At 36.2% G+C, this 72089-nt stretch overlaps 4 protein-coding genes across 12 annotated transcripts; 1 reads left to right on the top strand and 3 right to left on the bottom strand.

The window, feature by feature from the left end:
• Window positions 1–13864: 13864 nt before the first annotated feature.
• LOC107796843 (ribosomal RNA small subunit methyltransferase, chloroplastic) lies at window positions 13865–40847 on the top strand. Its single transcript, XM_016619669.2, has 10 exons — window positions 13865–14202; window positions 14424–14573; window positions 15002–15058; window positions 15431–15532; window positions 16690–16785; window positions 38679–38763; window positions 39178–39230; window positions 39704–39787; window positions 39999–40109; window positions 40218–40847. The coding sequence occupies exons 1-10, from the start codon at window positions 13954–13956 to the stop codon at window positions 40281–40283; spliced, it is 1053 nt and encodes a 350-aa protein (XP_016475155.1). The 5' UTR covers window positions 13865–13953; the 3' UTR covers window positions 40284–40847.
• A 52-nt stretch (window positions 40848–40899) lies between these two features.
• On the bottom strand, window positions 40900–41757 carry LOC107796844 (uncharacterized). The gene has a single exon (XM_016619670.2). It carries the CDS (start codon window positions 41622–41624, stop codon window positions 41055–41057), a length of 570 nt encoding a protein of 189 aa, XP_016475156.1. The 5' UTR covers window positions 41625–41757; the 3' UTR covers window positions 40900–41054.
• Window positions 41758–42484: 727 nt separating this feature from the next.
• Window positions 42485–50179, bottom strand: LOC107796842 (protein-ribulosamine 3-kinase, chloroplastic-like). Of its 9 annotated transcripts, none has more exons than XR_012702874.1 (16): window positions 49928–50171; window positions 49345–49470; window positions 48976–49129; window positions 48735–48825; window positions 48520–48594; window positions 48320–48441; window positions 47953–48023; window positions 46071–46224; window positions 45830–45920; window positions 45615–45689; window positions 45415–45536; window positions 45000–45118; window positions 44232–44372; window positions 43022–43098; window positions 42839–42918; window positions 42561–42743 (listed from the first exon to the last, which is right to left on the bottom strand). XR_012702874.1 is itself a non-coding variant. In XM_075238257.1 (15 exons), exons 1-15 carry the CDS (start codon window positions 50034–50036, stop codon window positions 42597–42599), a joined length of 1674 nt encoding a protein of 557 aa, XP_075094358.1. In that variant the 5' UTR covers window positions 50037–50171; the 3' UTR covers window positions 42485–42596. The 9 variants fall into 9 exon arrangements, 7 of the variants coding, with proteins under 7 accessions (XP_075094358.1, XP_075094359.1, XP_075094360.1 ...); XR_012702875.1 differs by having other exon boundaries at window positions 42652–42743; window positions 42839–42921; XM_075238257.1 differs by lacking the exon at window positions 42839–42918 and having other exon boundaries at window positions 42485–42743.
• Window positions 50180–53148: 2969 nt separating this feature from the next.
• Window positions 53149–55738, bottom strand: LOC107800531 (RING-H2 finger protein ATL67). The gene is made up of 3 exons (XM_016623721.2): window positions 55046–55738; window positions 54241–54338; window positions 53149–53822 (listed from the first exon to the last, which is right to left on the bottom strand). Exons 1-3 carry the CDS (start codon window positions 55202–55204, stop codon window positions 53471–53473), a joined length of 609 nt encoding a protein of 202 aa, XP_016479207.1. The 5' UTR covers window positions 55205–55738; the 3' UTR covers window positions 53149–53470.
• Between the last annotated feature and the right edge of the window lie 16351 nt (window positions 55739–72089).

Genomic DNA, 72089 nt, shown 5'->3' with positions numbered 1-72089 from the left:
TATCACTTGCTAGGCATTGCAACGTTAGAATATAATTAGCCATTTTAACAAAATTTTAAATTAATTAATAACAAAAAAACAAATGCGGAAATAAAGTCTGAAATAAAGTGAATAATCCATAATAATTGTGATATCTAAATACCATCCCAAAACTGGAGTCCCAAGTGCACGAGCTTCTAGAATAATACAAATAAAGGTATGAATAAAATTCAAGTTGTTTGAAAAAGAATACAGAGTTGAGATAATATAGAAGGGGACTTCAGAACTGCGAACGCTGTGCAGTTATACCTCAAATCTCCACTGGTAGTTGTATCCGGGAAAATCTACAGTACGCCACTGGGACCAACTCTGAAATCTGCACAAGAAGTGCAGAGTGTAGTATCAGTACAACCGACCCCATGTACTGGTAAGTGCCGAGCTTAACCTCGACGAAGTAGTGGCGAGGCTAAGGCGGGTTGCTTACATTAACCTGTATACAATATTAATAATAATAACGGGAATAGTAGTAAAACCAGTAAATAATATCAATACTTGAAGTCAATTCAGCAGTCACAATCCCTCAACTTGTTTCCATTGCGGCGTGCAACCTGTTCTCCCAATATAAACTTTAAATAAATCTGTTACGGCGTACACCCCCATCCCCCATATAAACTTTAAAGAAATTTGTTGTGGCGTGCAACCCGATACCCCATATATATTTTTACAACTCTTAAATGTAATAGAAATACTCCAATAAATACCACGTTCAATGAGAAACTATTAAACATCAAGGCATACAATAATTATAATTTAATTATGAAACAAACAATGACAAGTAGCAATTAATTGTGGAAATCATGGAGAAAATAGGCAGTTTAATATTTAATATGCTAAATTTCAAGTAGCAATTAAGACACATAAATCAAATAAGCATGTAACAATTATTGCAGGAATTCAACAATTAATATTTGACAAAGAATATGAGTGAAACAATTATTATAACGATTAATTCGTGTCTTAAAATAATTTAAGATGTTTAAATAATTAAGCAAACAATTAATTTGACAAAGTATAGGCACCCGTCACCTTGCCTATACATCGTTACACATGAAATTCACATAGCAAATAATTCAAGGGCTTTATTCCCTCAAGTCAAGGTTAACCACGACACTTACCTCGCTTCGCAACCAAATTCAAGTTTCCAATACACCCTTGCCTCGCGAATTAGTGTCCGAAATCCTCAAATCTAGTCATAAATAATGTAATATATTCAATACAAATCGTAGAAATTAATTCTATATGAATTTACTAATTTTTCGGATTAAAATCCGAAAATTATCTCAAAATTCATTAGTAGGACCCACGTCTCGAATCTCGAAAAAACTTACGAAATCTGAATACCCAGTCCGATACGAGTTCAACCATACAAAAATTATCAAATTCCGACATCGGATTGGCTTTCGAATCTTCATTTTACATTTTTGGAAGATTTGATAGAAATCTGATTTTCTTTCATAAATTCACGGATTCAAAATGTAAATCAATATGGAATCATGAAATATAATCAATATAGGATAAGGAATACTTACCCCAATGTTTTTCCGTGAAAATCGTCCGAAAATCGTCTTACCCGAGCTCAAAATCGAAAATGGTAGAAAATTGGACGAAATCCCATTTCTAGAACTTAAGTTCTATTGCCTAGATTTTTACTCATCGCGATCGCGGGAATTCGTTCGCGATCGCGTAGAACAATTTCTGCCTAGGTCCATTTTACTCTTCGCGATCGCGAATAACTCTTTGCGATCGCGAAGCATATTTTGGCTGCCCGGATTATTAACTTTAGGCGATCGCATAAATGGTCATGCGATCGCGGATAACATTTTCTCAACCTTACGCTATCGCGTACTGACTTGTGCGATCGCGTAGCAAAAATGACATGCCCAGCTTCTGCCTTCATTCCTTCTACGCGAACGCGGCTTGGCCCTCGCGTTCATAGTGCACTGGGAGCTAACCTCCTGCGATCGCGTGCCTATCTTCGCGAACGCGAAGGGTAAAACTCACGGCTCATAATTTCCTCTTCACGATCGCGGGAATGGCTTCGCGATCGCAAAAGACAATGCACCAAATGACAGTTGAAGCTAAAAACTAGATTTTTTTCAAAGTTCAAATGGTCCGTAGGCTATCCGAAACTCACCCGAGCCCTCGGGGCTCCAAACCAAACATGTACACAAGTCCAAAAATCTCATACGAATGCGTGCGCGCGATCAAAACACCAATTTAACACCTAGAATTACAAATCGGACACCAAATCAAATAATTTTTTTAAGAAAACTTTAAAACTTCTATTTTCACAACTGATCGTCCGAATCATGTCAAATCAACTCCGTTTCTCACCAAATTTGACAGACAAGTCATAAATGACATAACGGACTTATAAAAATTTTCTGAACTCGAATCCAACCCCGATATCAATAAAAGTCAATTTTGTGGTCAAACTTTGAAATTTTTAAGCTTTTAGGCTTCTAGTTTTCGCCAACTGGCGATAATTCAAGCTAGGGACTTCTAAATTAAATTCCGAGAATACGTCCAAGTCCCAAATCACAATACGGACATACCGAAACTGTCAAAATACTGATCCGAGTCTGTTTGCTCAAAATGTTGACCAAAGTCAACTCAATTGAGTTTTAAGGCTCTATTTCACATTTTAATCAAATTTTCATATAAAAACTTTCCGGAAAATTTTACGGACTGTGCACACAAGTCGAGAAATGATGAATAATATTTTTTGAGGTCTTAGAACACAAAATCAATTATTAAATTTAAAGATAATCTTTTGGGTCATCACAGAAGGATTCTACACAATTCCAATTTCACCTTTTTAAAATTTTAGGGTGATTTGCACAAATAGGACACTTTGGTGCCACTCTTGATTTTTGAGCCCTTGGGCAGAACTTTAAGTTTAACAAGTATTGCACCTTACTTGGCCAATGAGCAACACTTCTGACTTAAAGATTTGCCCATGGGGCAAGCGAGGTTACAAAATAACCTTCTATTTTCAAGGTCATTGGTTGTAATTTCGTGAAATTTTTATTCATCCTTGTTTCCTTATAAACTTTCATAAAGGTTATTTTTTAATCTTCCTTCTCTCTTTCTTACTTTACTTTTTTCCCTTCTTTTTGTTTGGGTGGGGAGTGGGGTGGGGTGGGGAGAATAGTATAAAAGCATTATAGGGAAATAGTTTGTGTTTCCCGTGCTCTTACAAGTTACAACATCATATCCCTATTGCCACTTTAGCTCCAAATTAAACAGCTTCCTCAGAAACCTCCTTAATTTTACATCTCTGTAAAAAAACATGGACATCCACGGATTTACTGCCAATTCACTTGGAGAATCTACACCTTATTCATCTGATATTGGAACTAAAAGAACTTGCATACTTCTAGTCCTTGATGATATTACTTGTCATAATATTGTTTCTGATATGCTTCACAACCAAACTTATGAAGGTATCTAAAGTTTTGGAACCTTCTTTTCTTAGTTCAAAGAAGAGTTATTAACTTGAACTTTTGTTCTTTTGTTTATCAGTTTTGCATGTAGGAAAAACAATGGATACTTTAAATGCCATTTGGGAGAGAAAGAACATCTTCAATCTTGTCCTCACAAACATACACAGGCTAAACACAAATGGGGTTGACATTCTCCAAATTATCAAGAACAAACTCAATCTTCCAACCATCTGTAAGTATTTTATAGTTTATCTTTTATACCAAAGAATTTGTTGTCGTCTAGTTTTCCTCATCAGATTTTACTTATACATCCCGCAGTAATGTCACCAGATGATACAAGATATGAAAATCAAGTCCAAGATTGTAGTGTTGCAGCATATGTTGTGAATGTTTCAGACACAAATGAGATGAACAAGCTTTGGCAAATGGCATTAGAGAAAGAGAAAGCTAGAAAAGCAGCAGTCAATCAAGAAGAAAATTATGACAATGCTACAAGATTGCCTCAGAATGTAACTGAGACGAGTACAGAAAACACATCATATGCTGATAATGATGCAGCAATAAGGGCTCATGATGTGAAGGGTAAGCGAAAAGCTTACAGCGACAGAAGTGAAGAAAATGGAGAGAATAGAGACATCGAAAAGAAACGAAGGGTGGTTTGGACTCCAAAGATGCATCAAAATTTCTTGCAAGCTATCCAGCAATTAGGGCATGAAAGTAATACATTTGCTCTCCCTCTTTTCCCTGAAAGTTAATTTCTTTTTGTTCTAAATATGTAGTTGACACTTGACACTATGGATAATACTTGATGATGATTCTTTTTCTTAATTTATATGCAGAGGCAGTTCCTAAGAAAATAGTTGAAATTATGAATGAGACTGGATTGACTAGAGAACATGTTGCCAGTCATTTGCAGGTGTGTTTTCATTTATATTATATCTTCTGCAGGATTTTCAATCCCTTTACCATCACTTTATCAAATTTTCATCAGATATGCTTTTCTGTTAACTTCTTTTCCTTTTTCTCCAGTTTTTCCTCCTAGGCTTGCCATCCCCTACTTAGGCTGATATGAGGGGGCGGAAAGCAAATTTACTTCTTCTTTGTGGAGATTACATTTTTTTTTCCTTTTTAGGAATTGTCCAAAATAAGGAAATGTGAACCATTAAAGTGCTATTACTACAAGAATCTCAGGGATTAATACACGAATCTCCATTTTTAGAAAGCACATGATCATAGCATTTAATATCTAGCAAAATCTTTGCATTAAGAGCTAGAACCTGGCGCTTGTCTGTCACACAAATGTTGAATGTTTTCATTCTCAAAATCATGATATATTAAATTATTGTGATATTTCATGGTTAAATTTTAATTGCTATTAAACAAAAAAGTGTACATATTTGCAGAAATACCGCATGTGCCTTAAAAGAGCTCAAGAAAGTTCAGCTACTTCTATCTATGACCAAATCCTAACAAATGATGCTAAAGAGAAATGCTTTCAAGTTCAACCATACCTATCTTCTCTAAATTTTAACGCAACACAAGGATATTCTTGTTCTGCACAACAGCCATTTCAGACACACTTTCAGCAGGGAACTGGTGGCATGAACTCGAGACAACCACAGATGGTATCATTCCCCAATATGGTCAGTTTCCAGCAGCAGAACGATTTCTTGGATTTTGCCAACTCGCGACAACCAGAATATCATAGTGGCCAAATTGGACAGCAGTCAACATTTTTGCCAAGAGTAGCTCATAATAGTAACTTCAGAGTATTTAGTGACAAGAGAAAGAACATGCTGTTCAGCATACAAAGTGGCAAGGCAAACCAGCCCACAAACTCAAATTCTAGATTGGATTTTATTGGTTTTAGATTGAGCAACGATGGGAAATCTGTCAACTTTGGTCAAAAAGGTTCATCTTCTGCTGTAATATCCAATAATACCGCGTATTCTGGTCTATGTTCCTCAATGTCAGAGGACTACATTCACAAGCAGCAACCTTCACCACCGTTCTTGGAAATTCCTGACGAAAATACCTTAATTCAATGCTCTTCAGCTCCACCTGAAAATTTTACAATATTCAATCATCCTTCTAACAGCATTTCAGAACAACAGCGTCTTTTACTATTTGATAATGCAGCGAACACAATATCATGTCAAAGCCAAGAAATGCACGTCAGCTTCATACCCCAAGAACAGCTTTCAGCACAGCAATCATCAGGGGATCTCGAGGACTATTCTGCAATACTTTTTGGTGATGAAGTATCTGTGCCACCACTAGAGAATTCTGTGAATTATGATTCTAGACAGCAAGAATATTCTGTACCAGAATTACCACAAGAATTCAATAGTTTAGGTAATGAAATAGACATTAAGTCTCTGCTGGAAACAACAGAGAACAGAAGTTCACAACTATTTTGGGAGGAGGGATTCTGAGAATGAACTTCATTAACCTTGCTCACTCAAGTTTTATTAATTATAAGTTCTATAGGTAGTTTAGAGATATACCTTTTATCTCATCATGTTTATAAAACTGTATTTTCATTTAAGAAGGCCATGATCCTCAAGTTGCTAACTAGATGCTGTACCACTGTGTGTGTTCATGTGCTGTGATTTTTCTTTTTAATTTCTTGTTAAGCTTACACATGTTTTCATATTTTTAGAGATTTCATATGTTAGTTTTTCCTAAGTACAGTAAAACTAATCTATATTTATCTATCTATCTATATTATTATAAAAGCACGAATATTTCATGCTAAATATTGAACGATTAAAATATTTCCGTAACATTGATCGACTTTATTGCCCTTAAATATTTATATAATTTAAGAATATTATTGTAAATTATTCAGTGATAGAATTTTTTTCCGATTAAAATTACACATATGGCTGACCCTACAAAATTGATATCAGGTATAATTCGTAGACTGCTAATCACCGCCACATCAAACTAACCCTTGTCTTACACGGCTGAACAAGACCAAGGAATCTTTCTTATTAATTCACTTGGTGATAGAAATTGTGTAGTTTGAAAACGGTAAGGAAATACTAAGTTATAATTTAATTAGAATATGTCCTACATCTATGCAACTTCTGATTAAAGAGAACATGGACCCTAAGAAATCTGACGAAATCAACATATATTATTCCATCAAATTATACAGCACGAAAGTTAATAATTTTTTCAACCTTCTTATATTTACAGATTTATATAGATATAGAGGCGGTTGCATCATCGCTGATAATCAAGCATTGTTTCGACTACCTTTGATCTATTAATTATTAGTTTTTTGGTGTTGGCCTTTTCTATAATGCAGATAGATCCATGGGCGTTCTTGCAACCACGTCAAGCGGCACACATTCTTGGAATGTTGGAGTACAAAATTAAAAATATTTTTATTTCTTTTGGAGAAATTGAGGTATATTAAGGAATTGATGTTTTATGTTATTTTACAGTTTTTATCTTTAATAGGAAAAAATAAGATATGGAAGGGAGTGCTTGTCTCTTTCGAGATCAACTTAGAAAAATAGAATTGATTTGCAATTTTTGATTTCCTTCTTGCTTTAATTTTTATGTTGATTGTGTTTAGTTTCTTATGTATTAGATACCACCTGAAGGTGGTTTTCTTTGTTTTATTCTGTTGGTTTTGTCTATTTAATCTTTTGTTTAGTTCTTTTCTAAATGGTTATTAATGTTATGTTGTCTTTGTGTAGGTCAGCACTTTGGTTATAAGATTTTGCAAGATTGGGATTGACTCCGGGTATGAATATTACAAAAAAATAGCTATATTATTTTAATCACACATTTTATTTTTCATATAAAATATTTTTTCATGGAATAAAATAGATGTACTTAAACTTTCCATTGCTCAAAAACCAGTGCCGCACTTAACAAGGCTAAAAGGATATTCTATGATTATCTACCTATTCAAATATTAGGTTTTTGCCCGAACCATGAATTCCTTCAGCAATTCGGATTTCTCTTTTGTAGTGTAAATTTGCTTGAGTTCATGTTTCTATATCTTTTTAGATAACACGACTGAAATTATTAGATTTTATCACATAAAGCTTACTTTTCTTTTAACATAGAAAGCTTTACTTCATACTTATTAGAAGAGAAGTGATTAGAGATTTGAGTTAATCATTCAATCCAACTAAAATAAAGATTGCAGGATACAACAACGAGTACAAAATTTGAATCATGCACATGTATGGGTCGATCCTTATACATGGTATCTCATACTGTCTTAATGATAAAATTTCATTAACCGCCGTACATATGTAGTTGAATGTTTAACATTTTTGGTAAGATATTTCGTGCATCGCACGAATATAGAGACTAATATTATTATAAAAGTATGAATATAATGTCGGTTTATAAAAATAACCTTATAATATTAGAATAATAACTCATAATAAAAGGACATAAACGGAGTTCTAGACATTAGCCTTGTAATCCTATTAGTTTTAGTACATACTACACGTTAGGAATCCTACATGATTACCTTTAGGAATCTTATTAGTATAATTACTTTCGGGCATAGACATATAATACTACATGTTAGCATGTAAACCTAATTCCTTTAGGAACATGTTAGATTTCCTTTTAGTATAATTACTTTCGGAATAGACACATATTTTTAGTCATGTAATCCTATAACTTTTAATATATACTTCTTAAAAACTCCTATTACTAATTTAATTTAAAAACGTATTATAATGTCCTATTACTAATTTAATTTGAGAATGTATTATATTGTCCAAATCCATTTAGCTACCTCTCACTCCTATATTATTATTATTATTATTATTATTATTATTATTATTATTATTATTATTATTATTATAAAAGTACGAATATAATATTGATAGACCAAAATAGCCCTAAAATAGTAAACAGAAGAACTCATATGGAAATGACATAACTGTAATAACCTATTTTTGGACTACAATACCTTCTATGTTTATTTTTTTAATATTTAATATTTTAACATTAATAAAATTTTGTCTATTAAATTCTCATTAAAAATATGTAGGAAGGTATAATAAAATCAATTTCATAAGAATCCTCCGTATTGACAATACATTACCACTCAAATAATAAAAATAATTGTCAATTTTTCGTGTAATATTGAAAAATATACTCACTTATTAAATAATAACTAAAAAAATATTTAAGAATATAAATATGTGAGAAAGAGAAAGAAAATACCACTAATGATTCTACAAACATAAAGACCTAAAAGTGAAATGTCAGATCGATCTTTTTACTTTTTGAAAATAAAAATTATGGTGGATAAAATTATAATTAAGATTAAATATTCAAAACAAAAGATGAACTAATATTAAGATCTGAATTAACATAAAATAATTTTTTTTTATGTTAATACCAAATAATTAAATATTTCAATTAATTATTTAGCAAGAAAATCCAATTCAATTATTTTTTTATCATCATATGAGTAAAATTATTTTTCAAGATAAAAAAAATCTTAAGGTACATAAATTTATTCCATAAATAGAGCGTTGGAGATTTAAAAAATTAGAACACAAAGTAAAAAATGTTAGTATACTATTAAGAATCAAAATGCCATACAAGTGTATGAGGAAGCACAATCAAAATTAAATCCTGAACAAGAACAAGTTTTCAAGACTATATTATAAAGAGTCAATTTTGGTAGTGGGATCATTCTTTGTAGATGTCTCCGGCGGAATCGGAAAAATATTTTTATGTCATGCATTACTTGCAAATGTCAAATCAAGAGGCATGATGTTGTTAGCAATAGTAACAAGTGGTGTACCAACAATAATTTTATTACGAGGCCACACACTTTAGATTTGATATAAAGTAAAAAAAAGTTAGCATACTATTAAGAATCAAAATACCATACAAGTGTATGGGGAAGCACAATCAAAGCTAAATCCTGAACAAGAACAAACTTTCAAGACTATATTATAAAGAGTCGATACTGGTATAATGGGATTATCCTTTGTAGATGCCTCCGGCGGAATCGAAAAAATATTTTTATGTCATACATTACTTGCAGATGTCAAATCAAGAGACATGATGTTGTTAGCAATAATAACAAGTGGTATACCAACAACAATTTTATTATGAGGCCACACACTTTAGATTTGATATACCTCTTCAAACAACTAAAATAACCATCACAAATATATCAAATCAGAGCAATGGTGCTAAATTTATAAGGAAAGCAAAATCGATAATATGTGATGAAACGTTTATGGCTAAATGTCAAATGATCAAAATAATTGCTCAGAGTTCTAGAGATATATTGGATATCAATGAACCGTTTGGTGAAAAATTAATGGTTTAGGAGGTGATTTCTGTCAAGTACTACCAGCAGTTCCAAAATCGGCGAAAGCAGAGACCGTAAAAGCTAGCTTGCCAAAATTATACTTATGACCTCAGATGAAAAAGATTCAACTGATAAAAAATATAAAACAAGAGCAGATCCGGTACTCAGTGACTTCTTTCTTCGTGACAGAAACGAAGAAGAGCATCCAATCAAAGATGATTTGGTTATTCTAGAACACTTGGTTATCAACCCCAATGTAATAGTAATGCATTTAACAAGGGAAATATTTTCATCATTAGATTAAAACGCAATTTGCATGATAGAAATTAAAAGCTATCTTAACTAGCAGATAAATATGTTAATCAACTAAATAAAAGGTTGATAGCAAATTTTATGGTAAAAAATAAAATATTTTTTAGTTTTTGACTCAGTAGAAAATGATACCAATAATTACTACAAACAGAATACTTAAATACTTTTGCCACGACCCGAAATCTCACATGTCGTGATGACACCTATCTCAATACTAGGCAAGTCGACAATCTCAATATACTACCAAATCTTTTAAGTTTGAAAACATTATATCTAAATTCAGCGGAAGAAAACTCACAAATACATATATAAACACTCCCAAAACCTTATGTCACTGAGTACATGAGCATCTAATATGAATACAAGTTTGGAAAAATACGGTCCATAACAGTGAGACCAAATACAGTAAATAAGGAGATAGGGAAGGAGAGGCAAGGTCTGCGAAACACGGCAGCTACCTCAGAATCTCCGAAAAATCAACTGTGTGAAAGAATCAACACTCGCTATGTCGGGAACAACTGGATCTGCACACGAAGTACAGGGTATAGTATGAGTACAACCAACTCAGCAAGTAACAATAATAATCAGGGAACTGAAGATAGTGACGAGCTACACAGTTACAGTTCATTTTCAGTAATTCCACTAGAGAGTAGACATGCTTTCAATTCCAGCAGTTTAAGTCAAATCAGTTTTATACAGTTCAAGTTTATGTAATCCGGATATAAAATCTTTCAGAGAATTTCACAACAATGATAGATAGAAACTAAGTGCAACAACAAATGAAAAGCAAGTACAGCCTCTCAGGGCAGCAGTTACTCAACTCGTCACAACAGCTCAACCACTCGGCTCTCCCCCCTCAGCACTCACACTCAATAGGTACCCGCGCTCACTAGGGGTGTACAGACTCCGGAAGGGCTCCTACAGCCCAAGCGCTATAATCTGCACGGACAACTCACGTGTTAGTATAAATATCCGGATCTGCACGGACAACTCACATGCTGCACGGATAACTCACGTGCTATAGTATAATATAAGGATCCGCACGGACAATTCACGTGTTGCATGGACAACTCACGTTCTATAGTATAATATCTCACAATCAGGCCCTCGGCCTCACTCAGTCATAAATCTCTCCAGTCTCTCGGGCTCTCAATAGTCATGATACTCGGCCCAAATAGCAATTATACGATACATCAATAATGAACAATAGAGACTGAGATAAAATAAACAAGTAAACTATGACTGAGTAGAAAACAATAATTTAGCACATAGTTCAACATGTACAAGACCTCTATGGTCTTTACAACACCGTCACATAGCCTAAGCATGCTTCATTGTCAAATTTTTATAGCACAGAAAGGGCACATAGCTAACGACAAGCTTATTCAACTTTCCAGTTTCACGGAATGGACCAAGTCCCAATTCCCACGGTGCACGCTCACATGCCTGTCACCTAGCATGTGCGTCACCTCCAAAATACTCACATAATACAATAAGCTGGGATTTCATACCCTTAGGACCAGATTTAAAACGGTTACTTACCTCAAACCGTGTAATTCTTTATTCCGCTATGACCTTGCCATGAGAATTGGTCTCCGAAAGCCTCGTATCTAGCTATAATTAATTCGATTCAGTCAATACCAATCATTGTAATTAATTCCATAAGGAAATACTAATTTTTCAATAAAAATCCGAAATTAACTCAAAAATCGTCTGTGAGGCTCACATCTCGGAAACCGATAAAATTTATAAAATATGAATGCCCATCCAACCACGAGTCCAACCATACAAATTTCACTAAATTCCGACATCAACTCGACCCTCAAATCTTCAATTAAAGTTTTAGAAGATTTCTACCATTTTCAACCCAATTCTTACCCATTTGAACTCAACAATCTTTCCATAAACCTTATTGATACGTATAAATAATACTCTTATACCTAAGAATCATACTCTTAATCACCCATCTTTACCCAAACTCGAAATTGAATACTAGGGGTTAGAACCTTACCTCTTGGGTGAAGATCTTATGATATTTCCTTGTTGTATTTCAAAGCTTGAACAAGATCTTGATGAACAAAGCACTTGAGCTTCTTCCTCTCTCTAGAACACTCTCCCTTGTCTCTAAAAATATCAGATTTTTGCTCCAAAATGAGTTTCAAGGGCTATAAATCGAAGTTAGATCGGGTCAAAAATTAGAAAGAATTGAAGCCCCGACGCAGATTTGCGATCGCATAACACGTATGCGGTCCGCATAATTTGGCCTCCAAAACTGGGCGTGACTGACCCGGTTTGCGGTCATTATGCGGCCCGCATACCTGTTATGCGATCGCATAATGCACTGCAGAATGGGTATGCGGTCGCATAATACACCGCAGATTTTTCTCAAATCTTACCTCACAACTGTTTCACTCTACGACCATTATGCGGTCCGCAGAGTGATTCTGTGGTCGCATAATGGACCGCAGAAACGTATTTTTCTACCACAAATTTTTCTTTACTCCAGTGCATTGTTCAACCCAAAAGGTCTGAGTCGCGGCTCGCTAATTGATCTACCTCGGCACCACAATACCTCAATTTTCTTAGCAAAAAAAATCTCCGAGGTCGTTACACATAAGTTAACATCTAGTCAACTTTTCAACTTAAATTCTAAACCTTAGAACTAAGTGTTCCAAATCATTCCAAAATCTCACCAGACCCGAACCAATTACCCCAGCAAGTCAAGTAACAACCGTAAATGAATTTGAGCAGTAAATGGGGAAACGGGATTTCAATTCTCAAAACGACCGACCGGGTCGTTACAACTTTAACACCAAATGGCCTTCTACCATACATGTTTGTTGTCAAGTTTATTATTTCTTACGTATGTTAGTCTCACTGTATATATAACAGAATAAGTTAAATTGATCTTCCATTGTATATAGGTTGATTTTGAAGAAAAATACGCATGTCGTGCTACTGAAAAACTTAGATACGCCAACTAGCTTATGTAATAGCACACATATGGTATATAGAAATTTTGACAATAACGCCATACATGCAAACATTATGATGCTGGTCTTATGTCTCTAAGTATATTTTTATCCATGAATTCAACTTTCGTCTTCCGAAAATAAAGAATATCCTTTTAAATTTGTGCGAAAATAATTTTCAGTATGTTTATATTTTGCAATTATAATAAATAAATAAAACACAAGTACAAACATCTTAAGTATTAGATTATATTTACCGCAATAAGTTTTCTTGAAGAAACAACTATATGTTGCACTTTCAAGAGGGATATCAATATCGACAACAAGAGTTGTGATTATGGTAGAGCAACTAAAACATTAGAAGGAAACATACACAAAAAAAACCATTGTCTACAAAGAAGTATTCGATAAGTTACCATCATATTAAATACTTTTAAACTATAATACGTAATTATCTAACTAACATGACTGAATTGATCATTTATGTAAGTTCTGATGATATCCTTTTTTTTTTGAATTCACGTATTATGCTAATGTAATAATATTTGTCGGTATTTAGATGATTATTGTATTATTATACATAAAATTTTTTTCATTAATTATATTTTATTATTCTTTCATATAAATAAATATTTAAACCATCACGTGCCATTACTAGTAATATTTGTAATGGATTACAAAACTAAATCTCCAGATTGATAAAACCAATTTTTTACAACGTTAAATTAGAAAGTCTATTTTGCCCTTAAAAAGTTAAACAAGACGATCCATAGTTCATCTTTAAAAGGGTAACATTGTCTTCTTAGGAACATTCCAATGGATAAACCCATGAAATTAACAGATCAATAACCGCAAAAAACTACCAATGCCTTGTTTGCTACATTCCCTGCTGCCTCTCTCTTCAACGCCAAAACCTCTACTCTTGGCAAATTCGCCGGCGTACGATGGACCCGTTGGTTCCAATAGCCCAAGACCCAAATCCCATCATACAATAACTGCAATATCTAAAACCAAAAGCGAAACAAGAATCAATAACAAGGCTGAGGATGACTATCATGCCACCCTTAAAGCTCTCAACTCTAAAGGTCGTTTCCCAAGAAAGTCACTTGGGCAGGTATTTACAACTTTCTAAAGCTAATTCCCTTCTATTTCAGTGTTTTAATATCTGGGTTTTGTTTATTCGGGCATTTCATCGAACAGAGAGATGGGTATGATTGAGTTAGCTAGTGTTTGATGTTTTCTATTCCGTTTTTCATAGTAAAGTGAACAGAGAAACGGGTATGATTGAGTGAATTTGTTGTTTAATTGTTTTTTTAATTCTATTATGGACTGTAGCATTACATGCTGAATTCGTCAGTGAATGAGGAACTAGTTGCTGCTGCTGATGTACAAGAAGGAGATTTGGTGGTTGAAATTGGGCCTGGTACTGGTTCACTGACCAATGTTCTTGTAGACGCTGGTGCCACTGTCCTTGCTATTGAAAAGGTTGGTTTTGTTTCACTGTCAATACACTTCTACTTGTTTGATCTTTTTCCTTCTGTTGTTTTTTCTGCCCAGGCTTAGAGTAAATATTAGGAGTCTCTTATGTAACTGTAAAGGTAAGTTTGATATTTAAAGACAAATTAACTATTTTTGGAATGACATTGTTTTAAATAGAGTGGGATGGCTACAGCCAACTAGCTTGGGATTAAAACGTAATGAGTATGCCAGCGTGTGTCTGTATGTTGAATAACCATATCATATTGAAAATTGTTGTAAGACTTAACAAACTTTGAGGATAAATATCTTTACATGAACAGTTATGAGAAAAAAAAGTTTTTATTTTTATTTTTTATCTTTTGTTCCTTTTTCTGTTTTTCCTTCTTGTTCCTTTTTATTGTTGACACAATCGTTTTATTTTTCTATGACTCCAGGATCCCTACATGGCAGCCCTTGTAATGGAGAGATTTTCCAGTCTAGACCACGTAAAGGTAACAATTTTAGTTAAAATCTCTCCACTTTGAAATACAGGATTAAAAAGGGCAGCCCGATGCACTAAGCTCCCGCTATGCGCGGGATCCGGAGAAGGGCCGGACCGCAAGGGTCTATTGTACTCAACCTTACCTTACATTTCTGCAAGAGGCTTCTACGGTTCGAACCCGTGACCTCCTGGTGACATGGCAACAGACCAGTTACGCCAAGGCTCCCCTTTAGGATTAAAAGTTAATATTTGAGAATTACTCAATAAAGAGTGTTCTTTGACTCTAAAAGGAGATAAATGTACTTGGTTTTATGCTATGCTTCAGGTGGCTTCTATTGCAAAGAAATATTGAAATCTGATAATGTAACCACTGCACCTATAGGTTTTACAAGAGGATTTCACAAAATGTCATATACGCTCCCATTTGTCCACAATTTCGCATAGTGGAAGAGATTCTTCAGGTGTGAAACCACAATATGCAAAGGTAAGCACCTGCCTTCTTTTCTCAAATTCTTCGTTTTAATATAGTTATAAGAAATCTCAGTATCTGTTGGTACTATTCTTGACAATGATGCATATTTATTGTGTATGTTTGTCAATCAAATGTTCTCATATCATTTTTGGATGTAATGTCCCGCGTTGCTTGTTTGCAGTTTGGAGTTTAGATCATCATCAGTCCGTTCATAGTAACTTCAATATGTTCCTCTTGTGTGAAACTAAAAATGCCCCTACAACGAATTGAAGTTAGTGATGACCACAGCAACATATATTGAGCATAGTTTATCTCCTTTTTGAACTTAAAGCCTTCTTGCATGTCTTTTGCTATTCCGGTGTCTAGTGACTGTATACTGCCACTGTTGCTTTTGCTCAGTTTTGTATTTAGGCCCTCCATTTAAATAGTCCTTTTGAAATGGTAGTTAAAAAATCCTGCTAGCACCGTATGAGCAATCAGTATCCCCTCAAAGCTTCTGCGCTGTGGAGTCTGGAATGAAAGATAGGCCCTAAACCATCTGAGTTTTAAGGCAAAAAATAATAATACCCCTCCTTTGGGTGCATAGAGGCAGTTTTAGATGTCTATGGGCTTAGAAGGGCCATTTTTATAACTTGCTGCCCAATTGATGGGGGACTGAAAATGAGAAAAATAAAATTTAGGGATAAAGAGAGAAGACATCCTTCAAGGGACCATTTTGGCAATAGATCATCTTCTAGAATTACTAGTGAAGATTATCTTGTCATCTCAGAAGGGATGTATTGTTCTGGATGTAAAACATTTACATCGTAAAAGGAATATTACTTGACGTGGAAGCCTCTTTGTATTTTGCTTTCCTTGAGCCGAGGTTCTATCGGAAACAATCTCTCTACGTTCAGGTATGGTAGGTCTGCATACACACTATCCTCCCCAGACCCACTTGTGGGATTACACCGGGTATGTTGTTGCGGCTACCCCCCTTCTTTTGCCTGCTAAAATCAATTCTTAAAAGTGCACCTTGGGTTTCCTTCATTTTCTTTGAAAGACCCGCAAAAAAATCTTCATTTCTTGTTTGACACTTTTTGTGCCTTCAAAATATGTGTTCCAAGTGCGAATTACCATATCTTCAATATCATGCTAACAGGATATTGACATCCCTTTCCTTTTTACAGGTAGTCTCCAATTTACCTTTTAACATAAGTACAGAAGTAATTAAGCAACTTCTTCCCATGGGTGATATTTTCTCAGAAATAGTTCTGTTACTCCAGGTTTGTATTTTCAGCTTAAATGCACCTCCATATCATTTAATCACTAATGCCAACAATAGATAGCAGGAAAGATATGTTGATATTAATGGTATCCCTTAGTTCTTCTTCTTTTATGATTTGTTTTCTTTCAACTGAGCAACTTAATATGCATCAGAGACTGTTGGTTGTTCTGAGTGTTGTCATACTTTTTTAGGATCTGTACATCTTTGGTCTTGTTTAGAATTTACTGGTTAGATATAGAAAACTATGGGCTGAAGCAAGAAGACTAAGGTCTCATTTGTTATTATTAAAATTAAGACGTCTGAATCTGAATAAAATCTGAATATCTAGATGTATATTAAGATTAAGACATCTGAATCTAAATACACATCTAAATATTAAGATGTGTTTTAAGATTTGAATATTAAATAATTAAGACTGTTTGTTTTTTAACATCTGAATATATAAAATTTATTTTTATTTAAAAATTAATTAACATAAAATTCAAATAAAATACTAATTAATGTAATATTCTATCAATATTAGGGGTGGGCGTTCGGTATTTCGGTACGGTATTTAAGAGTTTCGGTACGGTATTTCGGTACGGTATTGAAGAGTTTCGGTACGGTATTTCGGTATTCGGTTTATCAATTGTGCATACCAAATACTGTACCAAAGTAATTCGGTACGGTTCGTTATTTTCTTGTTTGGTTCGGTATGGTTCCGATACGGTTTCGGTAATGTACCAAGTCTTGAACGAGAAAGTGATGAATTTTAATTCATTAGAAATCACATAAGAATATGCAGTTAATTATTCTAATTCATTCTAATTCATTCTAATTCTACACTGTCAGTTGTATAGTTGCCTAGTTCTGGCAACAAACAGAAACAAATTGAAGAAGTGATACCAAAAAGCAACAATTCATTTTGTTCTATAACTATATTGTCTGCCTAGTTATGGGCTTATGGCAACAAATAGAGAAACATTGAAGAATTAAGGAAAAAGGAGTACGGGGAAGGGACTAACGGAAATTTCGAAGCCTAGTGACTATCGCTAGGTTGGGCTTAGCCCTATTGGGCTACTGACTAGGGGACTACTAACAAGTTAGTATTTTGGGTCGGGAATTGAGAGGTATGGTCCTGGGCAGTGAAGGAATTTTTACTTAAATAATTTGGTATTTCGGTATACCGAAGTATTGAAAGTTCAATACCGATAACCGTACCGAAGTACCGAAGTACCAAACAAATTATACCGAATTAGTACTGAAAATCCGAAGAACCGATACCGAAATACCGAATTAATTCGGTCCGGTCCGGTTTTCGGTTTTTCGGATTTTATGCCCACCCCTAATCAATATGGTATTTAATGTAAAAGTTATATGTGTTAGTTTACAGATATGTATAGTGTAGTCTTGTTCCACATTGGAAGAGGAGCAATATCTCCTTGTAGTGTATAGCTATAAATATGGACCTCTTATATTGTATTTATCATCCAATATCAATAATATATTTTCTCCCGTGCTTTCTCACATAGTATCAGAGCATTAGTGAGAAACCCGTCGTTGTGCATCATTCCAGTGACTTCCGGGAAGAAAGACCTCTTCGCCGTGCAATTTTCCGGCAACTGAGAAGGCTGTCCATAAGCAAATCACTTTCTGTTGGTGTTGTGCAAAAAAACTAACACCACCACAAGACTCCTCAGGCTCCGGCGACCAAACCCCAGTCAACCCCACCGGAAAACACACGTCCACGCGCCCTCACACGCCTGGAAAAGAAAAAAAAAATTCGGCGAGATCTGACCCACACGCCGGCGCGTGAGCACTGTTCCGGCCAGATTTTGAAAAAGTTCCAATTGAACAGTAGGATCGCCTAGTAATTCCGATCCTACCCTCACTGGTTTTGTTTCATTCCGACCACTCTGAGTTTTTCCGTCAGCTACAGTAGATTCCGGCGAGCTATAGTGTTTCCAGCGTGAACGATGTTTCCGGCACAGAACAATATTTTGTTTTCCTGCTATAAACAGTGTTTTCAAGCTATTTCTTCAGTTTTCTCACATGAGTTACTTATTTCCACTATTTCAAGTTAACTCTATTACTACAAATTGTAGCGACATGGGAACTGATGCTTTGAATAGTCGAATGGTTTCTTTAGCAAATTATATTGAGTTACTTCAGTACAAAGCATGTAAGCAGACATCTCGTAGCGACATGGGAACCGATGCTTTGAATAGTCAGGTGGTTTCTTTAGTAGATTATATTGAGTTCCTTCAGTACAAAACATGTAAGCAGACATCTTCCGAGATAACTTCTGTTGTTCAAACAGGTAATAGCGTGACTTGTTTCTCCCAATCTTCATCCTCTGAGTCTTGGGTCATTGATTCAGGTGCATCAGATCATATTTCTGGCAACAAATCTCTTTTCACTACTATTTCGTATTCTCAATCTCTTCCAAAAGTCACAATGGCCGATGAGTCTCAAACCATGGCAACTGCAATAGGTCAAGCAAGTCCACTTCCTTCCTTACCTTTAGATTCAGTCCTTTATGTTCCCAATAGTCCTTTTAATCTCATAGTTGTTAGTCGTTTAGCCAAATCACTTAAATGCGTTGTTTTATTTCTTGATGACCATGTTTTTATACAGGAACGCAGTACGGGGCAGATCATTGGTACCAGGCGTAAATCAAACGGACTTTATTACCTTATCCTTGCTAAATCACATGGACTCATATCTTGTCTTCCTTGTACAACTTGTCCTTTTACTGATTCACTAGATTTATTACATAAACAGTTGAGACATCCCAGTTTGTCAAAATTTCAGAAAATGATATCTGGTTTATCTCACTTGTCAGCTTTAGAGTGTGAGTCATGTCAGCTCGGTAAGCATACTCGCTCCTATTTCCCTCGACGTCTTGATAATCGAGCAGAGTTACCTTTTACTTTAGTCCATTCAGATGTTTGGGGTCCTAGTCGGGTCAGCTCCACCTTGGGATTCCGCTACTTTGTCAGTTTCATTGATGATTATTCCAGGTGCACTTGGATATTTTTGATAAAAAATCGATCTGAGATGTTTTCTATTTTCCAGACCTTCCACGCTGAAATTCAAAATCAATTTAGGGTTTCTATTCGCACATTTCGTAGTGATAATGCCCGAGAGTATTTGTCTTCCCCATTTCAGCAGTTTATGAAATCTCATGGGATTATTCATCAAACATCTTGTCCGTAGACACCTCAACAAAATGGAGTAGCTGAAAGAAAGAATAGACATTTTATTGAAACTGCTTGTATCCTATTCATATAATCTCATGCTCCGTTGCGTTTTTTGGGGGATGCAGTTCTTACATTTTGCTATCTTATTAATCATATGCCATCTTCAGCTATCCAGAACCAAGTTCCATTCTCTGTCATGTTTTCCCCACTTACCTTTGTTCTCTCTTCCACCCCGTATCTTTAGAAGCACTTGTTTTGTCCATAACCTTACTCCAGGAATAGATAAGTTAGCTCCTCGTGCTCTTAAGTGCGTATTTCTAGGTTTCTCGAGAACACAAAAGGGGTATCGATGCTACTTTCCTGACCTCCTTGTAGTGTATAACTATAAATAAGGACCTCTTATATTGTATTTATCATCCAATATCAATAATATATTTTCTCCCGTGCTTTCTCACAATATGTATTCTATCATATTCTATAATATTCTATCATAATATTCTATCAATATGGTGGTGATGACTAACGGTGGTGCTTGTGAATGCCCATTAGAGACGGTGGTTGATGGTGGTTTTGGTTGATGGTGGTGGTTCTGGGTAATAACTAGTGGTGATTGGTATTGCTGGCGATTATGGTTAAGGATGGTGGTGGTGGATGGTGATAGTTAATAATGGTGGATGGTGGAGGTGGAGGTGGTTGTGATTGAGGAAGGTGATGGTGGGTGATGGTAGTTTATAATGGTGAACAATGTTGGCTATGGTTGTTTATGGTGATGGCGTGGTTAATTAGTTATGGTAGTTGAGGTGGATAAATGTGTGGTTGTGGTTGAGAATTATGATGGTGGGGGTGGGGGTAAGGTAGAGGTGGTGGTGGTGGGTGGCATAGTAGTAGTTAATAATGGTAGGCGTTGGCGGCAATTAATAATGAATGTGGATGACAACATCTTAATGAAATTAAGTCTTTGTTATAAATCTTAATCATACAGACATATTCAGACCCATTAAATGGTTGTAAAGTAAAAAAATAAACATACTTAATGATAAAGATCTGAATGATTAAGATTCAGACTTTAAAAACAAACGCACTTAATATATGAAATCTGAATGATCAAGATCCAGACCTTCATTAAGTGTAAACAAATGAGGCCTAAACTTCTTTGACTCGGTCCACGTTTTTGCATCTCAATTTTGCAACATGTTAAGTTGCAAGTGTTTTTCTAGACCTTTAGTTTCTTTTGAAAATCCCAGAACTAAGCAAGCTTCTTTGTAATGCATTTGCACGTTTAGAGTGAATCATGTTGGTTGCCTTGGTTCTTGTCATTTTTCTTGTGACCATTTTGGTATTGTTCAAGTTTCACTGCTTGTTCTTTCTCTTTTTTCATAAGCTAAAATTTTCATTACGAAACACCAAGTCAGTGTCAAAAATATGTCTTAGTTGTTTGTACGACAAAATCCAAGGCATCTAGTGTCACGACCCAAAATGCCGCCTTAGTCGTCGTGATGACACCTATTCTCTAATACTAGGTAAGCCGAGTACTTACAACAATTAAGCCAGTTTAACAATGATAATTTAAAACATAGTTTAATATGAATACCGAAACAAAAGCGCAATAAGCCTACGCGGCAATAATCATAACACCCTCCCAAGACTAGGTAATACAGAGTCACGAACTCTAGCTGAATACATGGAAAGATCTCAAAGATCGAAATACAATACTGTTCAAATAACAAGCTGACAGTACAATAAAAGGAAAGAACTCCAAGGGACTGCTGATCACGCCCAACTCTAGTCCTAAACAGGATAAGCGGTCGCTGCAAATATAATCCGATCTAAAAGTCTGGAGTCGAATCCCACAGAGAACTAAGGCTTAGCTATAGATGTTTAATATCACTAAGAAGACAAGTTTGAACAATTTTCTAAATTATAAAGATTGAGATTTATATTTCTAACGAATTAACTAGCATATACTAGAAAGTGGTAAAATTATCAACTAACGAGACAAAGGGTTGGAGACTAAATTAAGGAGGTCTAGAGTTATGATTTCCCTAATTGTCGGAATCCTTCTAGCTATGTTCCCAACAATTTCGCCGATGTATTCTCTACTGATCGTGAGCACTTTAGGTGCCGTAATTCTCTCTCGAGCAACTACAACAATTTACTAGACATATTCTCTCGAACTACGTTAGTTGGCTTCATCGAACCGCTCACTATGACCACGTTAAGGCTTTGTTTTTTCTAAACCTACCTTTAAACCCACTGTATTGATTTCTCACATACGTTAGGAGTGACGTTGTTCAACAACCACCTAAATATGCATCCTTTCTCAAGCAACACATAACAGTCAATCGATGGCCATTCAATCAACTGAAATAAACACGTAGTTGAACAAATAGATAAATTCAAAGGCTAAATTATATTAAAACATAACAAGAATTCATCCTACAAAAGGTTCCGTCAAAACCCTAGATAACAAATTAGCTATTGATAATAGTATGCATAACTACAATACTAGAATTCATAACCAATAATAGAAATAGGAAGAAGGAAGTGAGAAACTTGTAGAAGAATTCTCCGCCTTGCTCCTAGTGTGTTCTTGCCTCCTTAAGTCGAATCCCCAGTCTCCTTAGCCTCCTTAGGCCTAAATTGTGTCAAAAATATGTCAAAAGTACTCAAAATACCGTTTTTCCATGTATATATACCAAGTAGGGTCGGGCCCAAATAATTATACCTTCTTCTACGCGAAAAAGGGCATTTTTCCAGGTCAGGACGTTCGCGGCAGCGGATTCAACTGCGGATTTGGCCGCGGATTTTGGCCAGTTTCTGCCTCACATCCGCGGCCAGTGCGCGGCCGCGCACTTGTTGCGCATTTTTCACCCTGTTCTGTTTGGAATTTGAAAAAACGTAAAACATGAAGTTGTAGCCCTTTGAATTAGATTTCCAACCATATATTGTGGAGCTCAAGTGGAGTTCTGAGCGAAACGTTATGTGCATTTTACTAGACAGTGCGCAATATGCCTACTCGATTCTTCGTTCGTTCTTAACTATCAAATTTGATCCCTGAATACGATCTCGGCTTAATTCCTTGGGTTTTTACTCAGACTTCAAAGCTCCAAATCACTTGAATTCATTTCCTAACATCTACATAGCTCGGAATCACTCTTACAAGGCATAAAACACACAATTAGTGCAAAACACTAGCGATTAAAGCTCAAACTCAATTAAAGTGTAATAAGCTACTAAAATACGTAATTATAGCCTATCATCAACTGCGACGACCAAGGAGATCTACCTTGAATCCTCGCGATCAATAAGCTAACTCTGCCTGGGTCCGATATCTCCAATACCTGGATCTGCACAAAAAATATGCAGAAGTGTAGTATGAGTACCGTGAACAACTAATTTTTGACCACTCCCGAATTGGATACTATTTTTAGTGTATATATTTCTTTTAGGTCTAATCTTGATATTTTGAACTTTTATCTTACTCTTAATAGGTCTTATTTGAAGTAAAAAAAATTAATTAAAAAAATGACAAAAATATTCACATTCTTTGAGTATAAGTTTTATTTCTATTTACAAGAGAAAAGAAAATTTACAAAAAAATATTTAGTTTCTTTTAATTAAATTTTTGATAAGTAAGCTATGGTATTTTTCTTAGTGTCATTTAAATTATATGTAAATAGTTAGATTTCTTATATTTTTCTTAGTCTAAAGCTAGTTGGTTAACATTCTTATCTTAATATTTTAATTTAACTTCACTTCTAAAAGAATACAAAAAAGAAAGAAAGAAAGAAGTGGCATAATTCACGCCACTTTTTCACAAAGTGGTTAGCAAATTTTATCTCACAAAAAGATTTCAAACACCCATAATCCCATTTTCTCCCAACTCCCTCACATATCCCCCACAAATCCTAACTCTCTCATATCTCACTTCCCACTTCCCCACTCATTTCGTCACTTCATTATATCACATACAACACACACACACATCTATTTAATAGATATTTCACAAATCAAGAAGGAGGAGAACGAAATTGGGAAAACAAAAAAAAAATCGAGAAGAAAGAAAGAACGAGATTTTAGAAAGAAGAAAACAAATTTTCAGCAATAAAAGAATACATCCTAAAACCTCAATTAAAGCTCCACCAGTAGCCTTTGTGAAAACACTATGAAAGCTACTAGTTAGTGTTTAAACCATAGGAAAACACTACAAAACAAGACAAAAACCAGCTATAAAAATATCAAAGTCACCACCATCCTCAAAACCAAGCTCTTCCATGCGACTAAGTTTGAGAATTCCGGCGGGTTTCCGACGTTCCAGTCGAGCTTCGGTTTTGGGTCTTTTGTTCGAGTTCAAAATTGCAATCGTGTCTGCAGCTTACAAAATTTGTAACTCAATATTCTTTTGGGTAATCAACTTTGAGGTTGGTTGCTTTTACTGTACCTTTAATCTAATACTAAAACTCATGGATATGTGACTCTATGCTATGTGATTCATGATGTCAGATTTTAATTATTGATAGTCTTTGTTAGTTTGTTGTTTAAGTAGTGAGAATTGCTAAGAATGTAATATTATCTCACTGTGGATGTTAAAAAAAAAAAAGGAAATTCATTTTTTTAAAGATCCAATGTTCTTTGAAAGTTGCTAACAAGTTATGGATGGTAATAAATGAATTATTTTTGTTGTGATAAAAAGGGAGTTCTTGCACTATTCATGTCTCTGTTTCGATTATCTATTCCTTCGTGGGTTTATTAATGTATTTTATTTTTTAAGTTGGCATTTATTTAAAGTTTAATTTTAAGTTGTTAAACATAAATAATTGAAAATGTGTTACTAGTCAAGACCTGTTGAATTTTGGACCTATTGTGACCTAGAAGCATGGGCCATTTAAGAGAAGTAGGTTGTCTGTAGGTTTAAGCCATAAAAGGATTTGGACTAAAGAAAATTCTGTCCGGTCCAAGAGTGATAAAAATAATTGTGAAGGTGCGAAATGAGCCATGAACTAATTCAAGACTCGTTGCAATAAGTAATAAAATAATAATAATAAAATTTATAAATAAATGTCTCGGATCTAAAAAAACAAATAAATGGAATACTCTGAATACGCTAATATGCTTTAGGCGCATGTTAACCAATAAATTATCGTGATTATGTACACGTTCGCGTGGCATAATAATGATTTCCCAAATTAAAGGCAAAGTATGGGTTCGCGCGACTTTGACAAAACAATCTTAAAAATAATAAAGTGTTATTAATTATGTACACGTACGCGTGACATGATTCTTGACACACCAAACAAAATGAATACACGTACGCGTTATTCGTTTCAAGATAATTCCATAATTACAAATAGTCAAGCAATTAAAAGCGGTTTAAGGCAAAAGTGCATAAATTTCCCTAGAACATAAAACATTCAGAATTAGTTAAGCTAGGTATAATTATTAAAGCGACTGTGCTAGAACCATGGAACTCGGGAGTGCCTCACACCTTCTCCCGAGTTAACAAAATTCCTTACCCGATCTTCTGTGTTTCGTAGACTTGAACATAGTCAACTTTTCTTGAATTGGGATTTTAAAATAAACAGGTGACTTGGGACACCATAAATAATTATTGCAAATGGCACTCTATAAATAAAATAAAATAATCTCATTTCAATAATGTCACTTAAAGTGGAAAAACTCATTTCCCCGGCAAAAGGAGGTGTGACAGCTCTGGTGACTCTGCTGAGGACAAGAACCCAGAACTTCTGGTTCAAGGTTCAAAATCCGAGCTTGTAATGTGATCTATACTTGGCTTTATTGATTGGATGTTATTACTGTATTTGTGGGCCTAATGTGCTAATTGCCGCTTATTTACCACTTTGATATTATTTGAACTGTATTAAACTGTCTTCTTACGCCTCCCTTCCGAGTTCTGAATTTATGGTGCACACGTGCGCGTGGCCCATTTATTTGTTAGAGGTCGTACCAATTAGAATGGGGTTGGTTCAGTAAGTAGGCCGGGTAGACTTTCGTGCTCCCGTTACATTGTTCCCACCTCGGGTTAAGCTGTCCGCTTGAGTAAGCCAAGTCTAAAACACTCCCCCTAGGATTTAAACCTAGAATAACATAGCCTCATATCGGATCCCTAGTAGGAACGTTTGTTTGCATCATGTGCATTTGACTTTGGGGACTCAACACAAGGGTTGGGTCCGTCTAGGACAGGTGTACCCGAAAATTACAAAACCAACCTGATGCATCTTATGTGATATCTGTGCATTATGTTTGATTCAGGTTATGCATGTTGATCGGTTTCTAAAAATTGGAGTAAAATTGAGGGAAAAACAGAAGGAAGAAAATAGGAGAGAGAAAATTTACTCGGTTTTCAAAAAATCCCGATATTTGAAAAATCCAAAACCCCTGTCAAATTTTACCCCAAAAAGATTATTACTCCCTCCGTTTCAAATTAGATGAGGTACTTTCCTTTTTAGTGTGTTCCAAAATAAATGATACATTTCTAAATATGGAAATAACTCAACTTTAAATTCTTCATTTTACCCATTTACCGTTAATGATAAGTTTTTATAACCACACAAATGCCATGGCCCCACAAAGCTTTTATCCCTTAAGCTTTTAAGACCACAAGTTTCAAAAGTCTTTTTCTTTTTTCTTTAACTCCGTGCCGAGTCAAACTACCTCATCTAAATTGAAACGGAGGGAGTACAAAATAAGGCTGATTTTAAAAAAAAGTGTTGTCCCATTCCTGAAACATCTACGAACTGCATGGGTCTGATTCTCACTGGATGTGAGATACGTAGGCAACCTTCATAGGGTTCGGCCCCATTTTTGTACAAAATAACCAAAAGAAAGAAATGTGTCCAGTTTTCTTTTTTGAAAAATACAAATAAATTGACTCAGCTTCGGTTAATCTCGAGCCGTTTTTGTTGGAATAGCCTTAGAACATTTTCAAAATTGTCGAAGGGTTGTTCTCGCAAGAACGAACGTGTCTGTAAATTGGGCGTCACTTTTACCATATTTCCCTTCCCCCGACCCTAAAGCTTTCCTTGGAAGTACGAAGAGGCCATAGTTGCAAAAATAGCCACCCTTTCCTTGGCCACAATTGCAATAAAAAATAGCCACCGTCTCTTTAACTTTTCTTAAAATTGAGTTATTTACAAAATATTGTTTTGCAAAAAGAGTGCATTGGTTTTTTGAAACTAGTGTCAACCCTAATCTTAACTACCCAAAAAAACAGGTACAAAATGAACACTATCCAGAACACTCCGTTGAAGGTTATAGACGAGGTTCCGCTTTGGCTTCAGATGTGGTGGTATGACTTGGGGCAAGACGGACAGAAATGGGTCACCAAGCACTTGGGTGCCCTCACAGATATTATGAAAGTTAAACCACGAGATGACATGATCGAGGCACTAGTGACTTTCTGGGATCCTGTTTACAATGTCTTTCGTTTATTAGATTTTGAGCTCACTCCTACTCTAGAAGAGATAGCAGGATATTCTGGTTTTGGCAGGGATTTGAGAAACCAGAAGCTCATATTCCCGAGGGCTCTCTCTGTTCATCGGTTCTTCGATCTTCTGTACATCGGTAAGCAAATCAGAAAGACCAACGTAGTCAAAGGGTGTTGTTCTTTCTACTTCATGTACTCCAGGTTCGAACAACCAAATGGATTTGAAATGCATGAAAATGGCCTTAACAACAAGCAAAACAAGGACACATGGCAGATTCATCGTCGCTTCGCCTTCATAATGGCATTTCTGGGAATTATGGTCTTCCCAAATGCGGAGCTGACGATTGATACTCGCATAGCCATGGTTGTACATGTCACTACCAAATAACATCACACTCTTGCCTCGATCATTCTATCAGACATTTATCGGGCGTTGACTCTGTGTAAGCCTGGGGCAAAAACTCTTCGAAGGGGGCAAGGTTTTGTTGCAAATGTGGTTGATTGAGCATCTTCGACATCACCCCAAGTTCATGAGCTATGGTCCGAGCAAGTACAATTTCATTAAGAGTTACGAAGAAAGAGTAAGAGATTGCAACTCGCCAGAAGGGGTGGGAGCATGGATATCCCACTTAAGACCTTTAAACGCAAGTCAAATTGAGTGGACCTTGGGATGGCTCCCGGTAAAAGAGGTGATACACATGTCGACCCTGAAAAGTTATTTGTTGTTGTTGGGTTTGAGAAGTGTCCAGCCGTATGCGCCACAAAGAATTCTGAGACAGCTAGGAAGGTGCCAAGTAGTGCCTGAGGATGAAGATTTGAGTGCACAAGTAATTGAGCTACACCCGGAAGCCCGACTCCCCGAGGCTTTAATTCAACAAATTTGGGATAGTTGCCGCTACTTGAAAGATGATACCCATGTACCGGATCCTACAAGGGGTGAGGTAGATCCGGGTTATGTTATGTGGTTTGGGAAGAGGTCCTGCGTAAATGATGAGCCAGATCCCGAAAGGCCCGCAAAAAGGCCGCATGTTTAAGCCTTTGATAATAATATCCAAGAACGGTTGGCCTAGGGTGAAAAGGAAAAGGGATACCGAGCAATTATCCATGCTTTGGAAGAAAAGTTGAGAAACCTCCATATTGAGAAAGACTTGCAAGCACAAGAATCTGAAGGGGAAAAGAAGAATTTGATCCGCGGAAATGAAGCCCTTCGTGCCCAACTTCAACAGATGAAGAAAGCCTCCGAGGTATCGGTTAGAAAGACCAGAAAATCATTGCCAATCTGATGGAAAAGGTGCAAGATTATGATGCCATCTTGGCAAAGACTGAAAAAACGTTTGACAAAGCCAAGGAAAAAATCGTACAGTTTAATGAGGAGGCCAAATCTAATAAGGATCGCCAAGTAACAAAATTTGAAGAAGAGAGGGCTCAGTTCAAGAGAGAGCTCTTTCGGTACGTTCGCAAGCTCAACTCATGTATAGTTAGAAGAAATGAGAAGGTACAATAAAGAATACCAGTATACAGATTTTGATAGGGAGAGGACTTAGGTGAGACTCGAGCAGGCCAGACTTCGGGCTCAGTTGGAGTCAGCTTTAGATCGCGAGGGACACATAAGAGAGATAGCCATCACTCGCCAACAGCAGTTACAAGATTGAGACCAGTACTTTCAGTACTTCAAAGAGCAAGTCCATGATTTGGCTGTTTATACCGCTCAAAGTTATGTGAACTGCCGATTATGAGAAGTTTTTGGAGCATGCACCTACTTTTGCCCGTTATCTTGCAGCAGAGTTAGAGAGGATGTACCGTACATTGGGGGGTCAGCCAGGGCAAGCCCCGCCATGAGCAAATGTTTAAGCGGTTGAAAGCAAAATGATTGTGGAATTAAAACATAGTCGTAGTTGTTAGAACTTTTCATGTAGCAGTTATGTTTTAGTTTGAGTCATCGTTGAGTCTGTTAAATCATTGTCTTTTATTCCTGTCAGAGTTTGTTAAGTCATTTTCGATGTAATGTCCTTTATGTCATTGTATTTTTAATTGTTTTGTTTTGTTAAAGAAAAAATGATCGTTCAAAAGAACTCCAGTGACAAACACAAAAGCTATTCCTTGGGGAATACAAAAGATCGTTGCGAATAATGGTTTGAGAAATATAACAGAGCCAGTCGTTATCCGGCCTGTTGCACAACTCCAGTGACAAGTAGAAAAGCTATTACCTGGAATTATAACAAGACTGTCATGGCGTATAAAGGAAAAGAAATAGTTGAAGAAACAGATGAAATGAGTGGCTTGACCCGTTCTGGAAGGTGCTACTCGCCGGAGGACTTGAGAAAAGCTAGCAAGCCACGGAAAGTCACTTGCCAGTAATAGTCTTGTTTTTTTTTAACAAAACAAAACAATTCAAAATACAATGACAGAAAGGACATTACATCGAAAATAACTTAACAGACTCTGAAAGGAATAAAAGACAATGATTTAAAAGACTCAACGATGACTCAAACTAAAACATAACTGCTACATGAAAAGTTCTAACAACTACGACTATGTTTCAACTCCACAATCTTTGCTTTCAATCACTGGAACATTTGCTCATGGTGGGGCTTGCCCTAGCTGATCCCCCAATGTACGGTACATCCTCTCTAACTCTGCTGCAAGATGACGGGCAAAAGTAGGTGCATGCTCCAAAACTTATCATAATCCATCCCTTGGCAGTTCACATAACTTTGAGCAGTATAAACAACCAAATCATGGACTTGCTCTTTGAAGTACTGAAAATTCTGGTCTAGATCTTGTAACTGTTGCTTGCGAGTAGTGGCTATCTCTCTTATGTGTCCCTCGCGATCTAAAGCTGACTCCAAATGAGCACAAAGTCTAGCATGCTCGAGTCTCGCCTGAGCCCTCTCCCTATCAAAATCTGCATGCAGGTAGTCTCTATTGTACCTTCTTATTTCTTCCCACTGTGCATGGAGCTGAGCTTCCGAACGTACCCAATGGGCCCTCTCTCTCTCTCGAATTGAGCACTCTCTTCTTCAAATTTTGTTACTTGGTGATCCTTATTAGATTCGGCCTTCTCATTTAACTGTACGATTTTTTCCTTGGCTTTGTCCAACGCCTTTTCAGTCTTTGCCAAGATGGCATCATAATCTTGCACCTTTTCCATCAGATTGGCAATGGTTTTCTGGTCTTTCCAACTTCTAACCGGTACCTCAGAGGCTTTCTTAATCTGTTGAAGTTGGGCACGAAGGGTTTCATTTTCGCGGATCAGACTCTTCTTTTCCCCTTCAGCTTCTTGTGCTTGCAATTCTTTCTCAAAATGGAGGTTCCTCAACTTTTCTTCCAAAGCACGGATAATTGCTCGGTATCCCTTTTCCTTTTCACCCCAAGCCAACCGTTCTTGGATATTATCACCAAGGGCTTGAACATGCGGGCCTTTCTTGCTCTGGCTCATCATTTACGCATGACCTCTTCCCAAACCACATAGCATAACCCGGATCTACCTCATCCCTTGCAGGATCCGGCACCTGGGTATCATCTTTCAAGTAGCGACAACCATCCCAAATTTGCTGAATTAAAGCCTCGGGGAGTCGGGCTTCCGGGTGTAGCTCAATTACTTGCACACTCAAAATCTTCATCCTCATGCACTACTTGGTATCTTCGTAGCTGTCTCAGAACTCTTTGTGGCGCATACGGTTGGACACTTCTCAAACCCAACAACAACAAATAACTTTTCAGGGCCGACATATGTATCACCTCTTTTACCGGGAACCATCCCAAGGTCCAATCAATTTGACTTGCGTTTAAAGGTCTTAAGTGGGATATCCAGGCTCCCACTCCTTCTGGCGAGTTGTAATCTCTTACTTTTTCTTCGTAACTCTCAATGAAATTGTCCTTGCTCGGACCATAGCTTATGAATTTGGAGTGATGTCGAAAATGCTCAATCAACCACATTTGCAACAAAATATTGCACCCTTCGAAGAATTTTGCCCCCGCCCGATAAATGTGGGATGCAAAATCTCGTTTTGGCTTCTTCGGGGTGGATTTTCAATTGCCAAAATCCAGATTTAAGATCAAACTTGGAAACATATTTGGCCTTGGCTAAATGGGAGAAAAGAGTGAGTTTATTTGGGATAGGGAATTTATCATCTTGGAGGAAGTGGTTAAGTGGCTGGTAGTTAATGACTAACCTGAGTTTTCCTCTTGTTTGCTCACCTCTTTTGTTAACATAAAATGCTTCGCATGCCCATTGTGAATCCGATGGCTCTATTAGATTAAATTCCAAGATTTCTCCGCATTCTTTCTTTGCAAGCTGAAGATGATCTGGATTGATGTCTGAATGACTGACTTTTGTTGGATTGATGTTCAGAAGATCGAAGAACCGATGTACAGAGAGAGCCCTCGGGAATATGAGCTTCTGGTTTCTCAAATCCCTGCCGAAACTGGAATATCTTGCTATCTCTACTACAGTAGGATTGAGCTCAAAATGAGAGAAACGGAAGACATTGAGAACAGGATCCCAGAAAGTCACTAGTGCCTCGATCAAGTCATCTCATGGTTTAACTTTCATAATATCTGTGAGGGCACCCAAGTGCTTGGTGACCTATTTTTGTCTGTCTTGCCCCAAGTCATACCACCACATCTGAAGATGAAGCGGAGCCTCGTCTACAACCGTAATGGAGTGTTCTGGACAATGCTCATTTTGTACCGGGAGAAAATGTGAGGCACTCCCGAGTTCCGTGGTTCTAGCACGGTCGCTTTAATAATTATACCTAGCTTAACTAATTCTGGATGTTTTATGTTCTAGGGAAATTTATACACTTTTGCCTTAAACCGCTTTTAATTGTTGATTATTTGTAGTTATGGAATTATCTTGAAACGAATCACGCGTACGTGTATTCGTTTTGTTTGGAGTGTCAAGAATCATGTTACGCGTACGTGTACACAATTAATAACACTTTATTATTTTTAAGATTGTTTTGTCAAAGTCGCGCGAAGGCATACTTTGCCTTTAATTTGGGAAATTATAACTATGTCACGCGAACGTGTACATAATCACGATGATTGATTGGTTAACACGCGCCTAAAGCATACTAGCGTATTCAGAGTATTCCATTTATTTGTTTTTTTAGATCCAAGACATTTATATATATATTTATTATTTTATTACTTATTGCAACGAGTCTTGAATTAGTTCATGGCTCATTTCGCACCTTCACAATTATTTTTATCACTCTTGGACCAGACAAAATTTTCTTTAGTCCAAATCCTTTTATGGCTTAAACCTACAGACAACCTACTTCTCTTAAATGGCCCATGATTCTAGGTCACAATAGGCCCAAAATTCAACGGGTCTTGACTAGCAACACATTTTCAATTATTTATGTTTAACAACTTAAAATTTAAATTTAAATAAATGCAACTTATAATACATTAATTAACCCATGAATGAATGGATAATCGAAACAGAGACATGAATAGTGCAAGAACTCCCTTTTAATCACAACGAAAATAATCCTTTTATTACCATCCATAGCTTGATTTTAGGCCTTCTTGGCCTTTTACAATGTTGAATTTAAGAAAATGTCTTTTTTAGATCTCTTACGTGTAAATGAAAGATCTCTTACGTGTAAAAGTAAATCTCCCATGTGTAAAAAAAGAGGTAGGGTCATAAAACTAAAAACAAATTTGTAAAAGGCCAAAAAACCAATTGACCCGTTAGCAACTTTCAAAGAACATTGGATCTTAAAAAAAATGAATTTCTTTTGTCAGATTTTTTTTTAAACACCCACAGTGAGATAATATCACATTTTTAGCAATTCTCACTACTTAAACAACAAACTAACAAAGACTATCAATAACTAAAATCTGACACCATGAATCACATAACATAGTCACATATCCATGAGTTTTAGTATTAGATTAAAGGTGCGGAAAAAGCAACCAACCTCAAAGATGATTACCCAAAAGAATAGTGAGTTACAATTTTTGTAAGCTGCAGACACGATTGTAATTTTGAACTCGAACAGAAGACCCAAAACCGAAGCTCGACTGGAACGTCGGAAACCCGCCGGAATTCTCAAACTTAGTCTCACGGAAGAGCTGGGTTTTCAAGATGAGGATGGCGGTGACTTTGATATTTTTATAGCTGGTTTTTGTCTTGATTTTAGTGTTTTCTATGGCTTAAACACTAACTAGTAGCTTTCATAGTGTTTTCACAAATGCTACCGGTGGAGGTTTTAGTATGCATTTTTTATTGTTGCAAATTTGTTTTCTTCTTTCTAAAATTTCGTTCTTTCCTCTCAATTTTTTTTTGTTTTCCCAATTTCGTTCTCCTCCTTCTTGATTTGTGACATGTCTATTATATAGATGTGTGTGTGTTGTATCTGATGTGAGGAAGTGTTGAGATGAGTGGGGGAAGTGAGATATGAGGGAGTTAGAATTTGTGGGGGATACGTGAGGGAGTTGGGGGGGAATGGGATTATGGGTGTTTGAAATCTTTTTGTGAGATAAAATTTGCTAACCACTTTGTGAATTATGCCTTCTTCTTTTTTTGTATTCTTTTAGAAGTGAAGTTAAATTAAAATATTAAGACAAGAATGTTAACCAACTAGCTTTAGACTAAGAAAAATATAAGAAATCTAACTATTTACATATAATTTAAATGACACTAAGAAAATACCATAACTTATCAAAAATTTAATTAAAAGAAACTAAATATTTTTTGTAAATTTTCTTTTCTCTTGTAAATAGAAATAAAATTATAACTTAAAGAATGTGAATATTTTTGTTTTTTTTTAAATTAAAATTTTTTCCCTTCAAATAAGACCTATTAAGACTAATATAAAAGTTTAAAATAACAACATTAGACCTAAAAGAAATATTCACACTAAAAATAGTATCGAATTCGGGAGTGGTCAAAAATTAGTTGTACACCACGGTCGGTACCCAGTAAGTATCAAGACTAACCTCAGTGGAGTAGTGACGAGGTACAAGTCAAAACACCTACTAGTCAAAATAACCTGTATAGAATTATAAAGCTAATAATGAAAGCAGGAATCAGTAAATGATAACAAGAATCAACATGTGATTTAAACTGTAAAGTAATAAGAACACCGTGAAAGTATCATTGAAACCAAATACGGAAAACAAATAACAACCAATTAATCAAGTTGTTCTACACAAGTTTCGCAACGAAATTACTTCGAGATGCCTCATCTCATAATCACAAGTCACGAGTCAACTCATAAATCATATGCTCACGGTACCTTGTGCCCACATTTCTATTCACAACCGCACAGACAACTCACGTGCCAATATCTCAATTGGCCCGGCATGATCACAAGCTCACAATCACAATCCGCCCGGCGTGGTCACAAGCTCACTATCACAATCCGCCCGACATGATCACATGCTATATATCAACATGAAAGCAGATAATACATGAGCATGATCAATAAATGCTAAGTTTCGTACTCCTAAACTAGTATAAGTGGCATGCTACAGTGTATGCTTGTGCGAGTGTACTATTACAGCCTAAGTTAACAAGTAATATCAAAGACATCGAGTAGCTCATTGAAAGCAACACAACAAGTCACGTAAGGTGTATGACATACACAAGTAGAATCACACTATCACACGAATATCGTCAACAAAATGCCCCAGGTCATCACACATCATCCCTGACATTGCCACCCTTATCTCTCCGATTGCCACCCATATCACTCCGCATAATAGCCACCCTTATCGCTCCACTCGGACATTAACACAATAGCCACCCGTATCACTCCGCATTATCAACAACAGTGAGATGCCACCCTTATGCCCAACATAACAACAACATTGAGATGCCAACCTTATGCCCAGCATAACAACAACATTGAGATGCCAACCTTATGCTCCGCATAACAACAACCAATCCACACAACAATTCACATGTGCTAACATTACAACAATACGACATATCAACTCGTACTACAAGTGCCCATAGGCCACAACCTTTCCAAAAGAACCAACAATATCAATATTTCCACAACAAATAACTCACGACTCAAACACAATGTGTATAGAATCTCAATAACAAAAAAATGAACGAGAAAGTAACTCAACAATGAACAACACACCCTTTAAACACAACTTCAATTAAAATAGATTAATGACTTTCAATAACTTCAACTTCAATTAATTGCTTGAGGATAAACTCGATGATGAAGGTATTTCCATGAAATGACAAACTTCAGATTCTAGTGTATGATAGGCTAACAATGAAAGAGATGGCACGAACTAGCAACTACGTCTAAATGCATGAGAATAATCCGGCAACAAAAGGATATCATGTAACAGCAATTTCAAGTAAGAGTAACTCAACAATAAAGGAAGTCACATATTGATAAAAGAGGTAACAACTTCAAATAAAGCATATAAGAGTAAACTTGACAAGTAAAGAATATGACATGTGCTAACAACTTCAAATAAAAGCATGTGAGAGTAAACATGACAAATAAGAGATATAACATGTACTAACAATTTCAAACAAATATATGAAAGAAGGCTAAGAATTTAAACTGGTCAATTTCCACACATAAACTCGAGTACGCACTCGTCACCTCGCGTACATGGCTTTCACATTACACAAATAACACAAACAACTCAAATCTTAAAGGGTAGTTCCCACACAAAGTTAGGCAAAATACTTACCTCAAAGAAGCCAAATCAATACTCTAAAATGACTTTCTCGTATGAAACAAACCCCTGGACGACTCAAATCTAGCCAAAATAACTCAATGTCATAAATAAAAACTATAGGAAATAATTCCGGATAATAAAATTTCGATCTTTAATGAAGACTAAAAAGTCAACCCCGGGCCCGCACCTCAGAACCCGACAAAACTCACAAAGTCCGAACACTCATTCCGATACGAGTTCAACCATACCAAAATTATCTAATTCCGACATCAAATCGTCCTTCAAATCATCATTTTACATTTTAGAAATTTTTTACAAAAATCCTCAATAACAACAACAACAACCCAGTATAATCCCACTAGTGGGGTCTGGGGAGGGTAGTGTGTACGCAAACCTTACCCCTACCCTGGGTAGAGAGGCTGTTTCTGATAGACCCTTGGCTCCCTCATTCCAAGAACTCCCCACCTTGCTCTTGGGGTGACTCGAACTCACAACCTATTGGTTGGAAGTGGAGGGTGCTCACCACTAGAGCAACCCACTCTTGTCCTCAATTTCTCCAATTCAAATCACTAATTTAATGATAAAAACAAAGATGGAATAATGAAATATAATCAAATCCGGGTGAAGAACACTTACCTCAATCCAACACGTGAAAATCCCCTCCAAAATCGCCCAAAACCGAGCTCTCTAACTCAAAAAGTGATAAAAATATCATAACCATCGAAATAGAGCACTTATATTCTACCCAGTGAATTCTACATCGCGATCGCGTAACTTCCCTCACGATTGCGAAGAACAAAAACTTCAGCTGCCAAATCGTGCTTCGCGAACGCGTAAGTACAGTCGCGAACGCGACTCTCAACCCCCAGCAAACATCGCGGACGCGTTCTCAACCTCGCGAACGAGGACTACAATTCCTGATGACCCCTTCCAGTTCCTTATACGCGATCGCGTATCGTAGATCGCGAACGCGAAGACTTAAGTCCCCCAAGCTTCGCGACCGCGAAGAACAAAAATGCCAGCTTCCACAGAACTCTACGCGAACGTGATTGCTTCATCGCGATAGCGATGAAGAACACCAAGTAATATCAATCAGCAGTCCAAATACATGGAAAAATGGCCCGTGGCCCATCCGAAACACACCTGAGGCCCCCCGGGACCCCGTCCGAACATATCAACAAGTTCCAAAACACAATACGAGCAAGCTCGAAGCATCAAATCACATCAAACAACACCAAAACCATATATCGCACATCGATTCAAGCGTAATGAACTAATGAACTTTCAACTTCTACAACTCGCGCCGAATCATATCAAATCAACCTGGAATTACCTCAAATTTTGCATGCAAGTCCCAAATGATACAACGGAGCTATTCCAACTCCCGGAATCGCAATCCAAACCCGATATCAATAAAGTCAACTCCCGTTCAAACCTTCCAAACCTTCAACTTTCCAACTTTCGCCAAAATGCATCAAATCAACCTACGGACCTCCAAATTCAAATCTGGACATTAGCCTAAGTTCAAAATCACCATACGAAACTATTGGAATCAGCAAAACACCATTCCGGAGTCGTCTACACAAAAGTCAAACTCCGGTCAACTCTTACCGCTTAAGCTTCTAAAACAAGAATCATTCCTCCAAATCAATTCCGAATCATCCGAAAACCGAACCCGGCCACACACGCAAGTCATAATACACAATACGAAGCTGCTCGAGACATTAGGCCACCGAACGGGACGCAAATTCTCAAAACGGGTCGTTACACCTACCTATGAAGTTTGTCAACTCCTTATACAATACGGTTCTCTCTTTGCAAATAAAGTGCAAGTGAATTTTCATGCTTTCGACATCATTCTCACTATCATCTATTGCTTCTATTCCATTAGCACCAAAAGAGACATAGTGGTGACATTTCAAGGCTGCCTTCTTACTGCTACTCTGTATGCTCCAACTCATGGCTGCTTCCTCTATTGTTCGTAATAATACTCACTATATGTTAAAAGACGAGAATACAGAGGACCAATCCGCTATATGTTAAAAGACGAGAATACGGGGGTTCTCTGTCGTGAAGCCAACCTGAATGCAAATTAGTATTCTCTCCGGATTCATCATGCAACACCAACTCACAAATGTCTTTCTTCTCTTTCTCAAATTGTGCACCATCTGGAAGGCATCCCGCACTGGAGACCAAGCAAAGAAAGCAACTCTTTTTTTTTTGTTTTTGGAGTCTAGGATAGGACTTTGACTTCTTTCATAGTCTAATTTTTCATCTGCATCCTGAACTCAGTTGCTAATTTCACTTTGCTAAGGTTCTCGCTTAAACCTATGTGGTAGTTACATTTGATGGCTTCCAATATCAAACAAGGTCCTCGTGGTGCTGTTCTATGTTTATGTTAAGATCTATGATTGCTAGTTTCAAGAAATTACAATGATAGATGTTCTTGGGACATAATGTAAGAGGTCATTTCACAAAATATGCGACTTTATGGCATAGAGGAAACAGTTTGATAGATTTCACCTCTTACTAAATCTGACCAAACTATTACAATTGTTGACAGAATTACTGACAGTTGATTGTGTGCAATTTCAGGAGGAAGCAGCTGTGCGCTTGGTGGATTCATCCTCAGGGTCCTCTGAGTATCGACCCATTAATATCTTCATCAACTTCTATTCAGGTAATTGAGGGTAATTGTGAAGGTGAATTAGTACCTTAGACTTCAATTGCATGACTCTAGTTATGGACTGAGGATGACAAACTTTTGCTAGTGATTACTTGATAATAAAACAACCATAATTAAGAGGTCTTTTCTCGCAAAGTATTTCATTTCCAAATGTTCATTTTTAGTCATCTGATATAACAACGCCTATATGCTGTTGATTTCCCATCTTTTGTGTCTGAATCCTTAGTACCTCAAATTCTGTTCTTAGTTGAATACTACTGGTGATATTCTTTGAGCCTCTAAGATATACTGTATAAATTAAAATCACGTCTTTAGTATTGATGACATTTTCAACTAAATAGCTCCAAAATCATTTTGTACATATTAATCAATAATCTCAAGCTTTTGCATTTACATTTTTCTCTGCAGATCCTGAATACAGATTTAAGGTCCCAAGGACAAATTTCTTCCCACAACCTAAAGTAAGTGATCAGTATATATTTTCCTGTTTGAATTCCTATCCAAAACCAAGAAACGAAGGTACGTAATGCCTTGAAAATTTAAACATTAGCAGATTGCACATTTTCTAGACTCTTCTAGGCACGCTCGCTTGTCACCTTCAATAAATTGAACACACGCTGTCTGGACGGCTTCAAGATGTGATGCTCTTTCCAATATCAAATACTTTGAGCTGGGGTGGAATGAACTTTATTCTAATGTGTAGACGTGTTCCCTTCATCCGAAAAAAGAAAGAATTCTCTATGTATGCTTCCATTGATACATTCGTTCTCTTGGATGAATACTATTATATGAAAAATACAGTTCTTATATCACGTATAGGATATTCGCTGGCGGCATAGCTTTTCCATGTCCATATGATGGTGTCTAATAGGTAATTTTATGATTATTCCATTGGGTCACAAAGTGAAATTATTTGTTTCTTGTTCTTCTTCAGGTCGATGCAGCTGTAGTTTCCTTCAGACTGAAACAACCTGTAGATTATCCTCCTGTTTCTTCTGCCAAAAGCTTCTTCTCAATGGTTCTTACAGCTTACCCATATACTTTCCTTTTTGTTTTCCCACCGTGTTAGCGTGATATAGTGATTGCTACCAACTAAAATATCAGCATATGCAATCCGTGGTTAGGCTAATGCTTGGTTATACAACACATTTGGGAATTTTAGGGTAAAATATGGGGAATAGTTTATCTTTCTCATTATTCATAGCTGACATTCCTCATTGATGGTTAAGGTCAATTCTGCTTTTAATGGAAAACGTAAGATGTTGCGAAAGACACTACAGCATATATGCCCTTCCCTTGAGATTGAAGAAGCTCTTGTTAGTGCTGGTCTTCCACCCACGGTATGACTGATGTATTTTGTGATTTATCAGTCAATTGAACACCAGCAATTCTTCTATCTGAATCAGCTCTTCCGTTTGATGTTTTTCTTCTATTTTGTTTTTGTCCAGGCAAGGCCGGAGGAGCTAGCGCTAGAAGATTTTGTAAGGCTGCATAATTCAATTGCTAAAGCCTAAGACTTTCTGGTGTCACTTGGTGCTGAGCTTTGCTAAGGATACTCGAAAGTAGAGGGCTCACCTTTCTTATTACTCCCCTTGCTATCCTAAACTTGACTGGTACCAGAATTTGGAATAAGGAATTCACAAGCTTCTGCAAGCCTGGAGAATTATCACCAGCTGGGAACTCAAACAGCTACAGTTGACAGCAAAAAGGACAACTCCACAAAACTTGATTGAGCATCCCTTGCTACTCTGGCCCCATCAAAGCCTTGATCCATTCAACATAGCACAAGTGTTGGAAGAATTGTCAGGGCTTCAGAGCTGAATGTAAATATTTTATCACATATCTTCTCTTACACTCATTAGCATCAACCAAAGACGAATAATGTATTTGGGTTTATATATAACTTGATATTTTTTGCATGGGATCACAATCTATTTATGAACAGTGAGTGAGGATTCATACAATAGATCCAACTTGCTTGGTGTTGTTGTTGCTGCTGCTGTTGTATCAAATGCTTGGTACCGAGGCATTGTTTTTGTTGCTATTGTATCAAATGATATAAAAGCTCTTTATATTTAGCTCTATTTGGCATTACATCTAACACTTCTTTGTATCAATCTTGCAATGAAATCAAGAAGCAAAAATCAATTCATAATCCAACTGGCGGAAAATGGTACAGATTATTTCAATCGAAATCATGAAAATACATTCAGAATAAACAATAATTTATCCACTCTAAGAAGTAACTATAGTCTCAAAATATTCAAATTCTCTACACAGTTTATTCAAGAATGAAACTGATAAATAAGGTCCAGGGACCTCAACCTAGTCCCATGAGGATCAAATTCCAGAGCAGGGGGGCCGCCGTCATTGTCGTAGCTCCGCCGCTGCTGCTCAGCTGCAACCGCCGCAGCTGAAACCGGCGAGAGGGGTCTTTTGGGTCTCTTATTCTGAATGAAACAACCCCTCATCCTCTCCTCAACTCTATCAACAGAATTCTGCTCTGTTTCATTTACATCATCAACCTCCTCATCCCCCACTTGCATAGGTTCATCAGTATCATTCTCATCGCCACTGCCTACGGCGGAGGAGACAGAGTTTTCAGGCACCGGAGGTGGTGGTGGTATAGGGAGGAGATGGGGTTGTCGAGGGGGTGGGTGGTGGTGGTGGTGATAGGATAGGAAGAGGGAAAGGTGGTGGTGAGCAGAGTGAAGGGAAGAGTAGATTTGGAGGAGTTGGGAAGAATCAGAGGTGGTGGTAAGTTGTTTAGCCATTAGGGTTGCTTGGTCCAGTGCTTGTATTAGCTCTGCAATGGAAGCTCCTGTCTCTGACGCCATCTCCATCTCCATCTCCATTCTCAATCCTAAGTCTTGTGTTTTAGATTCACTGTTAACACAAATGCTGTTGGGCGTCTCTTTATTTCTGCGGTTTAGGGGGTATGAATTCCTGTTCCTTCTCTACTTGTGTTCAGTTGATGGATACATCTTATGTATATGGCTCCTTTTTAATTTCTCTCCTACTTTCTCCTGTCTTTAATATTTGACAATTTAGACAAAAAAGAATTTGCTTTAAAAAATTATAGTCGGTAAATTAATTACTCATTAAGACAAGGGTGATTTTAGTCATTTATGATTAATGCTGTCAAATAATCTTACTAATAATAGGTGTATCAAAATTTTAAACTGACAGATAAACAGAAAAGTAACTAATTTTATAACAGTGTCAAAATGTTTATCCTCGAGAGTAATTTGACCTATCCAATAGGCTAACCCTCCACCTTTTCAAGTTATAAACTCCTGTTCAGTGTAGATGTTTGTGTAGTTAGTTTTTACATTACATTGCATAAACTATACATTCGTAGATAAAACATAAACTTCATAGGACGTAAGGGCTAAACCTTTTTGTTTTCAAGTTTTTGAGAATAGTCACCCTTTGACGGAAGAGAATCAGGATACATCAAGAAATAGGAAAAAACAGAAAAAGAAAGAATTGATGTCTTGTTTACCCTATTAATATTATACAAACCAGATAACTATATCTTGGGTGAAATAGAGTTCGCCTTCAACAACTTCCAGTTTATGACTCTCTTTCTCAGTTTTTAAAATATATACTCACTCGAAGTAGATGAAAAATGTTAGCTCCTGCCTAAAGGAACTTATACTCTCTTTACGAACTGACATTTCTAGGAGCTTCAAACTGATTATACAACAACCTATTTTGGAATACCTCATTTATAAGAAGGAAGGGGTATATTCAAAATGGTCGTAGCTAGAGAAAGACAAAGCTTTACATGTACAAGAAAATGAAGAGAATGAAAAAACTAGTATCTACACATTGAGCATCCGTAGATAGTCATCAATAATGGACAGTGAAGAAGAGCGGTAACCAGAACCAAACAAGTTATAGTGATTTAGGTAATGATACAGCATGTACAAATCTCTCCTTTGTTCAAAACCGGGTTGTTCAGGCATCACCTGAACAAAAGATACAGAGAAACAAATGAGAGTAAATACCAAGAACATGAAGCAAATGTCACACAAACACCACCATTAAGTTGCAAGTTGACAACCTGGTTCAAATGCCAATACGGTGGATCACACAATCCAAAGTAATGCTAAAACTAACTCGTTATTTGAGATCACCGATTATCTACTGAAAAACAGCAAATAAACAAAACATGTCTTTTTCTCCTCTTCAGTATGTCCTCGTGGATATTAAATGCTGATGAAATGCGTATCATTAATTACAGCACCTGAAAATAAGCCTTGTAAAAATCTCCTCCAAATCCGGCGCACCATGACATTCCAAATTCTGCTTCACTATGTCCATCTAAAGAAGACAGAATTCATAATGTTAGTGCATCTGGAGCCATTAATTCATTCGCCTAAAACCAAACACCTGACTGCCAGGATACAAATATTGCACTGAGATCTTTCTAACTTATGTATATTTCCTTATCCATCTATATTGCAATGTGTGGATGACATTGGTGCAAAGAATAATGAGGCAGAAAGGGGTTTAAGTCCTATTACTAGGCATTAACACGCATCACATAAACCAGGCTGTATATCTAGAAGCAAATCGAACTCACTACCCATCTAGAGAAGAGGCTAACGGAGAATAAAGCAACCAATTTACATGAAGTTTGCTACAATCCAAGAGGCAATAATCATTTTTTAAGTGTCAACCTTTCAGTATACACTAAACCTAACTGAATGTTTACAAGTATAGGGGTGAAGTAACCAATCTGAAGTAAGATGATAACATATGGAAATTTTTCATCTTTATGAACTCACCTCACAAAATTCTTGTTCATATTAAGTTTTCAAAAAAGTTAAACTGGACTTTGGTCGGCATTTTCAGACAAATTTAAGCAATTTGAGGAATTTAAAAAAATAAACAGTATTTTTCGTGTAGCTTATCATCTTCGCCATTTCACCATAGAAGTTTCTGAAATCCTCTTTAAATAGCCTTGACCAATGCCCAGTTTGAACTTTGAAAGTCAATTTGGACAATTGGGATGGTTGGAGAATCTCATATTGGCTTCCTCTGAGAAATTTATTTATATAAAAAAAAGCAAATACTTTACCTTCATAGTAGCATCCTACATTTCAATGTTTGCTTGTCTAATTGTCATTACATTCATTGCAGAAATATTGCAAAATTTATCAGGATCCAGGACATTTACATTAGCTGTCTGATCTTCCATCTCTTACTGTATCAATCTTTATTACTATTACCTGTTAGGTTGGAGGCTCTAGGCTCTGATAAATAAGGTTGTGAAAGTATAATGAGCTATAAGGAGTTCACATCACAATATAAACTGCACCAACCACTCTTGCCTCAGATATTACATAATATAATGTTCTAGAAGAGATATGTTTCATATGCGAAGCAGTGAATGATAAAAGCAAAAACGACCATTTGATTGATAATATTGAAACTGTGAACCCAGGACTTACAATAACATGCAGGGTCAAGAATCACAGGTTCACCATTCTTGTCATATGTGATATTCCCACTCCACAGGTCTCCGTGCAACAAGCATGGCTCTATCACAACATTCTTGAATAAAGGTCCCAGGTTCTTTGCTAGCCTTTGTCCTAAGAATAGATTTATTAAAACAAAATAGATAAAACACGTCAGATATTGAATGACCATATGAACCTCCTTGTGCTCTTTACAAGTATTTACTTAATTACAGATTAAATCGCGGTTGTAAAACTGCCAAGCCTCAAAGTCCAGAGAAGGAAGATTATCACCAAAATGTTGGACTTTGATACATTCAATAATATTCAAGTACTTTGAAGTTTGATATTTGTCCATCATTCCATGTTCCCCGATGTTGTCTCATCGCCGAATGAAACAACTTAAACTTTAAACTTGTCTATCAGGACTTCTTAGAATGAGTACGTGAAGAGAGATGTGATTATAAATCTTTCAAAGCCAGATTAAAAGATAAGCAGGAGCATCAGTTTATGTGTTGGAAAAGAAGGCAGCAAGCTAATTTGGCCATTAGAATGAATCTAAGGAGCAAGAATCCATTCTGTCACTACTGTAAGTGATCCAAATTGCAGTTCTCCATAAAATAAATGAAGCCTGAAGTAGTTTTAAATTCAGAATGAAGTAAGGAGGAGGTACACATTCCATTGCATATTACCGGGATCAAAAAAGACAAATTCCATAAATGAAGTCAATATTTTCTTTCCCAATAAAATGAAGATTTAGACCTCTCTCATAAATGGTTGAATCCCCATACTGTTCTCGAGCCAACTTCAGCTGGTATCCCAATCTGTGCTCCGCGTAAAATTCGATCCAATCTGAGGTCCAAGTGTTTATCTGCGGAGTACTACACAAATGCACAAACATTCAGCCATTTATATCTTCGATCAGATTACACTTTAATATATGAAGAAACATGAATGACGAGAAAACTCCAACTTCAAATACTAGATATGAAATTAAATATTTCTCCTTTCACTTTTTTTTTTTGGTTACCTATAGTAAATGCTACTAACAATCCTTCTATTTATACAGAGAGCAGTGGAATGGCTAAACTTTAAATAAGTGTGTGTGCGCAATGCATCATCTAGTGTTTTTTGTGAAATGCATCCTCATAACTGTGGAAGAGTTTTGATATGATACCTGCCAATAGTATTCTCAACATGAAAGCCAAAACCCTTCTCAGACTTTGCTGCTTTATGCATTTCAGCAAGCTTCCTTCCTAATGCTGACTGAAAAGCCGTAAATGGTAAAGTATCTGAATGCTGTTATCAAATTAACCAAAAAAAAAGCATGAAGAACAAAGTAATTATGGAGAAAAGAATATGAAAAGTCACTCTCACCTGATTGCCTCTAGATGCACCAAACTCAATAAATTCCATTATGATGTATGAGCCGCCTGTCGGCAGAGATCCAACCTACACAATGCATGCAACAATCTCATCTAGGTTACACTTGTGAACTTTCTTTACTCTTTTTTATTTCTTTTCTGGAGGGAGAGGAGGGGATACTCTACAGAGTTCAGGACAAAAGAAAAAAAAACAATTGAAATGCTTACTTTATATGGTTTTGGTACACGGATTGACCCTGTTTCGTACATAGAATTTAAACCCAATGCCTCTCCCTCAAACATTGATGGTCCAATACTCCTGATTAGATTTTTAACAATAATGTATAAGCAACCATCTATCATATTTAACAATACCGTATAAGCCATCTATCACATTTAACAACACCATATTAAGCAACCATCTACCTAATCTGTTCAATGTTTGACAAGGAAAAAAATAATCAAATACCTGTTCGTTTTAACAAAAAAGGAACCGGCATCAGTATCATAACGTGTTGCACGATTTATGCACCCACCACCAATGGGACAGATTCCTCTGATCTGTGTTGCCTTTCCTTCTGAAAGGATCCATTCCCGAATAGGATCATCACTCATTGCAGCCACTGTCGAATTTCAGGGAGTGAATACACTTGAAATGGAAATGAATGTTTGTTAATTCATGCATATATCATCAAGTTGGATCTAAACCCTAAAAATTAAATGCATCTTCCATGATCAACAGATGCACAGGATGATGAGGCCTTTTAACGCTAAAATTGCAATCACAAGAAAACTCCTTTCACATTTCAAAATGAGTTCGGAGAGTTCTAAGGTAGACCTGAAGCGCACACTGGCATGGAACTAGATTCTAGCTTCTCACGGATGCACTGACTCACCAATATAGTATCCATGGTTGACCTAGTACACACAAGCTCTATTCTGCTCATTCCATCAATGAATATTGCTAGACAATGAAACAAAGTACAGAGAAGAAAAATGATCATTGAATACATCATATTTTTTTGACAACAGAGATTTTATGTATTTGTAATAAGCTTGACAAGTCATCACACCTTACAGATTAAGTTCACCATGAACCATAAATAACGCCTCTAAGCTAACCCCCAAACCCCTGAGTTTCAAATTAACATCAGAAAAAGAATTAAGTGGGAAATTCCATGATTAAAGTTTGCCAATTAGAGAGCTCCAAAATTCATTTGAAACCATCAGGTATAGGGAAAATCTCCACATTACGGTGCAAATTTCTATAAGAAAATTAGAAGTACTAGGAAAACAAAGAGATAAGCACAGAAAGTTGAAATCTTTATGCAAAATGTCAACATCACACAGAGAAAATAAGCTAAACGAGCAATTCGTAAGAGCATTAAACTAAAAATGGTTCATTTTGTAAAGAGGCATACCAATTAGAGGTTTATTCTTGTTAATGGAGGGGTGCATGAGACGAGGGCAAGATAAAGAATTAGGGATGCAGGAGGAAAAGGAAATAGCCCCCAAGTGTGCCACCACCATTTTTGCTGTCTCTTCTTGGCTGCAGATATTTGCCCAGTTTCAATTGGCTCTTGTTTCTTCTTCATTTTTTACCTTTCTGCTGTTGTATGGCCTTTTTCAAATATAGCCCTTCTTTTTCCATTCTGATTGGATTGGAGAGCACTAAAATGATAGTTCAATTCTCGGGAGAAAAAAAAAAAAAAGGCAATTCGGTGCACTGAGCTCCGGTAATATACTGCCGGATCACAAGCATCTATTGTGTATAACCTTACATGCATTTATACAAGAGTTTGTTCCACACCTCCAACCGTAATATTCTGATCACATGGTATCAACTTTATCACCTAGACACCTACGCGAAGGCTCTCCTTCAATTCTCGAAAAAATAATTGTAATACAAAGATTAATAATTATTTTTTCTTATATATAATCAATATGCGAATATCTGGCTCATTTCATTAAAAATTTAGATATACATATAACATAAAATGACAAGAGTGAGTTCCTCTAGTGGTGTGCCTTCTCCACTTCCAACCAAGGGGTTGTGAGTTCGAGCCATCCAAGAGCAAGGTGGGGAGTTCTTGGGAGGGAGCCGATGGTTTATTGTAAACAACATATGTGCCCTAGGGTATGAGTAAGGTATGCGTACACACTATCCTTCCCATACCCCACTAGTTATTGTTGTTGTTGTTGTTGTTGTTGTTTGTATATAACATAAAATATAAAAATTTACGATGTTACTCATGTTTTCTAAAGGAAATAAAAAAGAAAGAAATTTGATCAAGGTAATTTTGGTTTTCTGTATTTTATCCTCGTGAGTCACAGAAAGAAATTCTGATCACATGGTTTTCCCAATCTGTGCTCCGCGTAAAATTCGATCCAATCTGAGGTCCAAGTGTTTATCTGCGGAGTACTACACAAATGCACAAACATTCAGCCATTTATATCTTCGATCAGATTACACTTTAATATATGAAGAAACATGAATGACGAGAAAACTCCAACTTCAAATACTAGATATGAAATTAAATATTTCTCCTTTCACTTTTTTTTTTTGGTTACCTATAGTAAATGCTACTCACAATCCTTCTATTTATACAGAGAGCAGTGGAATGGCTAAACTTTAAATAAGTGTGTGTGCGCAATGCATCATCTAGTGTTTTTTGTGAAATGCATCCTCATAACTGTGGAAGAGTTTTGATATGATACCTGCCAATAGTATTCTCAACATGAAAGCCAAAACCCTTCTCAGACTTTGCTGCTTTATGCATTTCAGCAAGCTTCCTTCCTAATGCTGACTGAAAAGCCGTAAATGGTAAAGTATCTGAATGCTGTTATCAAATTAACCAAAAAAAAAGCATGAAGAACAAAGTAATTATGGAGAAAAGAATATGAAAAGTCACTCTCACCTGATTGCCTCTAGATGCACCAAACTCAATAAATTCCATTATGATGTATGAGCCGCCTGTCGGCAGAGATCCAACCTACACAATGCATGCAACAATCTCATCTAGGTTACACTTGTGAACTTTCTTTACTCTTTTTTATTTCTTTTCTGGAGGGAGAGGAGGGGATACTCTACAGAGTTCAGGACAAAAGAAAAAAAAACAATTGAAATGCTTACTTTATATGGTTTTGGTACACGGATTGACCCTGTTTCGTACATAGAATTTAAACCCAATGCCTCTCCCTCAAACATTGATGGTCCAATACTCCTGATTAGATTTTTAACAATAATGTATAAGCAACCATCTATCATATTTAACAATACCGTATAAGCCATCTATCACATTTAACAACACCATATTAAGCAACCATCTACCTAATCTGTTCAATGTTTGACAAGGAAAAAAATAATCAAATACCTGTTCGTTTTAACAAAAAAGGAACCGGCATCAGTATCATAACGTGTTGCACGATTTATGCACCCACCACCAATGGGACAGATTCCTCTGATCTGTGTTGCCTTTCCTTCTGAAAGGATCCATTCCCGAATAGGATCATCACTCATTGCAGCCACTGTCGAATTTCAGGGAGTGAATACACTTGAAATGGAAATGAATGTTTGTTAATTCATGCATATATCATCAAGTTGGATCTAAACCCTAAAAATTAAATGCATCTTCCATGATCAACAGATGCACAGGATGATGAGGCCTTTTAACGCTAAAATTGCAATCACAAGAAAACTCCTTTCACATTTCAAAATGAGTTCGGAGAGTTCTAAGGTAGACCTGAAGCGCACACTGGCATGGAACTAGATTCTAGCTTCTCACGGATGCACTGACTCACCAATATAGTATCCATGGTTGACCTAGTACACACAAGCTCTATTCTGCTCATTCCATCAATGAATATTGCTAGACAATGAAACAAAGTACAGAGAAGAAAAATGATCATTGAATACATCATATTTTTTTGACAACAGAGATTTTATGTATTTGTAATAAGCTTGACAAGTCATCACACCTTACAGATTAAGTTCACCATGAACCATAAATAACGCCTCTAAGCTAACCCCCAAACCCCTGAGTTTCAAATTAACATCAGAAAAAGAATTAAGTGGGAAATTCCATGATTAAAGTTTGCCAATTAGAGAGCTCCAAAATTCATTTGAAACCATCAGGTATAGGGAAAATCTCCACATTACGGTGCAAATTTCTATAAGAAAATTAGAAGTACTAGGAAAACAAAGAGATAAGCACAGAAAGTTGAAATCTTTATGCAAAATGTCAACATCACACAGAGAAAATAAGCTAAACGAGCAATTCGTAAGAGCATTAAACTAAAAATGGTTCATTTTGTAAAGAGGCATACCAATTAGAGGTTTATTCTTGTTAATGGAGGGGTGCATGAGACGAGGGCAAGATAAAGAATTAGGGATGCAGGAGGAAAAGGAAATAGCCCCCAAGTGTGCCACCACCATTTTTGCTGTCTCTTCTTGGCTGCAGATATTTGCCCAGTTTCAATTGGCTCTTGTTTCTTCTTCATTTTTTACCTTTCTGCTGTTGTATGGCCTTTTTCAAATATAGCCCTTCTTTTTCCATTCTGATTGGATTGGAGAGCACTAAAATGATAGTTCAATTCTCGGGAGAAAAAAAAAAAAAAGGCAATTCGGTGCACTGAGCTCCGGTAATATACTGCCGGATCACAAGCATCTATTGTGTATAACCTTACATGCATTTATACAAGAGTTTGTTCCACACCTCCAACCGTAATATTCTGATCACATGGTATCAACTTTATCACCTAGACACCTACGCGAAGGCTCTCCTTCAATTCTCGAAAAAATAATTGTAATACAAAGATTAATAATTATTTTTTCTTATATATAATCAATATGCGAATATCTGGCTCATTTCATTAAAAATTTAGATATACATATAACATAAAATGACAAGAGTGAGTTCCTCTAGTGGTGTGCCTTCTCCACTTCCAACCAAGGGGTTGTGAGTTCGAGCCATCCAAGAGCAAGGTGGGGAGTTCTTGGGAGGGAGCCGATGGTTTATTGTAAACAACATATGTGCCCTAGGGTATGAGTAAGGTATGCGTACACACTATCCTTCCCATACCCCACTAGTTATTGTTGTTGTTGTTGTTGTTGTTGTTTGTATATAACATAAAATATAAAAATTTACGATGTTACTCATGTTTTCTAAAGGAAATAAAAAAGAAAGAAATTTGATCAAGGTAATTTTGGTTTTCTGTATTTTATCCTCGTGAGTCGTGAAGAATCTTTTGTATAAGTTCTCCATACTGAATCCGGTATAGAATGATACTAAAATTGGGATATACCAGCGTTACTTAAACCAAAAATGCAATGTCAACAAAATGTAATATAAATAATACGAAATATTATATTGGGGTTATGTTCCTACTTGTAGTAATGCAGACGATTATGGTTTAAATTAACTGAAATTAAATATGTATGCATTCTATTATGTTCCTACCAAATTCCTTGTAAGAGTTTTTTATACACTTGATCCTTTTTTAACTATTATTTAAAAAATAGTATCATTTATTATTTATTTTATAAAGAGTACTTTTTTTTCATTATTAGTATATTACAAAAACTAAGCCCAATATTCATCTTCTTCACTCCATTTTTTAAAATCTGATACATATGTGAATGTCACATAAATTCAAGATGTATTGATTTATACGTCTTTTATACTTTGTATATCAAGTATCACTTTAATTCAAAATATATTTTTATGTATATAATTTTTGTATATTTATTTGTGAAGTACCATCTTATTTTAAAATATATTTTTAATATATATTTCAAATATATTTTATATGTCAAGTGCCATTTTAATTCAGGATGTATTTTTTATATATATATTTTTTGTATATTTATATGCCATCTTAATTAAATTTAAGATATTTTTTTATGTATATTTCACATGTATAAGTAGCATCTTAATTGAAGATGTATTTTTTATGTATATTTTTTTGTATATTTTATATGTGTTAATTCAATATATATATATTTTTATATACGTTTTGTATATATTAACGTATATTATTATCGAAGTAAGATTTTTATGTTAAGAAAGGAAGAAAGAAGGAAGAGAAAAACTTAAGAAAGATAATTAAAAAGAAAACGAATGGAATAAATTTAGAAAATATATTGGTTTCGATAGAAAATAAAATTAAGAAGATGAAGAAAAAGAAGGAAAGCTAATAGATAAAGAAAAAAAAGGCATGATTTTTGTACAAAGAATTATTGATTTTTCATTCAAATTGCTTATGTTTAGAGATAAATAATTAATATTCGTATTTTAATAAAACTTATGCTACAAATATAAATATTTTCCTGCCACAACTGTAATATTGGATTTCATGCTACGAATTTGTTATTTTTCTTTTAAATTGTGACAGTTATGTAAAGTTCTCTTATTATAATTTATTTATTTATTGGGGGAGGGGGGAGGGTGTTAAAAGCTAGTAGCATTTTATTAGTTTTGAATAAAAATGAAAAAAGGAACAAGAATTGATTATAATTTACAAAAGCTTTCATACGTAGGCAATCATAAATTTGTTTTTGAAAGAAATTTAAAGACGAGCCGTGGTACCAGCAACAACGGCAACGAAAATTTCTATGTATATATTGGTGGCATTTGCTCTTTAATACTCCAAAAGAGAATTATTCGTATTTTTATTTGTTTAATCTTTTATTCATCGAAACTTTTAAAAGAAAAAAATTACAAGTTTTGATGAAAAAAATGTAACAATACTTGTTCTTCTCTCCTTCTGAGTTTCAAAGAGTATGTGGTGACCTTATGTTTGCCATCTAATAGTCCAAGAAGCTAAATATAGTAGTATTATTCTTGATGTATAAAATGTTTGTAAAAAAAAAGTTAACTGGAAACTCTTCTCATTCATAATCTTCTTTTACAAATTAGTCAAAACTTCATATTTTTACATAAAATACGTTTGACTAGGCTCTCGTCAATTGTAGGGTCCTGATCATAAACAGTAGCCCCTTCAACTGGAAAAATAATTAAGAGATCCAGAGAATATCAACTACATTATTAAAACACAGTAGCATCTTGCAAAAATCAGTCTTTCTAGGCATATGATCTTTTGTTACGGAACCCTTCTCCCTTTAATGGGTCTTGTGCAGCGCGAATCCGGATTAGTCGGGACTCCTTTAATGGGTCTTGTGCAGCGCGAATCCGGATTAGTCGAGACTCCAAAACGGGTACCAGCAACCGGATGGGAAACGAAAAAAAACGGAAGTATCTTACAAAATTCAGGCTTTCTAGGCATATGATATTCTAGATCAGTGGTTCAGAAAAGCTAGAAAGCCCTACACATTAAAGTGTCATCAGATTCTGGATAGTGTATATCAGAAACCAGATTAACAGAGAGAAGTGAAAAATTAAAATATATCTTGACTGTCAATTACTAAAAGAGGTATATGAAGGCTCATATTCCTACAGAGCACATGGTCCTCAAATGAGCCAATTCTATAGCATTTTCATAAAACTATAGTTCTTGTCTACTTTACTATAGTCAAGGATGAAAACCGAGACCCTAAACGCCTTCTTTACAGCAATATTACCAGAGGATTTGACATTGTACAACATGATATAAGATGCACTTTTTTTTGACAAGATAACCAGTGTACCACAAACTTGGCCCAAAATCTCTAAATTGTCAAAAAAGTACAACTACAACTCCTAACTGGTTATATGCAACATTAATCTACAGAAGAAGTTGTGTCCTCCCTCCTCCTCTTCAGATTCTCCTTGCTAAGAATCAGTCCCATTTTTCGGTCTCCAATAAGATGGGTCTGATACAAGAAAACATCTGAACGCAAATTTCTTATGGTACCTCTATGTTTGCCTTTTGTCATGACCTTGCTTCTGCTTCCCCAGAGACTGCAGATTTAGGGTTTATTGACATAGAAACAGCTTCGTTGCTGTTACTTACAGTACCCTGTGACTGTTCAGCAATAGGTAGCAGCCATTGCCTAGAATGCTCAACTGAAATCTCAAAACAATCAGAGTTTTGATCCCTGCCAAGCATTGGAGGACGCCTTTGTTTGTTTTCAATAGATTCAGGTACAGAAAGACGGCAAACTGGACAGGTAGACTGTTTCCTTAGCCATATATCAATGCATGAAAGATGAAAACTATGGCCACATTTGGGCATAATTCTCAGAACTTCGTTCTCCTGGTACTCCGATAAGCATATACTGCACCTGTAATTCAAATAGCATAACTTCATCAATGGACAAACCTATCAAACTTAGGTATACCAATCAGAAAATACTTCATTTTAGTTATAACCTAGAAAAAGACTAGGTTGGATCAAGACAAGAGGAAGTAGCAGCCTGACCAGTGACCAGTACAATTATATTTGTTTATAACCAAAATGAAGAATCAGGCCTATGGTTTCACTCAATCCGATGTTTGAAAGTTCAACATAGACGAAGGGAAACCCCATAAACACGATAGGATGCACTCTTTTATCCTTATACCTGTTCTCTACTAGCTTAGAGATATAGTACATCGGAACATCCATCGCATTTATCTCTCCAAATGCATAAGATGAGAGTCAATAGCCAAAATGTCGTATGTAGCACACAGCTCAAACAAATTGTATGAGATTGCACTTACTGTGTATCTTCTGAGGAGGTGAAAGCCTCGCGGTGAAATTTCATGGAGGGAATTGCAGCAACCACAACTGAGTCAAGCCCGTTAATTCGATGCTCTGGCTGCCAGAATAGGTTTACGTTAGTGAATCTGCCGGGAATTTATAGGAATAACAATTTAAATCACAATTCATACAGTTCACTGTTTAGAAGAGATACCATCTGTTTCAGTGAACAATGTGTGAAAAGAACAAATGCCAGTAGCCAAAATGTCCACAATCAGCGAAAGACCATTATCAAACCGACTTTTAATGACAATTAAGCAAAAGCAGCAACTTAATTCAGATTCCAGAATGTAGCTAAAGACAATAGCAAATTTTGAAAGCAAAACAATGCAATCATGACAAGCACTCACACAAACTCTTCACATTGACCTATTCAATCTTGATTTTCTATCTTTCCTGCAGCTTCATCGATAGGGTAGTGATGCTATACTCTCAATCTCCGCTTTTCTTTCCATTAATGATCATAAAAATCTTTTCTTAAACAAATCTCTGCAATACCAGCAAATCAAGATGGAACAAATATAAACCTTTGAATCCTAAATCATTCTACACAAAATCAAAACACTCAAGTCAACAAACGGACTATAATTAAAAAGTTGTCTTAACACAAAACAAATGCTTTCCTGCCTATAAAATACAAATTAGGAAGCACACAGCTAAAAGCAAGGAGGGATCACTGATTAAACAAATCAGAAAATCTTCTTCAATGGATCAACAAACATTGATTAGGGACAAAGAAAAAAGTATTCTTTAAGCAAGCCTTACCATTTCAAGATCAATCCCTGATTCAATCTCAAACATTTGCCTTGATTGCCTCCTGCTTATCCTCCCACAAATCAGTCTAGTACACACAAACACAATAAAAGTTGCACTCATCCCAAAACCAATTATTGTGGTTATCAAATTCATTCCAGACCCAAACATCCCAACCCCACTTTGCTACTCCTTCTTCTTCGACCAATTGTCACAATACGATGAATTTTCAATTCAAGAATGAGAGGAGAAGCAAAATGAAGAACATCTGATCAAAGAAGAGCCAAAATGAGGAGCAAAAAAAAAAGATTATATTTTTCGAAGTTCAATTATTAGAATAGATCCACCTGAATAAAACAAAAGAAACAGCAATCGAGAGGGACTCAACAACTAAGGAAAGGAGTACAAATACCAACACCCACAATGAGATTCACCTAAATATCCAAGATATTTTTTTCAACTAAAAGAATTAACAAAAATGAAAAATTACAAAAAAATAAAAATTTAAGAACCCCATTTAAAATTGAAATCCTAATCTCTTTGGGTGGACTCAAAGTTAAAGACTTAAGACTAAGAAGAGGGCCATCATATATGGATAGTGTGGATGAGAAATGTAAGTAACTCTTTATTTTCCTTTGGAATACTTCCTTGTACTTACATCTCAATGGGGTCCACTTCAGTTTGGAAACCCAGCCCCCCCTCCCAACCTACACCCTGGTTCTTGATAATATATCAAACGGCTGAAAACAGTTTGAGAACTTTTAGTGGCCTAAAAGGGTAGAAGCTTTTAGGGAAATGATGGATTGAAAGTTCTCAATTGTAAAAAAAGAAAGTGGATTCTGAAAGATTCCTTAGTGAAAGAATGACAAAGATTCTGAATTCTCTAGGTGATTTGCAATCTGCCTTTACTTTCGGCCTTTATTGCTTTTTTGCTTTACATAGCTGCTAAGTGTATTACTACTTTGGGATAAAAATAATCCACTCTCTTTTATGTCACTCTTCTACCATTGACTTTATTTAGACCTTTCTAGTGGGAAATGTCTCCACTTTTATTACTCTCTTTGTGGTGTGATTGTGGGCCAGATTTCAGCAGTGAGTTTGAATCAGATTCACACCTAAATTGGGTTGGGCTCATAATATGAATATCCATCCATTATGGATTGGTTGTTGCCTACTTGTCTACCTAACAGCTTGTATGGATGGTTGTTACTCATTGTATTGTATTGTATTGTTATTCCAAAATAATATTTGTTTTGATTGTTTCATTAAAATTGACTGTATTGTATTGTTAAATCCATTATTTCGGAACAAGAAAAAGTCTAATTTTTTTGAAACAACTGATTTGGTGTGATGTGATTGTTTCATATTTTTCTTTCCAATTATACCCTAACTTATTACTCCATAATTCTATTTTACCCTTTATCTTTTTTTTTTTTATTTTAACTCCAAATCTCCAACATATAACCTACTTTGTCTTCGTCACTTTTTTTTTCAGAACTTCTGTCGCTTCCAACTCCAACGTAAAAGGTATAGGTTTCGCCTTCTTTTTGTTTCGTTTTTCTCCTAATGTGATTTTAACTCCAATTATTTGTTCCTTTATTCTGTAAATTCTCGTTCCTTTCTTTATCATAGTTCTTAAATTATTTTTATGCGTAATTCTTGATAAATTTACTCCCTCTGTTCCAATTTACGTGAACCTATTTGACTGAGGTCTAGAGTATTTTTGTGGTTATAAAAGGGGTCTAGAGCATTTGTGTGGTTATAAAAGCTTCTCATTAAGGGTATAGTTAGAAGTTTAAGCTAAATTGTTTCCAAATTTAGAAAGGGGTGATGTTACACCCTATATTTTTTTGTACGTAAAACTGCGTCGTGAGCAAACTAATGTAGTGCCAAAAAATGAGATCATCTTTGAAAATATATAAAGCAAGTTAATCATGTTACCTCGGAAGATATAAATATTGAATATCATGAACAACAAGTACAAAGAGGGTTGGAAGGTTTAGAAGCTAAAGGAATTGAAGAAAATAATATTTCGTCGAAAGCCGACAAATTGGGAATGTTATAGCATGTACTTTTGGGATGAGACCGGGGTGTTTTACATGATAAGGAGGTTATTTTACGAGTTATGTTATTCGTATGATAGTCATGTGTTATGTTTTGAAGTCAAGCGAGTGGTGGAACAAAAGTCGATAAAAGTCATCACAAGTTACGTTCATAAGTTTTACTGAAACTTTGGGTCAAATGTAACTGCGAATTTCTCCTAATATACTTAGAGTTATGGGGTGTTCCACCCATCAAATTAAAGATCTATGAGTCTACTCTCTAACGCATTAGACCGTTTGTCAATATGATATCGGAGTAGAGAGATATGTGCATTTTTGCAAGACTGCGCAGACTGTCACCTACTTACTTAAACGAGAATCCAAAATTGGGCCAGTTCGGGTCGCTCAAAGAGGCCTTTTTAAAGGCCTATCCCCTTCATATATTAGGATGATAATAGGGCAAAATAACCAGACTTAATCTCTGCAAAAATCTCCCAAAATTTTTTCACAAACCCCAATTGATTTTCTCTCCCTTTCAAGTTCTAATTGGAGGTAAAGTCTAGAGTTTGAAGAACCAAGATAGGAGCTGAGTTATCCCACAAATAAGGTAAGTTTACTGTTCTCTTTCATCCATTCTTTACAGTTGTATATGCATGGTAAGTTGTTCTATATTTGTAAGAACTCACGGGACGGTGATCGGAAGCCGTGAGTTTGAGTTATTCACTTTTAGCAGACTGTTTTATGGATTGTTTTGTGGACTGTTTGGTGTTGCTGTTGGGCTGCGTGATTTACTACTGTTTTGTGGAGTTTTGGAGGAGGAAGGGTATGGAGAAACACCACATAAATGCAGGACGTTAGGCTGGTCGTTCATCGTAACATTTTCGGGGTTATTGGCACTACTACGGTGGTCGTTTTGTGTATGAAGAGATTGGGGTGTGTTGGGCTATTTTGTAGTATTGTGTGGTGTACATAAGGTTGGAAAATAATGTATATATATTGTTATTGTTGTTTTTGGTGTTGTTGGTATTATCTTGAATTTGGAGGAAGTAAGGATTATAGGGGAGATGTTGTCCGTTTTAATACAAAAGAAGCATGTCGTTCGTTATGCGATAGTTATACGTTTCATAACTTAATGATAGTATTATTATCGTTGTTGTAGATTAAGGTGAGAAGAGGCGAGTCCAACTTGGTGATTGGAAAGAGTGTGATAAGGTATGTTAAGGCTAAACCTTCCTTCATTTTGGCATGATCTCGTAGCTACATGTGTTAGTAATGAGACATAAAGAGAAGTTCATATTCATAAATTTATTCACATTATTCTAGTCTCATAAGTTACAATATTATTCTTTATCGAGACTCTATATTCAATTTAGTATTGTCTTCTTCCAGTCAAGAGAGCAGCAAGCCTATATATACAGTATTACAGTATTTTCATTTCCATCGAGCTATAATCGATGGGCAGGCCCCTATTGGGCAACCTCTGATCAGATGAAAAGTTATATACCGAGCCTACTGTGGCCGAGCGCCTATGAGCGAGCCCAGCATGGCCGAGATACATAGCCTAGTATGGCCGAGCACCTATGAGCGAGCCTACTACGGCAGAGCAGTTATATATACCGAGCCTTATAAGGCCGGACAATTATTTTACTTACTATATTGAAAGAGTTGAGTTAGTATCAACAAGTAAGTATATCTCTAGATCATCTTTGACTCCCAATTACTTTCAGTTCTTATATTATCAGTTCAGTTTCAACTTTTAGTTATGTTATTGTCTTATATACTCGTTACATTATTTTGTACTGACGTCCCTTTTCTGAGGACGCTGCATTTCATGCGTGCAGGTTCAGATAGACAGACGGGTAGACCTCATCAGTAGGTGTTTCCAGAGTTCAGCCTGATCGGTAAGCTCCACGTCCTTCGGAGTTATCGGGTCTAGGTTTTCGTGTACATCTTCTGTATGTATGTATATATATTATGGGTAGGTCGGGGCCCTGTTCCGATCACAATATATCCATCAGTAGAGGCTTGTAGACATATCCTGTCAGTTAGTGCACTATGTTGGGCTTGTAGGCCTGGTATGTATATTTTGGTGGTTTGTCAGTTGTAGTAGTTATGACGGCCTTGTCGGCCCAACTTTATATTGATGTTTAGTCAGCGCTAGTTTCCATTCAGTTTTATATTTTGCTTCGCAAATTGTCTTGCAAGGTGGCCCCATGGCCAAATTATGACATTATATGTTCAGAGTCCCTTAGTCGCAATTTGGTACACCAGGTTAGTTGAGGCACCGGGTGCCAGTCTCGCTCCCAGGTCGGGGCGTGACATAATTCTTTTTGGAATGAACCAAAAAGGAAATAGGTTCACATAAACTGGAACAAAGGGAGTAATATTTAAACAATTGAGGGTATTTTAGTAAACTTATCAGTTACAGTACAGTACGATACAGTCAAACTAAACAACAAAATATTATTTAACAACAATAAACAATACAATATATCCAAATATTGTATTCATAAAATGATACGATACGATACGATACGATACAATACAATATAATATCTTATAAAACGATGGGTAACAACCATCCAAACAAGCTGTAAATGTTAGGCATAAATTACTTTAGTTGACTTCCACAATCATACATGATACATATGCATCTTATTACGCTGTACTTATTGGACAAAATAGATATGAATTTAAGTAGGCGTTTGGACATAAAAATTATAATTTTAAAAAAAATAGTATTTTGAGTTAGAGGCGGATCTAGCATTTAAATTTTATGTGATCAATTTATAAGTTTTTAGCAATAAACCTATTATAATCTTAAAGTTATGAGTTCACTCTACTATATATTATAATTTTAGTAAATTTTTACACCTAAATTTATACTCCGCGTCGAAAGCTAGGTTCAATTGAACCTGTACCTATAACTGTACATCCGCCCTGGAGTTAAGTTGAAAAATAGTATTTGGAATTTGAAATTATGTTTGGACATGCATTTCATTTGAAAAAAATATTGTAGTTTTGTGAGTGGGAAAAAAATTGCTGATTTTTTTTAAAAAATGGCCAAAACTACTTTTTGATCTTTGAAAAACTCATTTTCGAATTTTATTCAAAAACTTGATGATTGTTTCTAAATTCCATCTCCACTATAAAACCGGACATGAAGAATTTCATCCAGCTCCTCGCGAATAATAGGATTCAAAAAAAAATTAACTTGAATTAAGCATGATATATTTTTCATTCAGCATTTCATTGTCTTTGATAGTTGTTTCACTTGTCAGCACTGTTTGGTACCATGGATATTTTATCCTTGAATTATATATCCTACTTTCTCTAAAGATTCTACAAAGTACAACGGCACAAAGAGATACTCATATACATATACAAGACAGTATTTCCGCTAAGGGGTTCAAAAAAGGAAAAAGTTAAAAAAAATTGTATTTAGTGGGAATTGAACTAATAACCTTACAAAAGTTTTGAACCGCCTTGACTATTAAGCTATGCTTTTGGGTTGTGCTAAGGGGATTCAAAACATAACATATAGAGGTAAAAAAACAGATTTTGCCTTATATATATAGTGTAATTTTTCGACGAATGGGGGTTCGGGTGAACCCCTTCCGCACCCCTAAATCCGCCCCTGCTCATATAGGACTATACTATTTTTATCTTGGGGTCTATAAAAGACAATCAATGCCTGAATTAACATTGATGCTTAACAAAAAAATTGATCTTCTTCCCGGAGATTGTTGGGCTTTTGCTCTGGTGATCATTCATATTATATCGAATATAGCTTATATATATATATATATATATATATATATATATATATATATATATATATATATATATATATATATATATATATGAATTCTAAAATCTGATACCTTCATCACTAACATATTTTCCCTTTAATTTGTGATAAAGAAAAACCCAATATATTAAACTTCCATAGTTACCTTTGAATGCTGCAGCTTGGGAGCTTTTCATTGGCCGAAAAAAGGGTGATAATATATTCTTGTTCCCACTGATCTGTTATAATCTGTCACGTTGTGGATATATAAACTTCTATATTTGTTAAGAATGAGGCTAGCACTGTATTAGATTCTTTTTAATCTTGGTTCTATTGTTTTTCTTGTCAGCAGCAGAGCAGGAACTCCCCAATTTTTATTTACTTTGATAGCGAAATTGTAATTTTCTGTTTAACTTTATTTTCCCACGGCTCAACTTTAATTTGTATCCATCCTATTTCTATATATTATAATGAAGCTAGTGGATAGAAAATTAAAGGGATTAAATAAACCTAAATAGTGCTTAATACTTTCACAAGCATTTCGTTGAGTTTGGTAGTTATTTCGTTTTTTTTTTAATCTATCTACCCAGGCTTTCACCTTTCTGCATGGGGTGATAGTTATTTTACTTGTCTGTACTGTTTGGTACTGTAGCAGTTTAACCTTAAACAATCAATTTTACCTTCTCTTCTCTAGAGAGTCCTTAAAAAAGCATAAGGAGATGGTCATAAAGTAGATACAACCGTTTGTTTAACTTTCTATTGAAAGATAATAACTGCCTGAATTAATATTGATGCATGCTGCCATATGTTAGAAATCTGTATTCGAAAATATATTCAAAAGTAGTAGCAATGAAAAAAAATCAGAAATGTAGAAGAACATAAAATGAATTCGAGCCCACTGAATTCACAGTGTTTCCTTAAGCAACTTAATACCCTCCTAATACCCGAAATTTAGGATTATTTTCTCCCAAGATAGAATGGATAACCTCATCGGTATAGCGGTACTTCAAACCCCAATGATCAATGAACTCAAAGAGCAGTAGTAAATCACACTTACTGTTTTCTTTTCTGTTAAAACAATGCAGAAAAAATAAGGAGAAATCAAAATTTTCGTAAGGAAAATCTGAGGGAGAGTTCATGTATTTATAGCCGAAAAACGTTGGATTATACTGAAGAGTTACAACTCTTCAGGTAAGGTTGCAACTCAAAATGGTTATTTTATAAAACGGCTATTTATGCAAACTGCCAAATTCAAATTATAACAGGAAAATTAAAACGGAGGAAAATTGAATTACCGTTATAGTAACGGTCTAATTTGGATTAATTAATATTGCATTAATATTAACAAATAAATTTTGTCCAAAAAATTAATCAATCAATCATTTGACCAAATCCGAAGTCAAAACCGAAGCTAAATCGAGCCGAGCGAGCGAGTGACGACGACGACGGCGCGGGGCTTGCCTTCTTCTCAACTCTTTAAGAGCTAGAAGAATAGCAATTGTATATATACCCATCAAAAGTCTTTTCCTCCTCAAATATGGGACAATTTCCCTTTGTCAAAGAGGAAAAATTAAATTTTTATTTTTCCCTCCATTTCCCATTCACTCTCTTTTAAGCTCTAAGAGGCTTAAACCCAATAATCCCCTATATGAATGGGGAATGGCTATATCACAGAAATATGCATAAAAAACTGTGTGATTCACAAGTAAGGATTAATCGCATCTGGATAAGTAGGTTTCCCTTTGAACTTTCCGTAGTGAACTAATGTCGGATATACTCGATCAATCAGTAGATTTGATATCTTTGAACCATCGAAATTTGGTGCATACCAAGACTACCATAAGTCACACAATCAACCCTTAACCGTCTTTGGTTCTCATTGTTGTGTTCGTTTCAGCCATGAACACCGCCTGATTTTATAAGTACGTAGAAAACTGGCCTTACAAAGTTCTCCTTAAAGCGGCTAATACTTCACACTTACATAGGTGATTCCTAAACGTGTCATCCCGTAAATACACTATTTAATATACCCCATATCAATTTAGAAACCATTAAAAAGCCTTTATCTTTTATCCTTGGTACTGAACATTGTCTCATCACGAGAATGAACCAAAATTTTTAGTTGACAATGTTGAACCGTCATTAGTGACTTTGTTTGATCTCCTTGAACCTAGATCTTGGGATCTCTAGTCTTCTAGGTAGAGTTACCGCCACAATGACTTGTCCTCGTCCATAGTCCCATTCCCCTCGATGATTTCATAACTACCTCTCTAGTTAGGCCTTTCGTAAGTGGATCCGACACATTGTCGCTTGACTTTACGTAGTCAATTATGATGATCCCCCTAGAGAGTAGTTGCCTAACCCTTCCAATTGTCGCTTGACTATCGCAATGTATGCATATTGGTGTCAACAGTTTGGGCCAAAATGGAATATCTTCCAGGAAATTTCGAAGCCATTCGGCTTCTTCACCGGCTTTATCTAAGGCTATAAACTCATCCTCCATAGTAGAGTGGGCAATACAAGTTTGTTTGGATGACTTTCAAGATACCGCTCCTCCGCCAATAGTGAATACATATCCACTTGTGGACTTAGAATCAGTTGAACCGGTGATCCAATTTGTATCACAGTGTCCCTCAATCACCGCAGGATAATTACTATAGTGCAAAGCAAAGTCTTGGGTATGATTTAAATATCCCAAAACTCGTTTCATCCCCATCCAATGAGATTGACCTGGATTATTCGTGTATCGACTCAATTTACTTATAGCACAAGTTATATCTGGTCGAGTACAATTCGTGATATACATTAAACATCCTAGCACACGGCCATAATCCAATTGCGATATGCTTTGGCCTTTGTTCTTTGCAAGTGCAAGATTCACATTAATCGGAGTCTTTACAACTTTAAAATCTAAGTACTTGAATTTTTCAAATATTGTTTTTATGTAATGCGATTACGACAAAGCCAGACCTTGAGAAGTCTTATGGATCTTAATACCATAATTAATTCGGCAACACCCAAGTCTTTCATATCAAACTTTCTAGTTAGCATATGCTTGGTCGCATTTATATTAGCAATGTCATTACTCACTATCAGCATATCATCCACATATAAACAAATAATGACTATGTGATTTGCAACATTTTTAATGTACACACATTTATCACATTCATTTATCTTAAAGCCATTTGACAGCATTGTTTGGTCAAATTTCACATGCCATTGTTTGGGTACTTGTTTTAGTCCATAAAGTGACTTAACAAGTCTACATACCTTCTTTTCTTTACCTGGAACTACAAACCCTTCAGGTTATTCCATGTAAATTTCTTCCTCCAAATCTCCATTTAAGAAGGTCGTTTTAACGTTCATTTGATGAATTTCAAGACCATATACCGTAGCTAATGCTACTAACGTTCGTATGGACGTAATTCTTGTAACTGGAGAGTATGTATCAAAATAGTCAAGACCTTCTCGGTGTCTATACCCTTTGACCACACGTCTTGCCTTATATTTATCAATAGTACCATCATCTTTCATTTTCCTCTTAAAAGTCCATTTAGAACCCAATGGTTTATTGCCTGGAGGAAGATCAATCAATTTCTATGTATGGTTATTCAGCATGGATTCTATTTCACTATTGACTGCCTCTTTCCAAAATAATGGTTCCGAAGAAGATATAGCTTCTTTAAATGTTCGAGGCTCATTTTTCAATAAGAAAGTTACAAAATCTGGTCCAAATGAAGTAGACGTTCTTTGACGTTTACTACGTTGGATCCTCCTGATTATACGTACTTTCTTTTGTCTCTCCCCCCGAGGTCGTTTAGATCTTTCACCAATCAACTCACATTCCTTTTTATACGGATATATATTTTTAAAGAACTCCGCATTATCTGATTCTATAACCCTATTATTATGAATGCCGGTATTTTTTGATGTATGCACCAGAAAACGATATGTTTTACTATTGGTCGCATATCCTATGAAAATACAATCAACGGTTTTCGGTCCTATCTTTACCCTTTTGGGTTTAGGAACTTGCACTTTTGCCAAACACCTCCACACTTTAAAATAATTCAGGTCGGGCTTCCTTGCTTTCCATTTTTCATATGGAATGGATTGCATTATTCTATGGGGTACTCGATTTAATATCTGATTAGCCGTAAGAATAACTTCCCCCCCCCCCCAAATTCTGTGGCAAACCAGAACTTATCAACAAAGCGTTCATCATTTTCTTTAATGATCGATTCTTTCTTTCTGTAATTCCATTGGATTGGGCGTGTAAGGGGCCATTGTTTGATGAATAATTCCATATTCTGAACATATCTATTAAAAAGGAGATCCGTATTCACCAACCCTATCACTTCTTATCATTTTGATTTTCTTGCTAAGTTGCGTTTCAACTTTATTTTTTTATTGTTTGAATGCATCTATTTCTTCATCTTTACTATTAAGTAAGTAAACATATAAATATTAAGTACTGACGTCAATAAAAGTTATGAAATACTTCTTTCCACAGCGAGATGGTATTGACTTCATGTCGCAAATATCTGTATGAATTAAGTCTAAAGGATTTAAATTCCTTTCAACTGACTTATAAGGATGTTTAACATACTTAGATTCCACACATATTTGACATTTTGATTTGTCGCATTCAAACTTAGGCAATACTTCCAAATTAATCATTTTCACAAGGTTTTATAATTGACATGTCCCAAACGTATATGCCATAAATCATTTGACTCAAATAAGTAATAAGACGCTGAAATTTTATTATTGTCAACAACCATTACATTCAGCTTAAAAAGGCCCTCAGTAAGGTAATATTTTCCTAAGTACATCTCGTTCTTACTTATTACAACTTTGTCTGAAACAAAAACACACTTAAACCCGTTCTTGACGAGAAGTGAAATAGAAACTAAGTTTTTCTGTATTTCAGGAACATGACAAACGTTGTTCAGAGTCACCACCTTGCTATAGGTCATATTTAGGAATATCTTTCCATAACCTTCAATTTTGATTGTTGCAGAATTTCCCATAAAAATGGTCTCATCGGGTCCAGCGGGAGCATATGAAGTAAATGCTTCTCTAACATCACAAACATGGCGGGTGGCACCAGAATCAATCCACCACTCCTTTGGATTTCCCACTAAGTTGCATTCAGACAACATAGCGCACAAGTCATCAATATCATCATTTGTTTGAACCATATTTGCTTGACCCTTTTTCTTCTCTTTCTTTGGAGCACGACATTCAACAGCTTTGTGTCCAACCTTTCCACAGTTGTGGAAATTTCCCTTGAATTTCTTCTTGCTGGGATAATTGTTTGGTCCAGAAGACTTCTTCCGCTTCTTCGGATTAGTTAGAGCAGTTTCAACAATATTACTCCCATAATTGTTGAGTTCCCACGTGTCTTCTTTTCTGCAGCTTTATTGTCCTCTTCGATCCTCAATCGAACGATGAGATCTTCGAGTTTTATCTCCTTGCAGTTGTGTTTCAAGTAATTCTTAAAGCACTTCCATAAAAAAAGGCAACTTCTCAATCATTGTTGCAACTTGAAACGCCTCATTGATGACCAAACCTTCAATAAAAAATTCATAATTAATAATAGAATTAATACTTTCAACATAAGCATTAATTCAGATTATACCTTCAGCGAGGAGATCATGAATGATAACTTGCAGCTCTTGAACTTGGGTAATGACAGGCTTGCTGTCTACCATCTTATAGTCCAAAAACTTGGCTGCAACGAACTTCTTCAAACCGGCATCCTCGATTTTATACTTCTTTTCCAACGCCTCCCATAGTTCTTTAGAAGTTTCCACATTACTATAGACGTTGTAAAGATCATCCTCCAGTTCGCTAAGAATGTAATTTTTGCATAAGAAATCGGAGTGCTTCCATGCCTTAGTCACCATAAAACGTTCATTCTCAGGAGTTGATTCCGGCAGAACTGGAACATCCTCTTTGATGAACTTCTGTAGACTCAAAGTAGTCAAATAGAAGAATATCTTTTGTTGTCACTATTTGAAGTCAATCCCGAAAAATTTTCCAGAATTTTCCGTCAGAGTCGATGGTGGCATAGAACGACTGGAAGACGTAACATTGCTCGTAGAGCCAACCACAGGAGTTCCTGTTTCTGTCATTTCTGTTAATCACAAACTAGAAGCAAAATTAATTAACGGTGAAGTATTTAAAATCTTCAAACCGAATAACTTTAACAGAAATAGATTACATATAACAGTGAAGATTTTATTTCTTCAAACCGAATATAAAAGGAGTAGAAAATCTGAAGATTTTAGTCTCCAAACTGAGAGTAGAAATCGCTAGGATTTAGTCTCCCACAAACAGAATATAATATGAATACAGAAAAATAAATTAAGTTCCTTAAGCTTGTTAGAAATGTGTATTCGAAAATATATTCAAAAGCAGTAGCAATGGAAAAAATCAGAAATGTAGAAAAACAGAAAATGAATCTGAGCCCACTGAATTCATAATGTTTCCTTAAGAAACTTAATCCCCTCCTAGTACCCGAGGTTTAGGATTATTTACGCCCAGGATAGAACAGATAACCTCACTGGTGTAGCGGTACTTCAAACCTTAGTGATCAACGAACTCAAATAGCAGTAGTAAATCACACTTACTGTTTTCTTTTATGTTAAAACAATGCAGAAAGAATAAGGAGAAATCAGAATTTTCATAAGAAAAATCTGAGGGAGAGTTCATGTATTTATAGCCAAAAACGTTGGGTTATACTGAAGAGTTACAACTCTTCAAGTAAGGTTGCAACTCAAAATGGTTATTTTATAAAACGGCTATTTATGCAAATTGCCAAATTCAAATTATAACGGGAAAATTAAAACGTAGAAAAATTGAATTACCGTTACAGTAAAGGTCTAATTTAGATTAATTAATATTGCGTTAATATTAACAAATAAATTTGGTCCAAAATATTAATCAATCGATCGATCATTTGACCGAATTTGAATCCGAAGCCGAGCCGAGCGACGACGACTACCGCATGAGGCTTATCTTATTCTCAACTCTTTAAGAGCTAGAAGAAGAGCAATTGTATATATACCCATCAAAAGTATTTTCCTCCTCCAATATGGGACAATCAAATTTTCATTGACCCCAAAGTTCTATTTTATGGATTTCAAGATTTGTCCTTTGGGCTTGTATAGGGTGAAATATGATATGATACGTGGTCATATAAAGGTAGGACACATGGAACCCAAGAAAAGGATGGCCGAAGACCGAACGCAGCCATTTCGGTTGTCACCGGAAAGGATAATGTTCATAAAAGTGTGTTAAATGCTTTGCGCCCGGTAGCATTTAATAGGGAATATTCTGGAGGATTAAGAGCGACGGTTTGTTATAGAGAATTTGACATTTATGTTCACCGTTACGTCTTCATCAATGACCCTCATAATTGGAATTAAAGGAAGGCACGATCCTATGACCTCATTCCCTAGACATAACTATAAATAATAAGTTCAGTTATCATTGTAAAGGACACGAATTTTCTGGCAAAACTTATACTATATTCTATACGAAGTTTAATACAATCTTACTTTCTTGCTTTTTGATCTCATCATTGCTGTGCCCGGAGACCTTGTTCCCGGAATCGTTATCTCTCCTGTTTCGTCTATATTTCAAGGTTAAGTATTGTACATTTCTTCAATTATTGTATTATTTCAGGATCAAATTAATTCACTTGTCTAGAAACCACGTACAAATTTAACTATATCGTTTTACGGGTAAACAGTTTGGCACCTACCGTGGGGCCTAGACAGTCATGCTATTAAATTGGTCCTTGCCTTTTTTACTAACGCGAATTGATTATTTTGTCTTAGAAAAAATATAAAAAATGGTAGATAATACTGTTAATGATACGCACAACCTTGAAATTCGATGGGATCAGCCTCATTTCGAGCATTCAATCAGTGACACCTCCAACGAGGAGAATGACGCCACGTCAGTGCATGACATGCAGTACCCTCGACAGGTTCAGGATATAACTCCCGATGATGTTGATGAGGAACATGTCATGGATGCGATGAGGGTCCTGCGAGAACAACAAGCAATTATTCTTGGCCATCTCATGTGACATGACCAGGTTATGACGGAACTGAATCAGGCACTATCGAGGGCTTCAAATAACGAGATCCAATTCCTCCCGGTGTTCCCGCAAATCAAACAATGCAGAGAGTCGACAACAACACTTCCAGGGTCAAAGTTGGCTCCGACGGGGCTGGGGGAGCAGATCCGGTCTGAACAACGAGAACGACCAGTTCAAGAATGAACTTTTACGGTTTATAAGAGAAGTAAACACTCGCATGGACCAAAATTGAAAGGCCCGGACTCGAAAAAGTATACTCAATTGTCGTACAAGCTCAGTGCGGCATGAGAACTAATTCTGAAGCAGTTCAAAATGCCTGAAATGCCAAAGTATGATGGGACTTCAGACCCATAGGAGCATATTACCACCTATATAATGATGGTAAAAGGAAACGATTTAGCGCCTCACGAAATTGAATCTATGCTGCTAAAGAAATTTGGAGAAACTCTCACGAGGGGAGCCCTAACGTGGTATTCACTATTGATGGAGCATTCCATAGATTCCTTTGAGATGCTCGCGGATTCTTTCATCAAGGCTCATGTTGGTGCCAGAAAAGTATAATCCTGGAAGGCCGACATATTCAGGATCGTGCAGGGAGAATCCAAATTACTACGAGAATTCTTTACTCGATTCCATAAAGAAAGAATGTTATTTCTGGTTGTCCTGGGTGAATGGGCAACTGAAGCATTCACCAAAGGATTGAATTAGAGAAGTTCAGACGCTTCCCGGAAGCTGAAGATGACCAGGGCGGTTCCATATCATCGGCCAAAGGACGGGAGAAGAGCAGAGAAAAATCAAAGGATGACTACGACGCCGACAAACGAACTTCAAGGGGCCTGTTTCTGCCCTATGAACAGACCGAAGGTCGTGGTAGAAACTTTCGGGCAGCAAATAAGTTCAACGCTGACAGAGGGACTGATCATGATCGAAACAATAGATCACTTCAGGATAAAGAGACGTTGGAGTTTCGGGATCCTTTTTACCCCAAGTTATCGGAATATAAATTCAACGTCAGTGTAGTGGAGTTGATTTTAGCCATGAGAAACATTAAAGATGCATGATTCCCGAGACCTATGAGATACAACTTCGGCCAGAGAGATCCTAGTTTATGGTGCGAGTACCGTGGGACAAACGGTCACTGGACAGGGGATTGCCGACACCTCCGAGTGGAGGTGGCAACATTATTGAAGAATGGTCACCTCAGAGAATTCTTGAGGGACCGAGCTAAAAACAATTATGGTCGTAACAAAGATAATGCGAAACTTCCGAAAACAGGAGAAGAACCCCTACACCCAACGATCAATATGATCTTCGGGGGGAATGAGATCAACGGGGTCACCTTTTCGGCAACGAAGAAGACGAAAGTATAAATAACTCATAGTAAAAGAATCCGGGAAGACGATATCACTTTCACGGAAGAGGACACAGACGGATTGCTGTTACCATACAACCACGCACTGGTAATTTATTTAAATGTGTTAGATTTTAAGATTAAACGTGTTTTAGTGGATCCAGGAAGTTCGGCTAATATCATACAATGGAGAGTATTGGAGCAAACTAAACTCACCTGAAGCATTATTCCAGCAACAAAGCTCCTCGCTGGATTCAACCTTGCAAGTGTGATGACCCGGGGAGAGATTTTGCTGCTCACAAACACTGAAGGAGTAATGAAAACAACTTTCTTCGAAGTAGCAGATGGTGACATAGGATACAACATTATCCTGAGAAGGCCATGGTTACACGAGATGAAAGTTGTACCATCAACATATCAATAATTGCTGAAGTTTCAATGCCTGAAGGAATCAAGCAGATAAGAGGTGATCAACCGGCAGCAAGGGAGATGAATGCAATCTCAGTTTCTAGTAGCAAAGGGAAGGAACACATGGCATAGCAATTACAGAAACCGGCACCAATTCCCGAACTAGAAGGAGTTAGCCCGGAAGCAGAGTTAACAGAACAATATCAGGTGCCAAGATATTTCCAAGTTCCAGAAGAGACGGACGCAACGAAGTCCACGACGGAGGAACTGGAGCAAGTTGCATTGTTCGAGGAATTCCTAGAAAGAAAATTCCATTTGGGGACAGGACTGCACCCAGAGCTCAAGTCTGGTTTTATTGAATTCCTTAAATTTAATGCTAATTGTTTTGCATGCTCGCATGAGGATATGACAGGTATCCCGACGGAAATAGCTGTGCACAAGCTGAGTTTGGATCCCAATATACCTCTGGTAAGGCAGAAGAAACACCCTATTGCCGAGGCGATGAATAAATTTGTCAAAGAAGAGGTAAACCGGTTGCTTAAAATCGATTCGGTCCGAGAGGTAAGATATCCGGACTGGCTAGCCAATGTAGTAGTAGTAGTTTCTAAGAAGAACAATAAATTTTGCATGAGTGTAGGCTATAAAGACCTTAATAAGGCGTGCCCGAAAGATTTGTTCCCACTGCTAACTATCGATCAAATGATTGATGCCACGGCCAGACATGAGTTGATGAGTTTCCTCGATACTTATTCCGAGTACAACCAAATTAAGATGAACCCAAAAGATCAAGAAAAAAATTCATTTATAACGAATTTCGGTACATATTGTTACAATGTAATTCCCTTCGGGTTGAAACACGCCGGAGCCACTTATCAACAGCTCGTTAATAAGATGTTCAAAAAGCAAATAGAAAAGACTATGGAAGTTTATATAAACAATATGCTCGTTAAGTCTTTGAATGTATGTGACCATCTTAAGCATCTACAAGAAATATTCGACATCTTAAGGAAGCATAACATAAAACTTAATCCCGAGAAGTGCGCGTTCGGTGTTAGTTCTGGTAAATTTCTGAGATTTTTGGTCTCACAAAGGGGAATTGAGGTAAACCCCGACAAAATTAAGGCCATAGAGGATATCCCGGATCAATTGTCGAACGTAAAGGAAGTCCAAAGGCTCACAGGAAGATTTGCAGCTTGAGCAGGTTCATTTCTCGGTCATAGGAAAAATGTCATCGCTTCTTCACACTGCTAAAAAATAAGAATAATTTCGACGGGACACTGGAGTGCCATCAGGCTCCGAGGGATCTGAAGAAGTACTTATCGAGCCCTCCATTGCTCTCAAAACCC

The sequence above is a fragment of the Nicotiana tabacum genome, chromosome 19, assembly GCF_000715075.1.
Source record: "Nicotiana tabacum cultivar K326 chromosome 19, ASM71507v2, whole genome shotgun sequence".
Lineage (NCBI taxonomy): Eukaryota > Viridiplantae > Streptophyta > Magnoliopsida > Solanales > Solanaceae > Nicotiana > Nicotiana tabacum.
This window is presented reverse-complemented; position numbering and strand designations above follow the sequence as displayed.

Coding starts and splice junctions, on each gene's coding strand:
- LOC107796843 (XM_016619669.2), top strand. CDS start 13,954: ATGCCTTGTTTGCTACATTCCCTGCTGCCTCTCTCTTCAACGCCAAAA. Junction 14,574..15,001: donor CTGTCCTTGCTATTGAAAAG/GTTGGTTTTGTT, acceptor CTATGACTCCAG/GATCCCTACATGGCAGCCCT. Junction 38,764..39,177: donor CTTCATCAACTTCTATTCAG/GTAATTGAGGGT, acceptor TTTTCTCTGCAG/ATCCTGAATACAGATTTAAG.
- LOC107796844 (XM_016619670.2), bottom strand. CDS start 41,624: ATGGAGATGGAGATGGAGATGGCGTCAGAGACAGGAGCTTCCATTGCA.
- LOC107796842 (XM_075238257.1), bottom strand. CDS start 50,036: ATGGTGGTGGCACACTTGGGGGCTATTTCCTTTTCCTCCTGCATCCCT. Junction 48,595..48,734: donor GTGTACCAAAACCATATAAA/GTAAGCATTTCA, acceptor TGCATTGTGTAG/GTTGGATCTCTGCCGACAGG. Junction 48,442..48,519: donor GTGCATCTAGAGGCAATCAG/GTGAGAGTGACT, acceptor ATTTGATAACAG/CATTCAGATACTTTACCATT.
- LOC107800531 (XM_016623721.2), bottom strand. CDS start 55,204: ATGTTTGGGTCTGGAATGAATTTGATAACCACAATAATTGGTTTTGGG. Junction 54,339..55,045: donor CAGGGATTGATCTTGAAATG/GTAAGGCTTGCT, acceptor CTATTCTGGCAG/CCAGAGCATCGAATTAACGG. Junction 53,823..54,240: donor ACCTCCTCAGAAGATACACA/GTAAGTGCAATC, acceptor TTTGAATTACAG/GTGCAGTATATGCTTATCGG.